Source organism: Pipistrellus hanaki (genome assembly GCF_964339955.1).
Source record: "Pipistrellus hanaki genome assembly, chromosome: 1".
Classification (NCBI taxonomy): Eukaryota; Metazoa; Chordata; class Mammalia; order Chiroptera; family Vespertilionidae; genus Pipistrellus; species Pipistrellus hanaki.
Window position 1 is genome coordinate 145,407,956 of NC_140503.1, and position 72,089 is coordinate 145,480,044.

At 38.9% G+C, this 72,089-nt stretch overlaps 1 protein-coding gene across 1 annotated transcript; it reads left to right on the plus strand.

Moving 5' to 3' along the window:
• Positions 1 to 11,104: 11,104 nt before the first annotated feature.
• Positions 11,105 to 53,715, plus strand: TACR3 (tachykinin receptor 3). Its single transcript, XM_084901900.1, has 5 exons — positions 11,105 to 11,991; positions 26,574 to 26,762; positions 28,616 to 28,766; positions 51,181 to 51,377; positions 53,162 to 53,715. The coding sequence occupies exons 1-5, from the start codon at positions 11,492 to 11,494 to the stop codon at positions 53,472 to 53,474; spliced, it is 1,350 nt and encodes a 449-aa protein (XP_084758026.1). The 5' UTR covers positions 11,105 to 11,491; the 3' UTR covers positions 53,475 to 53,715.
• Positions 53,716 to 72,089: the final 18,374 nt, after the last annotated feature.

A 72,089-nucleotide genomic window follows, 5' to 3' on the forward strand; every position in this document is an offset into this window, starting at 1 on the left:
TAAAAATATAGTAGTAGTCCTTACAAATTTGGGTTTCATATAAACTTATAATAGTGTCAGCATTAATAGAATGAATCTTCTGCATCTTGCAATCTATTTCTAGTGTCTTTTGAGCCAATCAGTAGATTACAACAAGAAAGAGAAAGAGAAGTCATAAAAATTCATGAGAGAAAAATAGAATAGATGAACAGATAGCAACCAATTGTTGAAAGAAAAAATGTACCTAAACCTAAGATTCAGGTTACAGCATTTTATTTTTTTAAATCCATTTTCCACTTCTTGCTCATCTTTTACACCTATATTAAGTGAAGAATATGTAACATTACTCCTAAATATATTTCCAACATGAAATTTATGTGATATAAATATAGTATCAACTCTAACCCAATGAGAAGGTCACAGTAATAGCTCCTTTATATAAATTAAGAAATTTAAGCAAAAAGAGATTGAGTGATTTATCCAGATGTATACAACTAATAAATAAGAATATCAAAATACAACCAAAGAAGATCATATCAAAGACTTTGCACCTCTAAACAACTGTGGGAAAATTGCTACTGCTTGTTATCTCTGTCTTCTTCAAAGGTTTTTTTTTTTTTTAATCTGTTCCCTACAGTCTCAACACTCTAAGCACTGCCATTTGCTGAATTCAGAGCCCGACACCTTGCATCCAAATTCTTAGTAGCTTGTCATCAGACCTTTCCCAATTATCTCAGCCTTATTAAAATAATTTGTTTATAAATATGATTAAAATTGCATGAATTATTTCTTTTTATCTATTAAATATAATGTCTTCAAAATGTATCTTATTGCAACAATAGTTATTTAAAAATTAACTATAGCTTTCAATATTTTAATAACTTAATGCTCAGTTAACTTGGTTACTGGCTCACTTATTTAAAATTTTAGTGAGTTTATATGATACAAAAAGGACTTAAAGTTAATTGACATATTATTTAAATAAAAATGATTTGTTCTATGAAATGTCTAAACTATCTTTCTGCTTCATAAATTATAGCTCTATCTGAGGCTCCTTCCTTTTGAAATAAATAAATGCAATATAAGAGAATATCACTGTCACATTTCATTAGGCAATTTGACAATAATCATTTTGTGGGTTTTGTTTTTGTTTTTGTTTTTTGAGGTTGAATGTAACGATTGTCCTGGTTTACCACAACTCTCCACAAAAGCCAAATAGCCATTAAATAACACCTCTCTCAAATCAAGTCGCTCATAAGGAATCAATTACATGATAAAGTAAACAGAAAATTCCCTGAATATAAGAAATTACTATTGTTGTTATTGTTTTCATTTATCTTTATTATTAAAAGCAACTCTCATAGTATTCATTTCTGAATCTTAGTCTCAAGCTTTTCTATTAATGTTGTGAACCCAATAGGCTTTTAAAATAAACATATAAAGCAAAACAAAACCAAAAAACCTTGCTTAACTTAGCAAGAATTGGTTTTGTTGTAACAAAAGAATCTAAATCAAGTTGATAAAAACCAAGTACCCATAGAAGGACCAGTTAAAATTCCCTACTTACTCAAATGCTTTTTTGTTGTCCTAATCACACATGCTATTTTCTCCATTATAAATTTCTTTCTCTGAAATAACAGATCCCACAAAAATACAAAGGATTGTAAACAAACAAGCAAACAAACAAACAAAAGCCCCCTAAGAATAACTCTATTCCAACAAACTGGTCAACTTAGAAAAAATGAACATATTCAAAAAAAACAAAAAAAAAACCTTCCAAAACTCAATCAGAAGAAAAAAATCTGAATAGAATGATAACTATGGAGAAAATTGAAACAGTAATCATAAAACTTCCAGCAAACAAAAGCCCTGAACCAGACGGCTTCACAGGGGAGCTTTACCAAACATTCAAAGAACTAAAACCTATCCTCCCTCAGACTATTCCAAAAAATTCAAGAGGAAGGAACACTTCCAAGCTCTTTCTATGCAGCCAGCATTACCATAATCCCAAAACCAGATAAAGACACTACAAAGAAAGAGAATTACAGGCCAGTATCTCTGATGAACATAGATGCTAAAACCCTCAACAAAATTCCAGCAAATAGGATCCAGCATTACATTAGAAGATCATATACTATGACCATTGGGATTTATGGTGGGATGCAAGGATGTGCAATATTTGCAAATGAATAAATGTGATACATCACATAAACAAATTGAGAGACAAAAATCACATACTCATATCAATCGATACAGAAAAAGCATATGACAAAAATCAAACAACCTTTCTTTAGAAAAACTCTCAGCAAAATGGAATTAGAAGGATCACACCTCAACATAATAAAAGCCTTATATGACAAACCTACAACCAACTTCATACTCAATGGACAAAAACTAAAACCATTTCCCCTAAGAACAGGAATAAGATATGGATGCTCACTATCACCACTCCTATTTGACATAGTACTGGAAGTGCTAGCCATAGCGAGCAGACAAAAAGAAGAAATAAAAGGCATCCAAATTGGAAAATAAGAAGTAAAGTGTTCTTATTCACAGATGACATGATATTTACATAGAAAACCCTAAAAACTCCATAAAAAAACTACTAGGTTTAATAAATGAATAAGGCAATGTAGCAGAATACAAAATTAACACCAAGAAATTTATGGCTTTTTTATACACCAATAATGAACTCATAGAAAGAGAAACAACAAAAACAGACCCATTTACTATTGCACAAAAAAAAATTAAGATAACTAGAAATAAACTTAAGGAGATAAAAGACCAGGACATTTAAAAAAGAAATAGAGGAAGACATAAACAAATGAAAGAATATACCATGTTCATGGATTGGTAGAATCAATATCATTAAACTGTCCATACTACCAAAAGCAATATATAGATTTAATGCAATCACCATTAAAATACCAACAGCATATTTCACAGACCTAGAACAAGCTCTCCAAAAGTTTATATGGAATAAAAAAGGACCATGAATAGCTGCAGCAATCTTGAAAAAGAAGAACAAAGTTGGAGGGATCACAATACCAGATATTAAGCTGTATTACAAAGCCACTGTTCTCAAAACTGCCTGGTACTGGCACAAGAACAGACATATAAACCAATGGAACAGAACAGAGAACCCAGAAATCAACCCAAGACATTATGCTCAATTAATATTTGATAAAGGAGACATGAACATACAATGGAGTTAAGATAGTCTCTTCAATAGATGGTGTTGGGAAATTTGGTCAGATACATGAAAAAAAAAAAATGAAACTAGATCACCAAATTACACCAACACAAAAACAAACTTAAAATGGATAAAGGACTTAATGTAAGAGAGGAAGCCATAAAAATCTTAGAAGAATCCATAGGCAGCAAAATATCAGACATATGTTGTAGCAGTATTTTTACTGATACAGCTCCCAGGGCAATGGAAACTAAGGAGAAAATAAACAAATGGGACTACATCAAAATAAAAAGCTTCTGCACAGCAAAAGAAACCATCAACAAAACAACAAGAAAGCCCACTGCATGGGAGTATATATTTGCCAATGTTATATCCTATAAGAGTTTAATATCCAAAATTTATAAGGAACTCATACATCTTAACAATAGGAAGATAAACATCCAATATAAAAAATGGGCAAAAGACTTATACACCAAGAGACTTAAATAGACTCTTTTTGAAAGTGGACATACAGAAAGCTAAGAGACATATGAAAATATGTTCAAAGTCATCTGAGAGATGCAAATCAAAACAACAATGAGGTACCATCTCACACCTGTCCAAATGGCTATAATCAACAAAAGGAAAAATGACAAGTGCTGGTAAGGATGTAGAGAAAAAGGAACCCTCGTGCACTGCTGGTGAAAATGCAGACTGGTGCAGCGATGGTGGAAAACAGTATGGAGTTTCTTCAAAAAATTAAAAATGGAACTCCCATTTGACCCAGTAATCCCACTTCTAAGAGTATATCCCATGAAATCAGAAACAATAATCAGAAAGGATATATGCACCCCTATATTCATAGCAGCGCAATTTATAATAGCTAATGTTTGGAAACAATCTAAGTGCCCATTAGCACATGAGTGGATTAAAAAAACTGTGGTACATCTACACAATGGAATACTACACTGCAGTAAAAAAGGACTTCTTACCATTTGCAACAACATGGATGGAGCTGGAGAGCATTATGCTAAGTGAAATGAGCCAGGCAATGAAAGAAAAATGTCACATGATCTCACTCATTTATGGAATATAATGAACAACATAAATAGATCTAGACACAGAGAAGCATTGAACAGACCACCAAACTTCAGAGGGAAGACAGGGGACTGGGTGGGATGTGGATAAGAGATCAACCAAACTTGTATGCATTCATATAAACATAATCAATGGACACAAACATTAGGGGTGTGAGGGAATGTGCTGGAGATGGGGGTGGCTGGGGAGAGATCAATGGTGGTGGTGAGGAAGGAGACATATTTAATACTATATGTAATACTTTAAACAATAAAGAACTTACAAAATTTATTTCTCTCAATATCCAAAGTTAAATATCAATATATGGTTGCTGAAGCCAGCCTGCTGAGTTTGGATTCTTCTTCATCCAATTAAATAGCATTGAGTTATGTCACTGTCACCTAAATCCTTTTATCCTGAATTTTCTCATTTTAAAATAATAATAGACATACCTAACTCATAAGTTTGTTATGTCAATAATCCTATATAATAAAAGAGTAATATGCAAATTGACTGTCACACCAATATGCAAGATGGCAACCCCCATGTGGTCAAAGATGGTTGCCCCAAGATGGCCACCATAAAATGGCCTACAGGGGAGGGCAGTAGTGGGAAGTTAGGGATGACCAGGCCAGCAGAGGAGGGCAGTTGGGGGGGACAAGGCCTGCAGGCAGGGCAGTTGTAGGTGATCAGGCAAGCAGGGAAGGCAGTTAGGGGTGACCAGGCCAACAGAGGAGGGAAGTTGGGGGAGACCAGGTCAGTAGGGGAGGGCAGCTGGGGGTGACCAGGCCTGTAGTGGAGGACAGTTGGGGAGGACCCAGGCCTTCAGAGGATGGCAGTTGAGGGGAGGGCGGTTGAAGGGAGACCAGGACTACAGTGGAGGATGGTTGGGGAGGACCCAGCCTGCAGAGGAGGGCAGTTTGGGGGACAGGCCTGCAGGGAAGAGCAATTGGGGGGTGCTTGGTCTACAGGGGAGAGAAGTTGGGAGGGAACAGTTGGGAGCCAGCAGTCCTGGATTGTGAGAGGAATATCTGACAACCTGTTTAGGTCCGATCCCACTAGGATCAGATATCCCTCAAGGGGTCCCAGATTGGAGACCCCTTGAGGGACACCCCTGTGCACAAATTTCGTACATCAGGCCTCTAGTTTGTTAATAAATGTAAAGCCTTGGAATAGTATTTAACATTCAGTAACTACTTCATGAATGCCATAAAGTGTAATAAACCAAAATGCACGTGAGTTTTCACTTCCCTGACACCTACTGAGATCTCTTTTGGCATATAATATGTTTGGCCTTTTAATATTATACTAAAGGCCCAGTATTTGTGCACCAGGTCCCTCGGCCTGACCTCTGGCTCTCTGACATCCCCCGATAGCTTCTGGATTGTGAGAGGGCTCATGCCAGGCCGAGAGACCCCACTGGAGATGATCCAGGCTGGGGAGGGACCATGGGAGGGCTCCAGGTCATTTCTGGCCCATCTGGCCCAGTTCCGATCAGCCAGACCCCAGCAGCAAGGTAACCTAGCAGTTGGAGCATCTGCCCCTACATGGACAATGCATGTCATAGTTATCAGTCGAATGGTCAAACAGGCAAATGGTCATTTGGGCTTTCATACATATAGATTTTCTAACAGTGCCACACAGTGCAGATGCTCAAAAAAATATATATAATTAAAATGAATTCATTGTATATTTGTTGATAGTGTTTAATTTTTACTTCCTTGAAGGAAAGAGACGGTGTAATACCCTGTTTCCTCGAAAATAAGACAGTGTCTTATATTCATTTTTTCTCCCAAAGTTGCACTAGGTTTTATTTTCAGGGGATGTCTTATCTTTCCATGTGCGAGGTCTTATTTTCGGAGGATGTCTTATTTTCAGGGTTACACGGTATGCATAATTATTTTTAATAATACTGTTAAATTTAATATCATTAATAACTAGAGACACAACAGTGCTGTATATTGCTGTGGGGTTAATCATTAATATTTTGTATCCTTGTAAACAGAAAGGATCTTGTCATTTTGGCCAAAATCTTGGAGTCGATTGCTCATATCATTTAGTCCATTCTAGACCTGAAAATTTTGGCTCTAACAATCAGGTAGAGTTCATTCAGTTCAATGTCTGAAAGATGTCTTATATGGAGAGGATTTAAAATAGCATAATATTTGTTGAAAATGATTGAACCATATTCTAGTGTTTGAGTTATACAGTTTCTTATGGGTGTATAAAAATTAACTATGAGTGGATTCTTACCCTTTTTCTAGTCCCACAAACAGATAGTAATCCATTACCAACATGTTCTTATTGTTTCTATATGTAAATCAATATAAAATTATCAAGGAGACATTTTTATTTACTTTCACATAGTAAGTGTTTGAAGCCTGGTGTGTATTTTACACTTACTGCACATTTCAAGGACTCACCAGCCACATGTGAGTAGTGGTTACTATGTTGAACAATGCAGACTTGAGTCCTAATATTTGCTTAACTTCTTGCTCAAAGTTAAGCAAGTACTATTTTTATTTGTTTGCTTGTTCTACCCATTTATATCTACTTAATTTTGCTTTAAACTAAGAAACTCTTCAATTCAAGATGGTCAACAGCTTGGAAATTAATGAAATTATGTTTGCTGAAGTTCTCTGCCTCTCTAACTCTGAGAGTTCTGTCTTATATACGGACTACTTTTCAGTGGATGTGGCATTCTCTGTAATTTGTGTGTGTTTTTTACCTACATGTTTTAAAAGGAAATGGCAATTTTTAGTGGAAAAAAACAATGGCTCGATCCTATAATGATTCCAAGAAGCACTTCTAAATAACAATGGTTATTCTTCTAGAAGAAGGAGTTAATTAGCATAATCTTGTAATAATTTTCTAGGATGAATAATATAATACAATTTGAGCTCGTGCAACTTCAACTTTATAATTTAGCTTTGTGGTGTATTCAGGCCAATTAAGGTGTACTTCTGACCTGTGGGTTTTATTATTTACTCAACACAATCAGGGCAGTCCCTTACTGGAATTGGTCATCATGACTTCTCTCATTTGAGACTACCAAGCCCTCTTAAGCAGTTGTTTTTAAACTTGTTAAGGATGATTTTTCTTTAAATAAGACCTCTAAATATTAAATATGATTTTATTGAAGAGAGAAAATAAAACCTCAATTTAGTTTCTCCTATTTTGTCCTCTGAGACCTCAAAGCATTTCTCTATGGCATCCCTATGGTGATTGAAAATCACAGTGAGAAAACAAATGGAGCAATTAAGAAAGTAATTACAGTCAAATTATGAGTTAGGTTTCACTCTTACTTCATCAACCGTAGACAACCGTAGACACAAAGGGAGAATATCCATCTTATCCCAAATCCCCCAATAGAAATGTAACTTACATAAGGTATCCAAAATCAGAACCTAGCCAATTAAATATAAGAATAATCTGTAGTGCTATGCTTACATTTTATCATGGAATGTAGCCACAAAAATTCACATAGAAAATCCTGAGTCTTTACAGAAATAGAGGAAGTCCACATGGCATTACCACAAGTTTCTTCTTGCTTTTTATGGTATAGCTCTTATTATATTGCTTTTCTGTGGTGTGCTTCTGAAAACTAATGAGAAAATACCTCTCCACTATAAGCAAGCTATGTTCAGACTCTTTGGTGGCTACTAACTACAATGGGAGCCATCACACACAAAGGATGGTAAAACACTATAAAAAATGGGGAGATAAAGTTGGCTATAACTAATGCCAAGGATAGCATGCATTCTGAGATCATAGACTCTAGTTCCAAGGACATTGAATACTATTTCTTTCCTCCACTATTTGACAGATGACTCCCTTCAGTACAGCTATTGTAGTAAGTTAGCAGAAATAAGACTTTGTTCAAAAGCTGAGGCAACTACCCTATGGTTTAAGCAAGAGCTGAAGCCAGAATAGCAGGGTTAAAATTTAAATAGCAGTTTTTACCTAAGTATGGTTGCGACCATACTTCAAGTACCTATTATGGTCTGTGTTGTATCAGTTCATCACTGGGACAGGGAAGGAAGTACTAATGAGTCTGGTGTTTTTTTTCCAGAGCAGAATGCAAGGGTGATTTCTTTCCTGGGTTCTTGTCCTGATGGATTCGAAGAATAAAGCCATGGACAAAAGGTGATATATGAAAAGGTAGAAATTTACTGGAAACAAGTGCAGACTCTCACGTAGGGAGGGGGACACACAGGGGGTAAGACACTAAGTTCTTTTTGCTTTAGCTTCCTTCCACTCAGTCACACACTCCATTTTTCTCTTTTCTTCCCTATTTACTATTCATAATACTTGCTAGAATGTCAAAAATGCTAATAGACTGTGGGCTCTAGGACAACAGGATTCATATCTGACTGTTTCGTTGCCACATTCTTAGTACTTGGCACAGCTTCTGGAAAGAAGTATACTCAATGCATACCTGAAGAATGACTGAAACAATGAACAATGGCTAGCCCTCACAACCAACCTGCGACACAGAGAGAGTCTCACTATGTAAGGCAGACATAGAAGGAAAAGCATGACCTTCTGAAAGGAAAGATCTCTTTAGGCCCCTTGCATTGTAACTACTATCATTTACTTTTTGTCATATCATCTCCACTCACATGTAAGTCCAAGGAAAACAGAATCACAGACGTATGATACTCTGCATCACATGTGTCAAACACAAGGCCCGCGGGCCAAATCCAGCCCGCCAGGCCTTGCAATGTGGCCCGCACCGCGCTGTCATCACTGCACTCCACTGTCAGTTTATGACATTGTCAGTTTATGACTGTTCAGTAAACCATTCAGCCCGCGATTTAGGCTGGATTTTAGATTTTGGCCCCTTCTCTGATTGAGTTCGACACCCCTACCTGCATGGATAAGTAAAGCAACAGTGTAAACTGAATGAGTTTCAATACAACCAAGTAATTTTACAACTTAAAACATTTTATCAAAATATACATTATTACCAATGATCCTTTTTATAATATTTTTTAATGTATTTTTAAATTGATTTCAGGGGGGATGGGAGAGGGGGAAAGAGAGAAAAAAAATCAATGATATGAGAGAATCATTGAACAATTCACTGCCTCCTGCATGCCCCACAGTGGGGACTGAGCCCACATCCTGGGTATGTACCCTGACCAGGAATCGACCCATGACCTCCTGGTTCAATAGGTTGACACTCAACCACTGAGCCATGCCAGCTGGGCAATCTATTTTATAATTTTAATAAATGGTGTTTACCATACAAAGAAACTTTTAAAAATTCATGATTTGATTAGGGAAGAAAGAGGCTTTCATTTGTAACTCAAGTAACTTCTAGATGATAAATTGGCAGAAAGAAGTAATTTGCCTTTAAAAATTGTTTAATTTAGAATTAGTAAGCAGGAAACATGAAATCTCTGTTAGCTTATCATTTATCATATATTTTCACAGGCCTCTCTGGGAAATAATAACTTGATAATTATCACCTTCAGCATGCATTTACCTTGAAGCAGGGTTTTGTCAATGTAATTATCAGGCTGCCTCAAACTTATTTCTATACACTACGGTTTTCATCATAAAAAAAAATATGAAATGGAAAACACTAGTCATTACCAGTAACCCTATCTAGGTTTGTGCAATAATTACTGCAGGATTTTTAAAGAACATATTCTGAACTGGGAAATTAAACAATACAAAATAGTCACAAATTAGAAGGTACTTCCTCTTGAAGTAAAGCAAACTTCCTAAGATTCATTTTACTGAAAACATTTAGATGAAATGTACAATAACAAGAGGCCTCCATCTTGCCTAGTGTTGTTGAAAGAATCTGTTGAAACCACTCATCCTCATAATTACCCTGTAAAATATATATATCTTTTTTTAATTTTTAATTTTCAAAAGAGAAGACTGAGGTTGAAAGATTTCAGATGTTTTCAAGAGATTGCTAAATTATGTTTAACATGAAATCCCTGCACACCTGCCCCAAGAATGGAATGCAGGAGAACATAGCCTCTGGAACATGCTGATCCATGGTCTATAAAATCTATCTCATCCCAGTCTGTTTCTCCGGCTCACCTGTTCCAGCCAAAGCTCAGGAGTCAGGCCTGCCTACCTGCCCAGGAAACTAAGGATATTGCTGTTCCTCTTCGTCACTTGTGTCCTCGTAGTCAGGCCTTGAAAACCCAAGGGCCAAATGTGCAAAATTGTACAACCAAGTGTATGCATTTAGATTGCTTACAAGATGTGTTTATACCAGAGAAATAAAGAAATCCAATTCTTGTCAGTTTTTTCCCCCCAAGAAAATACAGCTCGGGGATTTCTGGTTTACCCTCTGTACGTCATGGCATTCCACCCAGGGCAGACTTCTCCAAGGGAAATCTTAGTCTGTTGCGGCGATAGAGATTAGAGGAAGAGGGGGACTGGATTTGAAAGTGGGAGCTGGAGGAAAAAGGATCTGAGAAGTGATCACATAAACGCATGTGCAGAGAGTTGAGTGAAATTCCAAAAGCCAATAACACAACACACAGGGCATGGCTAGCTGTGCCCACAGCCGCAGTCCTCAGCACTAGTCCCCTCTTCACCTTCCCCCCCTCCCCCTCACACACACACATACACTCAGAAAAAATTCCCCAGGGGTGTGCTTTTGATTTAGCAGTGAACGGTTTAATTGGTTTAGAAAAGGAACAGTAAATGTCTGAGAGCAGACACCTCAAGCAAAAATATCTTGAAGTTAAAAAGACTGGAGAAACAATCTTGGAGAGATTGTAATTACATCGGAGACAGCACAGCCCCTCCCGGAGGGAGCATGTCGTCCTGCCAAGCTCCAGCTGCTGGGCGACGGGCAGCGAGTGAATGAACTCTGAGGGGCGGGAGGAGGAAAGCAGCGCATCCAAGGGGTTGGTTAGCTTCGCGGCCCCCGCGACGTCACCCACGAGCGGGACCGGGAGGCTATATAGCGCGTCGGGCGCCCGCACCTCCGCGCTCTAGCCGGTGCGCGGACGGAGCTCCCGCCGGGGCGCATCCCGGGATCCCGGCTGGTGAAAGCCTAGCCATCTATCTCCCTGAGATCTTAGCCCTGCCAAAGTCTCCAACTCCTGGGAGGTAGGGGGGCCCGTGCTCCCCGTCCCTTGCAGGCTCTCGGCATCCCTCCGCCAGCAAGGAGAGCCGCGCCCTCCCTGCGGCTCTTGCAGGGACCAGGACGCAGAGAAGTTCAGTAGGCTCGGCGCGGGCTGGCCGCGGGTGAGCGGGCAGGTCCGGGGCTCCAGACCCGCGGCGATGGCTTCGCTCCCCGCAGCCTGGAACTGGACGGCGGGCGCAGGAGGAGCGGGCGCCGGCGCCCCGGACCTGAGCGCGCTGCTGGCCCAGGCCGGCAACCTCTCCGCCGCGCCCTCCGCGCCGGGGCTGCCCGCCGCCGCCTCCCCGGAGCCCCCGCAGCCCCGGGCCAACCTCACCAACCAGTTCGTGCAGCCCGCCTGGCGCATCGTGCTCTGGTCCCTCGCCTACAGCGTGGTGGTGGCCGTGGCCGTCTTCGGGAACCTCGTGGTCATCTGGATCATCCTGGCCCACAAGCGCATGAGGACCGTCACCAACTACTTCCTCGTGAACCTGGCCTTCGCCGACGCCTCCATGGCCGCCTTCAACACCTTGGTCAACTTCATCTACGCGCTCCACAGCGAGTGGTACTTCGGCGCCAACTACTGCCGCTTCCAGAATTTCTTCCCCATCACGGCCGTGTTCGCCAGCATCTACTCCATGACGGCCATTGCGGTGGACAGGTGAGGGGATGGATGGATGGATGCATGGATGGATGGATGGATGGATGGATGGATGGATGGATGGATGGAAAAAAGGAAGGAAGGAAGGAAGGAAGGAAGGAAGGAAGGAAGGAAGGAAGGAAGGAAGGAAGGAAGGAAGGAAGGAAAGAAAGAGGGAGGGAGGGAGGGGGGAGGGAGGGAGGGAAGGAAGGAAAGAAGGAAAGAAGGAAAGAAGGAAAGAAGGAAGGAAAAAGAGAAGGAAGGAAGGAAGGAAGGAAGGAAGGAAGGAAGGAAGACAGGAAGGAAGGAAGGAAGGAAGGAAGGAAGGAAGGAAGAAAGGAAGGAAGGAAGGAAGGAAAAAAGGGGGAGGGAGGGAAGGAGGGAAGGAGGGAAGAAGGGAAGGAAGGAGGGAAGGAGGGAAGAAAAGGAGGAAGGAGGGAAGGAAGGAAGGAAGGAAGGAAGGAAGGAAGGAAGGAAGGAAGGAAGGGGAGAGGAGAGTGGGTCTGGGGGATAAGGTTACAAAAGAAAATGGTGACACAATGGGTGTGATAAAAGGAAGAGTCTGGGAAGGAGTTCTTGGAGAAGGGAGGTCAGGGACTCACTGTGGTCAGTCCCCCAGGGGGGAACCGGTTTCTGTCTCTATGGCCTCCCCCATCCACCCAGCCGCCTGGTCCCAGGAAAGGCATCCAGAGGGACCGAAGGAGGCCGATGAGGGAGATGAGGAAACCTGCCATTCCAAGTAGGACAAAATCAGCTAGAAACAGTACTAGCGCCTTTATCAAATGGCTTCAAACTCCTGCAGCAGAACTTATATCCCTGTGAAGTGAACTTTTGGGCCTCCCACCGCTCTGTTAGAGAAATGGACAAAGTGTCAACCACGACTCTTCTTTCTGCTCTCTGGTTTGCTGGTCCATACCCCCACCCATCCATTCCCTATCTTTATGCCCCGGCCAACACCGATTTGGCTTCCCAGTCATGGAGCATCCATGGATCAGAGGCAAGACACTCCTTCCCAAAGATTGACACTAGCCAATGTCTCGGGTAACATGTTACTTCCAGTAGTCTGTGAGACTATGAGCTGGGTAAATCCTGTGCCTCAAACATCACATCCAAATCTTTCAGATGATGAGTAACAAAGAGTTCAAGGAATAAATGGTTAGAGAACAGACTGACAGCTGTCAGAGGGGAGGGGAATTGGGTTGGGTAAAAAAGGTGAAGGGATTGAGCAAAGGAAAAAACAAAACAAAACTCAGGCACAGACAGCAGTGTGGTGATTATGAGGGGTTAAGGGAGATAGTGTGAAGGGCATAGACATGGTGCTGGAAGGAGACTTGACTTGAGGTCGTGAACACAATGCAATATACAGATGATGTATTATAGAACTGTCACCTGAAACCTGTATAATTTTATTCAACCATGTCACCCCAATAAATTCGATCATTTTTTTTTAAAGGAATACTAATTTATCGCTGTTCAAGGTAACTTTTAGATTGTTCCCTCATCTACAGAGGAGATTCTGAGATGCTCAAACAATTTTAAAAAGCTGGATGGGCCTCCACCACTCGTTCTCATATTTAAGGTTTAAATGTTTCTGTGTGCATTTGCTTTCTTATATTGGACACATGAAATATGCATGCTTGTGTTAGAACAATGGCAAATTCCCACCTGTTATTGAAGCTAGTTACACTTTAATTCAACATTATGCTAAAAAAAAAAAAAAATGTACCACACCAGTTGATTTCAGTCTCAGTTTTGTGATTGACAGCTGCACGGAGTATACAGGGGATGATTTCACTTGAACTGTAAGTCTCAATATTCTCACCGTGGACAGGAGCTCTTTCCTGACATTAACAAGACTGTTAAACTGGAGGAACAGTGGTTACTTGCCAATAAATAGGAGAAATAGGCACAAAAATCACTTTTTTTTTTATTACCTCTGAAACTGTCAATCATCCCTTCCCCTTTATCTCTGATTTTCTGCATGTGTCTCAACCCTTCACTTCTGGAGGGACAGAAATAAAAAGAAGCAGCAACATCAGTCCCAAATTGGGGAACAGGAAAAATTGCTTCAAGATAGAAATGAATCTTGCTTTGGTTTGAACACCTTTCTTTTTTATTTTGTCTTTGTTTGTTTTTTGTACTTTATATTTCTTGCAAGCACATGATTTTTTAATGTGATCAGGAGGAGGGGCATTAGCATATCATGTTAAGAAATTCTCCGTATATTCTTATTTATTATTTGTAAATCAATGTACTTTATTTTTTAATTCTTTATTGTTGAAAGTATTACATGAGTCTCCTTCCCCCGCCCCCCATTAACCTCTCCCCAGCCGCCCCCACCCCCAGCACATGCCCTCGCCCCCTACTGTCTGTGTCCATTGGTTATGCTCATATGCATGCATACAAGTCCTTTGATTGATCTCTTGCCCTCTCATACCCCCCACTCCGCCCCCGCCTTCCCTCATAGTTTGGACAGTCTGTTCAATGCTTCTATGACTCTGGTCCTGTTTGTTTCTCACTATATTCTTGAAATTTTAATAGTGCATCATGAAATTTGATGAAAACTTAGTGTGCGTGAAATTGGTACTGAATAGCACATGTTATAAGTGAATAAAAATGACAATATGTTTATTATATTATCTGTTCTATTAATACTTTCCTAACATCTACATTCTCAATTAAGATATACGTAACATGTATTAAAGATGAGTTATACATACATGTAATATATATACACACACACACACACACACACACACACACACACATATATATATATATATATATATATATATATATATATATATCATAAACAAGTCCTAAATTTTAATTTAATTGAAGGGAGAACTTTGTCTAATTAAACCCTGCAGTAATAACAACTTCTTAGGAGCCATAATAGTGTAGAAAATAGGAGAGCATTGGCCTGGGAGTAGACTGCTTGCAGTGATTTGTATCTTGGTTCTATTGCATGATCCTGGGAAAGCTTAGCATCTTTTAGATATTATATTTAATTGTTACATTTCAAAATGGCAAATTTGGGGACTGTGGTGGGAAAAGTGATTCTTCACTGTGAAATCATTCCACTGTGTGTGTGTGTGTGTGTGTGTGTGTGTGTGAATATACCATTCAATATATGGGGATATTAGAAAATAAAAAATAGTTTCTTATATTTTCTAAGTACATTTTAAGTTTAAATTAGAAACTCTAACTTAACATAGAGTAAAGGACAATTTCTGGTCACATGGTCCAGTATTGATTGGAATATTTAATTACAGAATTTTGAAAAAGACATTCACTATTTCTTTTTTTTTTTTTAATATATATTTTATTGATTTTTTTTACAGAGAGGAAGGGAGAGGGATAGAGAGCTAGAAACGTTGAAGAGAGAGAAACATCGACCAGCTGCCTCTTGCACAACCCCCACCGGGGATGTGCCCACAACCAAGGTACATGCCCTTGACCGGAATCGAACCTGGGACCTTTCAGTCCGCAGACCGACGCTCTACCACTGAGCCAAACCGGTTTCGGCAACATTCACTATTTCTTACCTAAAATCTTAAGTAATGTAGTACATCTTATTTTACAGTTCAAAAACATTAACAAAGATAGAAAAAATAATTTACATTATTTAAACATAGGAACATACCTGATAAGAATAATTATTTTAAAAAATATATTTAATCTAACTAAAGTTATATTTTATTTATTTATTTATTTTTAAATATATTTTTTATTGAGTTTAGAGAGGAAGGGGGAGGGAGAGACTGAAACATCAATGATGAGAGCAAATCATTGATCGGCTGCTTCCTACACATCCCTACTGGGGATCGAGCCCGCAACTCAGACATGTGTCCTTGACCAGAATCGAATCTGGGACCCTTCAGTCCACAAGCCAATGGTTGAACCAAACCGGCTAGGGTTTAAGTTATATTTTTAGCCAAATAGATAAAAATCTACATTATATACTACTCTTTGTTTTCTTAATTTCTTTAGGAAGATTATTTTTCATAAAGCTAACTGTTATGCAACATATAAATGGAACCTCTACTTTTTTAAAAAATTTATTATGGGCAATTAAAAAATAAAGTTATAAAAAATTGTGAAGCCTAAATCTCACTCCAAGTAATCTCATACAAATTTATGGGTTTGTTTTCCAGTTTTGAATAGAGAGCTCCAATTTATTCTCTTATCTAATTGGTTTTCTTCTGGATGATACCACATAACAACTTATACCACAAAGTAGATATTATAAATAAATGAAATTAGTTCAATATATTGTTACAATGCTATACATATTATGGATATAAAAACTTTGGTTAATTTTTAAACTACTTTATCAGTCTTTAGGGCGCTGAGCCAATCCCCTCATTTCTTTCTACTTTAGAGAAAGCCATTGCCCATGGAGTTAATATGCTTTCTTAGTGTTACAGTAAGATGACTTATTTTTTAGCCCAGACGATGAACTTTAACTTTGTATTCTTTGCAAAATAGTAACTAAAATTATATTTTAAGAAAGGTTACTTTTAGGAAATTTATGAATCACTGGTGCTTTCTACAATTTGTACTTCTTACTCAAAGATAGAAAAATATCATGTTTGAATATAACATCAATTTTCCCAAGACTCCAGACACGGTATAAATGTAGTACCGTTAATAACGAATATTTTTTATTCCATAATCTTTACTTATAAACCATGTCTTGCTATTTTTGCAATTACTAGTATTTCAAAGAGCCCTAGGGAGGTCTGATAAGAGTTTATCAGTAGTCATCCTTAGCACTTCCATTCTCCCCACCACATCCTGGCCAGAGAGAAGAAGAGAACAGAGGAGAAGAGGAAAGAAGAAGAGAGTAGAGGAGGGAAGAGGTGAGAAGGGGAGGAGAGGAGAGGAATGCCAACATTTGGTACAGAGAATGACAGTTTCCTGCCCAGCCAGAGTTGCTCAGTGGTTGAGTGTCAACCTATGAACCAGGAGGTCACAGTTCAATTCCTGGTCAGGGTACATACCCAGGTTGCAGGCTTGATTCCCGGTGTGGGACATGTAGGAGAAAGCCAATCAATTATTATGTCTCATACTGGTGTTTCTATCTCTCCCTCACCCTTCTTCTCTCAAATCAATTAAAAAAAAAAAAAAAAAAAAAAAAGCCATGTCCTTCTCCAGATAGCTGCAAATCTGCAAAATTCCTAAGTTACAAACTTTGCCCTATGCCTGAAATATTGGTGATGTCTATTTGTGTTACAAATAGAATTTTGAAAAAGGGTCTTGTCCCTTACCTTTGCTCCAGTAACCATTTCTTAATGACCAGTGTTCTTTCATCTTCTACTTGCAACTCTCACTTGCTGGGTCTTAGCTCTGAGCCATCCTTCCAGAACTGCGAACTGTCCATACCTCTTGTATTGAAGCTTGATCACTGGTACATTAAATAAATGCTGTAAAACAAATGACTGGGGTGTGCAGCCTCACCACTTCATTAGACACAGTTGGAGTCTGAATGCCATTCTAGACTCAGCAGGATCTCTAACTCATGAGGAATTTCTGGGATTTATTAGTCTGATATAATTCTGTATGTGTAATAGGTTGATGTGAATTTGATTTGCTCTGAATCATGAGACTTTGGGTAATTTTATTTTCTTTTATATTTTTTCCTTTTATGACTATCTACAACAAAATGTACATTTTTACATGAAACCAAATAAAGCTATAATTAAAGTTCTGAAGATGGATGGTGCTGATGATTGCACAGAGCGAATGTCCCTACAATGGTCTGTAAGAATTTATAGTAACTGGACACATGCTATTTTCTGACCTTATTGCCTGCTTACCACTCCACCACTCTGCTCCACTATCACTGGTCCCCTCTATTTCATCAACATAGTAGGCATGTTTCCATCTCAAGATCTTACATCTGTGTGAAACACTCATCCTTCAGATGACCATGTTACTCATTCTCTGAACTATTTTTAGACTCTCATTACTCTATTTTAAATTGCTTTATTTTTTTCTTTATCACACGTATCACTTTCTAGGATATTAAATAACTAGTTCATAGATAATGTTTATTGGCTGTTTTTTTGTGGTCTGTCTGCCTATGTAAGATCCATGAGAACAAAAAAGAAATACTTTTGTTTTTCCATCTTTATTGTTAAAAGTATTACTTATGTCCCCTTTTTTCCTCCATTGATCCCTCTAGCCCAGCCTCACCCTCCACTCCAGGTTCCATAATCCTATTGTCTGTGATAATGGGTTATGCATATATGCATACAAGTTCTTTGGTTGATCTTTTCCCATGCACCTCCCCACCCTCCATTCCCCTCAACTCTGTCTTCCCTCTGAGATTCATCAGTCTGTTCCATGATTCTATATCTCTAGGTCTATTGTGTTCATCAATTTATTTTGTAGTATCTTACATGTGTAGGTTTGTTATAAGAGGACAGAGATGCTATTCATACAAAGTAATGAATAATTATCTTTTCATTTCTCAGTAGCTCATGTGTGAACTGATTACTGTCTAAAACAGTAGCCTCATTGGGACCGGTTTGGCTCAGTGGATAGAGTGTCGGCCTGCGGACTGAAAGGTCCCGGGTTCGATTCCGGTCAAGGGCATGTACCTTGGTTGTGGGCACATCCCCAGTGGGGGGTGTGCAAGAGGCAGCTGGTCGATGTTTCTCTCTCATCGACGTTTCTAACTTTCTGTCCCTCTCAATTCCTCTCTGTGTAAAATCAATAAAATATATTTTTAAAACAGTAGCCTCATATTATTGCCTATCTACTTATTCCGCTTTATTTTTCTTCTATTTACTATTACCTATTTTGTTTACTACTAAATTCATAGCATCTAGGATAATGACTGCATACATTTGACACTCAATACAAATTGTTTTCCTATCATGTTCTATCACTGAATAATTTTTACTCAATTAACTTATTAAGATATCATGAAAATATAATTTAAATTTTTTAATTAGATATGAAAATAGCCTCTATTTTCCATCTTTATTTTCTAAGTGTAGAGATTATCTATTACCTAAATTCTTCCATTAACAGTTAAATAAGTATTTACTCCATCACAACTTAAATACTCAAATATTTAAACTTCATCTGCTTGATGTACACCATCATCTGTGAGTTTAAGGATAATACAGTGGCTACCTGCCACTATTTACTTCAGGAAAGTTTTACCTAATGTAGATCCACATTAGACAAAATTGAAAGCAATTAATTCCGAGTTTACCCAAAGAACTTACAGTCTCCAATTGTAACATTAAATATTTTTATTTAATCACTGAATCATTCAGAACAAGTTGTCCTAATTAAAGTTGCATAGATTTCATTAGTCCTTGCTTTCATACAGGAAATTGTTTTAAAAGGAGAGAATTAGAAGAGAAATAACCTATACTCTAGTGCCCCAATGGACTATGTTTCTGTTGAAGAGCTAGAGACAATATCAAAAGAAGCTTTTTAAATTCTTACATCAGAATTTTGGCATCAACTTATTTCTCTTTCCATGCCAATCACAAATACCAAAGAACCACTTAAAATAAGTTATTTTTTGTTTGCTTTTGTCTCAAGCTTATCACTATAGCTGGTTTCTTCTTATTGTTTGTTTGTTTGTTGTTGTTTTTGACACAAGTGTTAACTTCATGTTATTTAACATAGTTTAGGATAATTTAGATCATCTACTGTGCTTGACATTGTCTCTTTTTTATACATTGTGTTATTTAATATCATTTTAACTTTCTAATCATACTCTAAGTTTTGTTTATTATTTCCATTTAGCAATTTTAAAGTTTATATATGTACTGAAGTTCTCATTTGTAAACAAACATTCAATAACCATTTATGATCATTATTCAACAATCATTTGCCTACTACAGATATTTTTTTAAGTGCCAAAGAACATAGAGAAGAATAAAATCAGTATCTCCAATGAGCTAAAATCAAAGTAAGTGCATAATGTGCTGGGGCTCTGAAGAGGTAAAAATTAACTTGATGTAGAGAAGGGAAGGCATCCACAGTGAACATCTTGTGATCTGAGTGGAGCTCAGTTGTGGAACTTTACAATAAGGTATGAGCCAGGGGAAAATCATTTCAGTAAGGAAACTAGCATGTGAAAAGCATGAAATTGTTAAAGGATGTTTGAGCTGGGTGCTTTCCTTCTTTCAGTTCAGATCTACTCTCTACCTATTGCACTCTTTTTTCTTCACCCCTCCCCACCTGGCTATTTCTATGGACTAACTGCATGGATGGGGTCCCTTGCTGTCTGGCCTCTTCTTAGCTTTGCCTAATGGGAGACACCTGGAAGCTGTGGGAAGAAGAGAGAATAACTTTGGGATATATGAACCACACCCTCCTTTCAGAATTGCTGCAAATGTGCTCAATGGTATCCATATCTCTTGTCAAGAGCTTCTCTCCCAAGGCTTCACCTCCTCACTTCTGATTATAGGATTCTTTCATCCCGCAGGCCGGGGGCAGAGGACACCCACTCTTTGCTATTGCTAATCCTTGGAACACTCATTTCAACTTGGTTTCCTTTCATCATTTGAAAAAATGGGGCTTTCCAATGGCTTCTTTATTAAATTTTGTAAATGACTTACTTATTTAACTCTCTTCAGTTTTCTCATGTTAGTGTACCTTGTTTTCCCTGGAACTCTGACTGATGCATTTCAGTCAGTTTGAGGAAAGGATAAGCTATTTAGTATCACTATAGTAAAGGGTGTGCAGAATTGCAGTTATTCCTGTTGAAACTGGAGAAATCGTAATTTAAAATGAGAACTTTGAAGACTATGTAAAGAAAACTGGAAAAGAGTAGCATCAAAGAGACCCACTATGATGGTATTTCAGTAGTCCAGGCATTGATTGTTGGAAGGGAAGTAAAGAACATAACGGGTAATGTCAGAAATTGTGCTTATAATATTTATGACTGTTCAAAGGAAATGAGAAAAGGGGAGAGATTCAGAATAATTCACAGGTACATATGAATAATATTTACAATGAGCATGCTCACAGTAGTATTAGTTTTCCAAGAGTAAAAGAACTTATTTATGAAACACACATATTCTCATATACAGTAGTAATAGTCATGTTTCTTCTGAAGTAATGCATTCTGAAGGAGAGTAGATATAAAATTGTTTCCACTCATTTTCTAGAACTCGGTGCTGCTATTGGTTAAGAAAAAATGTCTGCCAGAATTTGGCTTGCAGTGCCAAATATAATATGTAGCTTTATTTAGTCACATGTCTAGAAGGCATATAAAAAAGTGAAGCCAATTCATGAAGTTGATGGAAGGAAATGTGGCCTCATATAATACTATTTGCTATATGCGTCACATTTGTAGTACTCTGCAATTGCACGGTTACAATTACTTCAAACATATAATTCTCAGCACACTAGCTTGTCTTCATCAATCTGCTTCCTGCCGTAATTCTGATTATAATTAGCTTTCAGACGACCTTTCTCTGATTAAATTTAGAATTTCGAAGTTGTGATGGAGTCTACTTTCATCTATTTCAACAGTTCATTTGGAAGTTTATAGTCTTTTAATTCATCCAGAAAATTGTCACTCATTCTATTGCTGAGTAGCCAAAACAAAACAAACAAACAAACAAACAAATGACAACAACAATCTTAATACCACTGAAGACAATCCATATATCCTTGGAGCCTTGGAAAGTATATGTGACTCTCATCTCCATAAACTGAGCTCTACCCTCTATAGTGATATCAAACTGCTCTAATATTTGTTCTATATTATAGCACTTCATATATTTGACTAAAACTAGCAAGTGTCCTGAGATTCTTCTCTTTAAAATTTTCACTTCCTTTACCCATTTATTATTATATGACATGTCCATTGATCTTACCTGAGTCTTTCTTTAGCTGTTATTCTCTCTAAATCCACTTTGGGAAACATCTTGAGTTCTTTCTTCATCTAAAAACTGTTCCCCTTATAAAATGAGGTAAAATTGATTTACCTTTATTTTCTATTGCATGAAAAGGGCTTTGTATGTAAAAGACTGGTGCATGAAAATTCATGCATTGGTTGGTGTGTGGAGGGGTCCCTCAGCCTGGCCTGCACCCTCTTACAATCCTGGACTCCGCGGGTAGGGTCTCTAGGTCTGACCTGAGATCAGGGTCTATTGGAGCTTTCCTTTCCCAGGCTGCAGGCAGCTGGCCCCACCCCACTGCTGCCACTGCTTGCCATCTTTGCAGTGCTGCCCCACCTCCCCTGCCACCAGTGGCCTCCCTCTGCAGATGACAGCCTGTGCCTCCCTCTTTCTTTGCTGGGGGGGGGCGGGGGGGGGGCGGAGCCAGCCCTGTGAGGGGCCATCTGCCTACTTGATTGCTCCTAAGTTTTTGCCTACCTACCTGATCATCCCTAACCCTTCTGCCTGCCTGCCTGATTGCCCCTAACTGTTTGCTTGGGGGTGGGGCCAGCCCTGTGTGGGGCCATCTGCCTACTTGATCTTTCCTAACCACTTGCCTGCCTACCTGATCACCCCTAACCCCTCTGCCTGTCTGCCTGATTGCCCCAAAGGGTCACAGATTTTATTACTGGCAAGGGCACATATCTGGCTGCAGGTTCAATCCCTAGTCCTGGTCAGGGTACATACAGGAGCCAACCAATCCATGTGTGTCCCTCACATCAATGCTTTTCTCCCCTACCCCCATCCCTCCTTCCTACTGTCTCTAAAAATCAATGAAAAAAAATATCCACAATAAGGATTAACAAAAAAAAAAAAAAAAAAAAAAAAAAAAACAAGCTTCCAATGGGTGCATCTGATAATTTCAGTCTCTATAAAAAGTGACTTTAAAACTTTTTAGTGATGTCCTGATTGGTACAGTAAAAACCTTATCTTAGTTATTATTCATGAAATAATCATACTCAGGAGACTAACATATTTGGGACTGTTTGATGAGGGAAGAACAGTAGTGAGAAGTTCAGAAAAAAGCCTAGGAAAAGCTAATGTGACTACATCAAAGATATATATTTATTTAAAGGAAGAAAAAAGTACTGATATTTGAGTGAGTTTACCTCTGAGATTCGATCATTTCTTCTCAAGGTCCAGGGAATGTTTATCTGGATGAGGGTAAGCAGCCATCTTCTTCATGAGTGCTGCTGTTACTGGAGAGAGTCACAGAATAGGAAATAATGCCACAATGGATTCCAAATCACCAGTTTCAAATTGGTCTTCAGCAGTGCCTGGCAATTCCACCAGGCACTTTGGCCAGCTGGCTCTCTCTTTCTGCAATATTTCAATATTTTTTTTTTTTTACTTTCCTCAGACCATTACCATGTAGCAACACTCTATTTCAAGCATCAATCATCTCTCACCCAAAGCAAAACAACAGCCAGGTAACTCATCTCATCCTTCAGTCCATTCCCCAGACTAAAACCTGATTATTCTCCTTCCCTAATTGAATTACATCAATTACTTTCCATGAGACAAAAAAAAATAAAAATAAAAATATCTGTAACCTGCATTACAAGTTTTTCTCAAACCATTTTCCCCCTTCACTTTCTGTGTTTCAATTACCATTTAATTACTCAAGTGCATAATGCTTCTCTCACCCTGACTCATCATGCTTCTCTCAGCCCTGATTCCTAGGGCGGCTATAACCATGTGCCATAAACTGAGTGACTTAGGACAACAGAAATCTATTGTCTCACAGCTCTGGAAGGTGGAGCACTGAAATGAAGGTTTGTCTAGGGCCATGGTCCCTCTGCAAGCTTTAGGAAAATCCTTCCCGTCCTCTCCCCAGCCTCTGGGGATTTGCTGGCAGTCTTTGGAATTCCTTGGTTTGTAATGCAGTCTTCCATCTTCACAGGGCCTTCTCCATGGATTTCTGTTTCCACATTTCTCCTTTGTACCAGTCACTGGTTTAAGATTCATCCTCATGACCTGCTTTTAACTTCATTCCCTATATAAAGATTGTATTTCCCAATAAGGTTGCATTCTCTGATACTGGGAGTAGGGATTTCAATGTATCTTTTTTTAAGGGAACACCATTCAAAACTTAAAAGCCAACCATTAGCACAGGAGTTTTTCACATAGTGCTTGTTCTCCAAGAAGTCTTCTTTACAACTTTCACCCTTCTGCCACCCTGCATAGCCACCTGTCCAACTTTCAATCCAGAGTGACCTTTCCTAGGGGAGATTGGTTCACAATCTAAATGTATTTTCTCAGTAAATGAATTCAAGTGATCATATATACCTGGCCTTGGTAACACTTACCATATCTATAATTTTACACTTATTGGTGAAATTGTTGGGTTAATATCTATCTACTTCAGTAGACTGTGAGCTCTGCCATCTTTCCTCACGGTTGAATCACTGCAGTGTTTGAAATATCACAGCAGGCATTCAATAAATGTTTGGCTGAATGAACAAACAATAGATCAGATCAGAAATGACAAAACTATCATCTTGAAGCTTCAAATTTTCTACTTTTATTAAGGTGTTAGTGAGGACATAAATTGTTTCCATATAATAGTCTACCTGCCAGGGAAAATTTTCTCTATCATTAGACTAATTGCCTAAAAAAATCTATAAGAAGTTTGCAGTTTATTTTGAATTATCCATACTACAATAGCTATACAGGACTCTAATCCTACTCATGTCACTCGATTTTTCTTTTTAGTCTCAAAAAATCAACTGTTTAAACATCCAAATTGTGTTCAGAAATTTCAGAGCAGATTATAATAGAGTTTGAGAAACATTCAGTTGAGTAAAACAAATTTTATTGATAAATGCTGTGGTTGATTCTGAAAACACCCAGAAAACAACAATTTAATACAATGAGACATACTATGGTGAGTTGCAACAGTGGAAACAGAAATGCCCAACTACAATTATTATCTTTATATGTTTGATTTTTTTATGTTGCACATGAATACTTATGGATTCATAAAGCAAAATGCAACTTCTGATTCTTTGGAAGGTATCTTCCTTATATATATTATTTTCTTTCACAATTTCTTACATAAATGGCTATATTCAAAGCCATAATCTGTATCTATATGGACTTTGAAGATTGGCAGAACTGGTTTAGAATTCCAGCTCTTATGATCTGAGTCATTTTGAGAAATTTTCTTAATTTCTTTAAGCCTCAGTTTTCTTTTCTGCTAAAAAAAACAACAATCCAATAATATTTTATTGATTGGATTATTCTAGATATTAAATATGTATAACATATGTAATTGTAATAAATAGCCTGGTAATGATTGGCAATCAATAAATGTTGCTATTATCTTCATCAACATAAGCATGAGAAGTAAATTTTAAAGTTTTCATTTTACATTCTTTTTATGATTCACTTTATCTTCTTAAACCAAGATACTGTTTTGATAATTGTTTATATATTCAACATTCACTTTGCCTATTGACTGTCATATATAATAAATTAAGAATATTTCCTTTAAGTAAATTTTAACAAAAGTTAATATGAATAGTAAATAGATAAGTTCCAATATATCTACTGCAAATCAAAAGCCTAATAAACCACAAATTAATTATCTTTATTTTGAGGTATTTATTCTTAAAGTTAAAGTGTTTTTGCTTAAGTAATACTAACTCTTTGACAAAAAGTGTTGCCCTTTAAAATTTGCATAAATCAGTGTATGTTTGAGCCTCACAAAATGGACAACAGTAAAAATAAAACCATTTAAATAATGTGACTTATAACTAGAAATGCAAAAATGCAATTAATTTGTTGTACATTATTTTCTTCTCTATTAGCCAAAATTTGGCAATTAGCCATATTACTTAATTTAAAACCAGAATTTGATCCTTCCAGGGATATTGTCACTATTTTACTAGGTGCATAAAACTTGACTCTGGTTACCATATTCAGAGATTTGACAATTTCTAAAAAACTACACTCTAAAAAATATGTAAGTGTGATTTTTAAAACTTCAAAGGTATTTTTATAAAAATTATATATATTTATGTTGATAGATACTATGAAAATTTTCATGATGCAATATGAATTCAAGCCTCAATCACACTTGATTTATTCATCTTTATCTGAATCCTGAGCTTGTCTCTCCTTGCTTTAGATTGAAATGTTGATGATATCCTTTATAGGGGTTCTATATCTTCATCAATCATATAGCTATTACCATATTGTCTCTAGATTTATCTTTTAAAAACTTAAACATACAAAAGAAAAAATGGAGGTCTTGAGGTACTGAATTCATTTTTGAAACACTTGTTACTCACATTTCTAATTCCACTCAGCAGACATTTATGAATTCTGATAATGTGCGAGGCACAGCACCAAATAATCAAGGCCTTTAACTTACATTATTTTTATTGATCTTGTCTTCAGCCCTAAGAGGTGGATGTTCTTATTTCTATTTTTAGAATAATGAAGTTGAGCTTCAAAAAAGGTTTAAAAATGATAAAATAAAATTTGAACTTACATTTGTCTGATTCCAAAGACTATGTTGTAAATATTACTTTATGCTGCCTCTACCCAAGCAAAATCCTTATCAACTTGTTTACTAGAAGAGAAAGAACCCTGGCCACTGAAACTCCTTTGAAACTACTTTTTAAACTTCACTAACAAGAGGCTGACAAAATGTTTGTTTGTTTTTTCTTATAGGTATATGGCCATTATTGATCCCTTGAAACCCAGACTGTCTGCCACAGCAACAAAGATTGTCATTGGCAGCATTTGGATTCTAGCATTTCTACTGGCCTTTCCTCAGTGTCTTTACTCCAAAACCAAAGTCATGCCGGGCCGTACTCTTTGCTACGTGCAATGGCCAGAAGGTCCCAAACAACATTTCACGTAAGTTAATTCTGTTGTAATTTTCAATTCAATTTATTGAACAATGAAGGAACTCTAGGCTGGGAGCAACAATGAAATAAATAAGACATGGGCATTTCCCTCAATGTCTCACATATTACTTGGGAAGACAGACACATACAAATATTATAAAACATTATGATATGGTCACTAAGTTGGTGTAAATTACAAATATTTGTAATTGAAAAAATGTAATGAGCCAAAACCGGTTTGGCTTAGTGGATAGAGCATCGGCCTGCGGACTGAAGGGTCCCAGGTTCGATTCTGGTAAAGGGCATGTACTTTGGATTGCAGGCACATCCCCAGTGTGGGGTGTGCAGGAGGCAGCTGATCGATGTTTTCTCTCATCAATGTTTCTAGCTTTCTGTCCCTCTCCCTTCCTCTCTGTTAAAAAAAAAAAAAAAAAAAAATCAATAAAATATATATATATTTAAATGTAATGACTCTGTATGGGACAGCTCTGGAGAATTTCCTAGAGCAGATGATAAGCTCATTGGAGATTAAAGTAATACCAAAAGAGGGCAGGGTTGTTATTGACAGAGAAATGAGAGAGAAGCGAGAAACTAGAGGCCAAATGTGTTGATTGCTCTTTTAAGAAACATGGCTGAAGGGAAGCGGAGTCCTGGTAGGCTCTTGGTTGTGTTTCTTTGTTTTAACGTTAAAGAAATTTATATACTAGCTTGAAAAGAAAATAGAAATGTTATACAATAGGAAGTTGACATTTCATATTTTGGAGCCATCTTAAAAAAGACATAATACTGCTATTTGTGACAACATGGATGGGTCTTGAGAATATCATGCTAAGTGAAATAAGTCATAAGGGAAAAAGTCAAAAACAATATGATTTAACCCATATGTGGGATATAAAACTGAAAGCAACAAATGAACAAACAAGACAAAGAAATAAACAAAACCTCATAGACATCGACAATAGAATGGTGGTGATCAGAAGGAAGGGAGGGTGAGGGAAGCAGTAAAGGGTGAATGGAATAAAAAAAAACCCACAAATTCACAAGTATTGAGAATATTAGCATACCAAACTCCATAATTACTTTAAAACCTCTTAAGAAAGAGGAAGCCAAACAAAGTTTATACAAACTCTAAATGGGCTGATATATATTATTGACTATTCCTCCCTAATTGGCTCCTTATGATTTTGATTGAAAGCTATGAAATCCTAGAATTTTGTTTGATAATGTATAGCATCACAACTTTGTTGCAACTGAACATGTCTATATATTACTTACCAATTAACAATGCAATCAAATGTTCCATGACTTTGGAAAAATACATGTAAATATCTTTATCTGATTTTTAAAATCACTGTCAAATAGCTTGTGAATTCAGTATGGCTTACAGTATTTTGTAACATTTGGATGAAAAATAATTTATTTCAAATATTAATGATGTCATGGGATATAGATACTAGTTTTACATAGGAGAAAATATTATCATATTCTGCCCCATCTCTTTTCTTCTGATGATACATTTAATTAGGTCAGCCCAATAATTACCAAGCAGAGGAAAGGCATTTATCCCGAACCTCTAGGCAAGGGGGTCGAGGTGGGGGGGAGGCGTGGTTTAAATTAACACTATGTTTTTCATGTATAAAGTATAGATGGATGGATAGAAATCAACTGGTAGCATTTGGACAACTGTAAGTGACAATTTCATGGTATGTTAATGAGTGTGAAATGAAGACTTAGAGAAAATGTGGAAATATTCTTTAGCATTTTAAATTATGATTTAAAATGGAATGAATTCATAGTCGCACTGTTTCATCCCGATATGCTCTTCAGCATGTGAATTTTGATGTTGTTGTTTTTAAATTTCAGGTACCATATTACTGTCATTATACTGGTGTACTGTTTCCCATTGCTCGTCATGGGCATCACATACACCATTGTTGGAGTCACTCTCTGGGGAGGAGAGATCCCAGGAGACACCTGTGACAAGTATCATGAGCAGCTAAAGGCTAAAAGAAAGGTACTGTTACATATCACTTACCAGCATCTGTGCAAGTTATGGCACATCAGAGATGGAGAATGCCCGCCGATGGCATTTTAATACTGTATAATATCATTGGATGCTTTGCTTCTACTTTTATTTGTCTTATGCTTTCTTTTAATCCATTTCTTCTTTTGCTTCTCATTTTTATCTTCTATAAGCCAGTGATCATGTGCAATTTCAGTTTGTGATAGAATAGTTAGTCTCTTCCCTACAGAAAGACTTTTTATTACCTTGTACAGAGTATCCTCAATTACTCCACAAGAAACTTCTGAACTTTTACTTTATATGGAGTCCCATTTACTATATTTCTGAAGTTCTAGCTATGTTTCTCCTTTATTTAATAGAATCCTCTGATGCACTCTATAATCTTCCATAAGCTTCTTTGATCCCAATAATGGCATCTCTTTTAATAGGTGCTATAATTTCCTAATATCCATTTACCTATCTCTCCCTCCCTACCTTCCTGACACCTCTCCTCACCTTTTCCCTCTCCCCACATTATACTTCTACACAGCCATCATGCATATCTGATTAAAAGATGAAAGTTGCATTAATACTCTCTACAACTTATTGGGTGACATTATAAAGCCAATTTCTGAATATTCACATTAAACAGAAAATGCCCTAAAATTATAATATCGACATTTACCCGGATTTTTAATTAAGATTTTACTCAGACTATTATGTGATTCAGTGAGTGAGATTTTTGATAAGTTTGTAGAGTAAAAAAGAATCACAGTCACCTATCCCATCTTCCTCTCTCCAATTGAAATCTGAGAGGTTTTGCCAAGGATAAGAGTCTTGCTAATTATGCCACTTATTATTTATTCAATTTATGATTAAGTTATTTATGTAGAACTACCAAATACGTGGATACTTTCCTTAAAAAAACACTCAACAGCCCAAACCAGTTTGGCTCAGTGATTCTGGTCAAGGGCATGTACGTTGGTTGCAGGCACATCCCCAGTAGGGAGTGTGCAAGAGGCAGCTAATCAGTGTTTCTCTCTCATTGATGTATCTAACTCTCTATCCCTCTCCCTTCTTCTCTGTAAAAAATCAATAAAACATATTAAAAACAAACAAACACTCAACATCTTAAAAATCCCTTACTTACAAACACTCACTTAACAACAATAAAATTAGGATTTAAAAATTTAATGTAGAAAATGGATCCTATTTTAATACTAACATGTCTTTCTTCTTTTATTGACAATAATGGTAGATAAGACTTACATTCAGTTAATAATTTATTATGATCTCTAGTATTTGAAAACAGAAAGTATACATGATCTTTTCTATATCACTTACTAATTTCAGCCTATAATACATATTTTTTATTTTTTAAAATCTTAAAAATGAAGTTCACAAACAACCACCTTATTCTCTTAGCATTTAGAAAGAATCCTACAAGTAGGAGAATTTCAATAACTTGGCCGTCTGAAGAGAACAGTATCTCTTTAGCAATTTCAACCTTCATTTCATAACATCCTCCTCATATTGAAAGGTGATCTTTGGGGGAATATTTTCTTATAGCTATGTTTTAGGCAACATCACATAAAATAACTGATGTGATGTTCTGCATATTTCAGAATAATTTCTGCCTTTCTATTACTCACTGAGTTTCCTGTCTTTTGTTTCTTATGGGTTTAGGCATCTTTTTTTTTTTCCTTAGCAGTTTTCCCCTGTTCACTCCTAGGAAAATTTAAATAAGTCCAATAATTGTATATTATAGCTCCTTTTTCTTCATATACATGTAATATTTTTCTAGCAAGAAATTAAAATTTAATGAATGTTACTTTTTATTTTTGCACTGAGTCCCACAAGGAACAAAAACAAGAAGGAATACTCTGTCTTTGCCTCTGTATAACTTACAAAAGTAAAGCATAAATATTTCCTTACAATTTCATTCTGTAGTTTTAAAATATAAATATCAATTTAAATGGAAAGTATAACCCTTCTGGAATGTTTCAAAATAGTAACACATTTAAATTTTTCAATCCATATGTCCTTCTCTCAGATTGGGTTCTAGATTGACATAATACTAAATGACATTTATGTTATGGATTTCCTATAATAAATATCTTATTCTTAGAGTTCTTTTACAGTCACTTATTGGTATTACTGTGAGTATATTAAAAAGTAATACTTTTTCCCAAAAATTTAAAATTTCAGAATATAGCTAGCTCTCCTCTAAATTGCTTTTTTAAAATCCGAAATTAAAATATTACCTGGTATGTTTGGAAGAGTTATTTCTAGTAAGTGTGTTATATTTATACTTTAATATGTCTACTTAGGTCTAAGATATAAGTCTTTCTCTGAATGGGCCAGGTAATTATATGCTGTCTCCTAGAAAATACTTCTTTGAAATTACAGAGATAAAATAAGAAAGATATTGATTAAAATAGTGCAAATTCATTATGACTTAGTAAAAACAATAACTCCATGAACAACACTGAGCCAACCTCCTCGCAATAAAAAATAGTGAATGTTGATTGAGTTCCCAAATACATATGAACTAGAATAAATAAAAATAAATTTAAAAAATTTGTCAAATCACTGAGAAAATCTTTGCAACTATTGAGAAGCATTGCTTTTTTTTTGAGAAGCATTGCTTTCATTATTCTTTATCCTACAATCTTTAGGAATTGTGCTTAATTTCAAACCTTATAGATTAAATTCTTTAAAGAACAGCCAGTAGAAATAAATTACATATCTGTTATACAGAACCTCGCATGTCTAAAAACTTTCAGATTAACAATCCCCACTTGATCTTTGCATATGTTCTGTTGAAATATGTATTCACTTTGAAGATAATACTAGTAGATCTAGCTAGCACTAAATATTAAAAAAATGAAATATTAGTCTTGAAAAATAAATTAATACCTCTAGAAATATTTTCTTATCATAAAAATTAGTCTCTTGAAAAAAAAAAAATCAGTATTAAAATTCTATGGCTCCAAATAACTTACTAAGATCTGGAGGGTAATCTGTAGGATTGACTAACATTTGAGTCACATGTGTAATAGACTTTAAAAAATTAGCAAGCACATTGATAAATTAATAAATTTTCTTATATAATGTATTTTATAATTTAATTTGAATACCTCATAACACAGCCAAAATATTTTTAATTTATAGCAAATATGCTAGGTTTTAAAATTCTGCATGTTATGTACACATTGGCTTTAAATATATGTATTGACGCAAAAGAACTGTTGGCCCAGAAAGGAACTCACTACAGACTGATTCATTTGCCTCTCAGCATAACCACTATGGCTTGTTGCAGTTTAGGTTCTTACAAGGGTATTTCTTGGATCACATGATCTCACACATCTAGAGGAAATAATGAACAACACAAACAGACCCAGAGAAAGAGAACCAGCGATCAGACTCTCAAACCTCAGAGGGAAAGTAAGGGGGGACGGGGGTAAGAGGAAGAGATCAACCAAAGGACTTGTGTGCATACATATGGGCCTAGCCAGTGGTCATGGACAACAGGGGGAGGGGGAGGGCATATCTAGGGAGGGGTTTGGGATGGAAATGGGGGAATAAGGACAATTATGTGAGACCATAATAATAAAAATAAATAAATAAAAAAAACTTACTATGAAAATAATGTTAAAAAAATAAAAATAAAAATAATAAATAAATAAATATATGTATTGAATTAATAGTCTCTTTAATGTAACAAAGTGGTTAACTTAAGAGTGTCTGCACTTGAAATAGAAATATGTTCAGACAGTAGCAAAATATAAAATGTCAATATCACACAATACTCAAGGTCTTGTCTAAGTTAGTGGTTTTTTTTGTGATAATTACTTAATATTTTTGCCAACATCTTCATTCAGGAAATGTGTACAGACTACTGTAAGACTGATTTAAAATGTTTTTGCAGTTCAAAAAATCTGTTCTAGAATGATAGATCTTACCAGAACCTAAAATTTCATTAATCCCTTGCCTTACTGCTATTTTGGATTAAAATCAAATACACTGTAAGGAAAAATAAATAAAGGGGGCTAACCTCATATTTAGAATGTTTTTGATAAAATAAATCAAATATGCTCTTTAATTTTTTTTTCAATTTTGGCAAATAGCATCTGTTTCCTAAATATCTAGATGTTGGCTCATAAGCCATTGAATGTTTATTTGAGTTAGAATCGTATGTATAATTAGTATATTCATATGACTGGAATTTGAACTCATTCACTTTGTAAACAAAAGATTTGCCATCTGGCTCTCCTAGTATTATCCCAAACTAAGATTACATTCTTGGCAATTTGAGTGGTAAAAAAAAAAAGTAGTGACATTAAAATTATTGACAATGACAAAACTTATTCCAAAATATATCTGAGTCTGCCAGCATCTTGGAATAACTATTTAGAACATAAATGATAGAAGTCCAGTGATTAGCAAGATGGGAAGAAAATAAATTGTACTAATTAGTAGATATGTAAGTTGCACATAAATCATACCTAAATATAAATGATTAAATTATTAAATTTATCTATATGAAAAACAAATTGTGGCTACATAAGGAATGAAAATGGTTATATCAATTTCAATTCATTCATCAAAGGTTATTTATTAAATGTTTCTATTGTGAAAATACCGTAGACAAAATTTTTCTCATATCAGGAAACTGGGACTGCATGCAATTTCCAAAGTGAGGAAATATTTTCCAGTTGTACCTAGTGTAAAAATATTTCTCTCTTTTCCGTGTCCAGCGAGGCTAGAGAGCAGGTCCAGTTCCTGAGTAGAGGAGCTGGGGATTGAGAAATAAAATAAAGAAAGAGAGAAGACACAAATGGAAGAAAAAAGCTGGGAACCGAGTGGACCGCTGTCTTCTTTTGAGGGACAGACAGTGACCCATAGCCAATACAGCATGTTTATTTTATACTCCCACATACCAGGAGTTTCGCCAAAAGTCAAGACAAAGGAGCTTATTTGCATTCTTGAGTAGGCCTGTGCATTTCTGGTGCTAGACTGGATTTACATGCCAAACTCACTACCCGACACCTGGGCAAAGATAAGAGTCAGTGCTGAGCACACATCTGCCTTTTTGGTAAAATGTGTAACCAAGACGCAGCTTTGCCTGCCGCCTTGGGTTTAGCTGAAAATAGTTAAAGAATGCCCATGTGCCTTCCCAGGCACTCTCTACATGTACTCATTTATAAAGGGGATTTTGTAATCAAAGAAAACACTATAATTTCAAGAGAAACATCAGAAGCGCTTTATTCAAAGTAATGTTCATCACTAGCTACATTTCCTTCATCTTTCAGGTAATTTGTGGATACCATCCCAATAGAGCTTTTCTTGTTTTGAGGCAAACCTTTCAGAGACCCAATTTTCCACTTCTTCGTATGTTTTGAAGTGCTGCTCAGAAAGTGCATGTACCATCAATTGGAACAAGTGGTAATCTGAAGGAGCATGGTCTAGCACATGTGTCAAACACAAGGCCCGCGGGCCAAATCCAGCCCGCCAGACCTTGCAGTGTGGCCCGCACCGCGCTGTCATCACTGCACTCCGCTGTCAGTTTATGACATTGTCAGTTTATGACTGTTCAGTAAACCATTCGGCCTGCGATTTAGGCTGGATTTTAGATTTTGGCCCCTTCTCTGATTGAGTTCGACACCCCTAGCTCTAGAGAATACAGTGGGTGGGTTAATACTTCCCAGGCAAGATCTTTTAACCTGTCTTTAACTTGTTTTGAAGTGTGTGATGGTGCATCATCATGAAGCAAAATTACTTTGCAGTGTCTTCTGGCACATTCTTGTCATTTCATGATCAAAGCGTGGTCCAAATTGATTATTTGTTGTTGGTAGTGGTCAGTATTAACGGTTTCACCTGGTTTTAGAAGCTTATAATACACCACACCTTCCTGATCCCACCAGACGCAGAGCATTGTCTTCTTTCTGAAGTGATTTGGCCTTGCAGTCGATGTTGATGGTAGACCTGGATCAACCCATGATTTTTGCATTTGGAATTCTCAAAATAAACCCACTTTTCATGGCCAGTCACAATTTGATGCAAAAAGACTTTCTCTTGTGCTGTTGAAGCAACATTTTACTGATGACTTTTCGGTTTTCCATTTGTCTTTCTTTCAGTTGATGTGGCACCCATTTTCCTTCCTTTAAAATCTTTCCCATTGCTTGTAACTGATCAGAAAGTGTTTGCCAAGCAACATTAAATCTTTCTGCAAGTTGTTTTTGAGTTTGACATGCATCTTTATCCAATAATGCTTGTAATTGTTGGTCTCCAAATTTTTTCGGTTGAGCTGGATGTCCTTTGTCTTTCACATTGCAATAACCCTTTTAAAGCGTTTAAACCAGCATTCACAAGTATCTTGAGATGGAACATGTTCACTGTAAGCTTCCCAAAGTATTCAGCAGCACTTTCCTTCAAAATAAAGTAATGAATTAAAACTTCCCGCGAATACTCTTTTTGTTGCACAAAATCCAACAATTTTAGGGGTAAAAATAACTATGATGTTAACAACTTTAGCAAATTTTATATATGAAGTTTTGAAGCTTGCTGTAAATACAACAAAATAGCATACATATCAAATCACATATATATCAACATATGTATAACTCCATCTATTGAAAAAAAATCCTCATTATTAACTGGTATACCTGGTAATTTAGATATGTAAAAATGTCCACAAGTATAAAATCTGTTTTTTATTATTAAAAATTATGTCACTTAATTATTTTTTTTGTTTTAGTTTAAAGTTCACTTTAATATAGACTGACTAAAAACAACACACACAGCATCTTAACAAATTTACAATATCCCAAAGCATATGAATATTAACTCATGGTTTTGCCACATGTAAAACAATTCCACAACTATGTATTGTATAATAAAAGCCTAAGCGACCATTATGGCAGAACAACCAGTTGCTATGATGCGCACTGACACCAGGGGCAGACACTCAGTGCAGGAGATGCCTCCTGGTGGTCAGTGTGCTTCCGCAGCCAACCTTCCCCAGCCGCTCAGCCAGAAGCCAGGCTCATGGCTGGCAAGTGCAGCGGTGGTGGCAGTAGCCTCTCCTGCCTCTGCAGCAGCACGAAGGAGCAGCAAGCCTAGCAATAAGGAGCCTGCCACTAAGGAACAGTGAGCCGAGTGGTTAGGAGCCAGCAAGTGAGTGGTAAGGAGCGAGGGATTCTGGATTGTGTGAGTGATGTCCAGGGATCAGGCCTAAGCCGGCAGGCAGACATCCCCCGAATGGTCCTGGACTGTGAGAGGGCACAGGCCAGGCTGAGGAACCCCCCAGCTCCATGTACTGGACCTCTAATATAAATATAATTGTTTTTGCATTTAGAAAAAAATATAAAATCCAAATAAACACAATAGTACAATATTTTGTGTCTACCTGAAAGAGGGAGAGAGAGAGAGCATTATCTTGTTTGAGTCACCACTTTTCTCTGGGTTCAGTCTTATTTATAAAATGAGAAGATTGAACTAGAGTAGCTCTAAGTTTCCTTCTAATTATAAACATCCATGAGAGTGATTCATCAAATATTCAACATCTAATGTATATCAGACATTGTGCACAATGATTTTACTTAAACTTTATAAAATCCTATAAAAGAGGATATATTTCAGGTCAGAAATATTAGTAGGCCAAACTCATAGGACATTTTCTAATGGGTTTTGTGCAGCTGATTTTGTTTAGAGCCCAAATTTTCCCTCATACCTTTGATCCCACACACGTAACCAATCACCCATATTATAATGTTGTTTGCAAGTGATGGATTGTGCAGAGGGGTAGGGATAGAAAGACCCACACTTAAGGTCAGTTCATCAGGGAACTTCCTTCTCTCAAAAATAAAATCTGTTTTTCTTTTTTCTTTTTAAATATATTTTATTGATTTTGTACAGAGAGGAAGGGAGAGAGATAGAGAGTAAGAAACATTGATGAGAGAGAGTCATCGATCAGCTGCCTCTTGCACACCCCCTACTGGGGATATGCCCGCAATCAAGGTACATGCCCTTGACCAGAATCGAACCCGGGACCTTTCAGTCCCCAAGCCGACACTCTATCCATTGAGCCAAACCGGTCCCGGCAAAATCTGTTTTTCTTCTAATGTATGACTTCAATTTTTATGTTTCTGTTTCTCCAGTCTCAGACACCCCTCCATCTCTTTCTTCCCCTACCCATAGCCCTATCTAGTTGGGGTACCAGGAAAAAGAATGTTCTCCCTTACCCCTTTAAATTCTTATCGCTAGACTAATAATAAAATTGATACAAGACAGATTAGTGGGCGACAAAACAATTAATTTCATACCTATGGGAGATGATAAGTTGATACTAAGAGAGTGACCAAAAAGTAGACAGACCTTATATCTCTTTACACAAAGAAAATAATAATTTGTGAGGCTTTGACAGGACAAAGAAACTTAGGTTGGAATGATCATTAGTGAGGAATCTAAGCCAAGTTTGGGTGTGGGTAGTAAAGAGGATGGATGCACTTCAGGAGAACACAGCCAGGTGGACATGGTGTGTATGCAGCTGACGTTATCAACCAGCAGAGGGAAGACTTTTACTTATGCTCATGGAGGTAACAACTAATGTTATTGCTGCAGGAAACACTTCACACTCTGTAATCTATGACCACAGCTTTAAGCCAACCCATTCTGTATTCTGATTAGAAATTTTCATAAGAAAATCTGTCACACCCTCCGAATGAGATAATAGTGACTACAGACACACCAGCTATGGGGTACCATTAGCCCAAATTCCTCTGCTCACCTCTCAGTGTTTCCTCCTAAATTCCACACCCCCAACTTCCTGGAACCCAAGTCAGAGGAGCAGAGACAAATCCCTTTGCCAGAACTGCCAGTCTCTATTGCTATTTATTTTATTATTTCTACCTTTGTTATTTTTTAAATTTTGTAATAGAATTTCCAACCAATACAGAAAAATTCATTGATAGCATAGTTCCTCTCTAGTAGGGGTTACCAGTTTACAGCAGAGTAATAAAATATCCTTTGAAAAAAGATGAGTTGCTAACTTACAATTCATGCAGCTATAGAGTAGATACCACTTGTATCTTATTTCATTTTGTGTCTTATTTATGGTCTGTGTTAAAAATGATGTGCAGTCTTTTACCTTCTGACCATTTGTCAGTGGGAGATGCATTTGTAGCTGTTTATTCAGCATTGTGATTAACTGGTGCTGATCATATTCATATACTTTCTCCAGCTTCTTTCCCTCCCCCCTTTCTGGTGTTTTAATGTCTAAACTTTTAAAATTTTATCTTTATTGTTGAAAGTATGACGATGTTCCCTGTTTTTCCTATTGACTCCCTCCATCCCAGGCCCCCAACCCCCTACCCTAGGCCTTCACCACAATTGTCTGTGTCCATGGGTTATGCATATATGCATACAAGTTCTATGGTTGATCTCTTCCCATCCACCCACCCAATTGGATTGTCTGTCATCCTTTTGTTAAATTGTAGGAACTCATTATATATTTTGAATGTATCAGATGTATCATTGGCAAATATGTCCTCCCATATAGTGGGCTCCCTTTGCATTTTTTTTTTTGATGGTTTCTTTTGCTGTACAGAAGCTTTTAATTTTTATGTAATCCCACTTGTTTACTTTCTTCTTTGATTCCCTTCTCCTAAGAGATGGATCAGTAAACATATTGCTAGGAGAAATGTCTGAGATTTTGCTGCCTACATTTTCTTCTAGTATTTTTAAGGTTTCATGACTTACATTTGTGTTTTTATCCATCTTCAGAAAGACCCCATTTGTTAAAGAAAAAAAAAAAAGCCAACGTAGGGAATCTGTGATTAAAAAATAAAGCAAATGCAATTAATTAACCTAAGACAATGAACTTAAAAAAAAAAAAAAAAAAAAGGGTCAGGCTTTTTTTTTTTTTTTTTTTTAATGATTCAACTAACGGAAGAAATTATCTCATTTAAATTCATAGTAAATAAGCTACCTTGGATCTCTGTTACATTATACACCTAGAAATAAGTGACCAGTGAGATTATAAAATTTAGATGTATATTCCTTCAGATACTCAATCTTTAATTTTTTATCTTTAATTATAAGACCATATGCCTAAGCATTATTAGTCACATATGTTATCTCATTTAGTAACCTCATTAACATTCTAAGATATTAACATTCTAAGATATAATATAAGATATTCTATCAAATATACTTATCTAACTAGTGATGTAATCAAGGCTTAGGGAGTTTAACTTGCTTAACACTATATTTTCAAATAAGTAGAGGAATCTGGTCTAGATCCCAAGCTAACACTGAAGTCCAAGAAATAATCCATGGCCCTTTTATATCCTTTTATACAGTTAAAGTGCATTATAGATAATGTCAGTAAAAGAGGTAAAAAGCGGGGGGAGATAACTCATAATATCATCATTCTAACACTTTTTTGCTTTTTCTATAATGTATACTCAATGCATAAATATTAAGAAAATAAGTTCCTTTTATAAACTAAATTTCTCTAATTCTATTGTCCAAGTAAATCATAGTACATCTCACCCCCTTTACTTATCTATGAATAATCCATTCATAATAGAATAATCCATTTTTATATTTTTATTTAATGCTAAAATGATTCTATATGGAATCTCTTATCTGGAAACAGATTGGCCTGTGTTCTCATAGATATTATGTTTTTTGTCCATGAGCCTTCAGTGCAGCTTTTAGACAAGATTTTTGTCAGAATTTATTTCAATGTTTCCCACTTATCTGATAAATTGCCACAAATTTGTGTTTCTTTCCTGTTATAAGACTAATGCCCATATTCTCCTGTTCTACTTTGCTTTAGTAGTTTTTAATGTGAAGTTAAGTAGTTTTAACTAGGCTATGTGTGAATACATGAAGTATTTATTTATGTTCACAATGATATATTGTAAAAATTAAACTTCATTTAATAATAAGTTCAAGTACTGTTAGAGTATACCAAAAAAAGAAAAGGAAAAAAATAAGGCAGTTTAAATTAGGTTAAATTAAATGTCTGTAAGAAATGTGGACATTTTATCACTGTAAATTCTTAACTCTGTTGTAGAATACTGAGCAAGTAATGTGTTTTACTCACCATTCTATCCTCAGTGCCTAGCATAATGCCTTCTGGGCATTATGGATGCCCAGATAAATGGATGATAGATAAATGGATGGATGGATGGATGGATGGATGGATGGATGGATAAATGAAGGAAAGAATAAGGTCTTATGAATCAACAACCTTCTCATTTTATATGTAAGAAATGTACTGTTATGTATGTGATTTGCTAAAGGTCAAAAATCATTAAAAGGAAGAGCCAGTTTTAGAATTTAAGCTTCCTGAGTTCTGACCTGTACTCTGCTGCTCATCCCAGTACAAACAGGAAGATTGAATCTTCAGGTCAAAGGGAATGTCTTCAATAGTATATTAATAATCTCAGGACTAAAAATGATGTTTACTTTTCTATTGTGGAATAAATTAAACTGTTCTTGAAATTTTTCCTTATTTCATTGAATAAAAATATTTCTGTACCTTGCCACAAGAAAAATATCTAAGAGTATTCCTATTATATAGATTATGGATATAGCATTCCAGCAAACAAATAATTCTAGTAAGCAAAAAGTTTGTATTATACATATACTACTCATTATAAAGTTTCAAATTTCCTCAACATTAAATTATGCTGGGGGACAAAAACACCTTCTTTATTTCATAAAGGAGAAAACTACTTCAGTGTTGTGCAGGGCTAACTGCATTAACATCAAATATAAACTGCCTGGCCAAATGACACTGATCACCGGATGACAGATAGCAGCTAGTGCGCTCCACAGTACACTCTTAGGTGTAAGTGTTGCAAATCTCCATAGCATGCTTACTAGCCTAACAAACATTTCCGTGAGTCCCCCCATTTTTCCCCAGACTCTCAACTGATAAAATCTGCTGTAAATTGTTTTCCTGAAAACAAAAATCCTTTCCAAAATCCTAAAGAATACACAAAGGACAGGTTTTTTTTGTTTTTTTTTTTTCTCCCTGTCCCTTTGGCTGACATCTAGGACACAGGGATTGACATAATCAAGGGCTATCTCTGCTGGAAGTGATGAGCAATATATGCTAGATTAAGTTAGCTATTTCAGTGACAGAAGCAGCTATGTGAATTACAGTGTATAAGTGTATGGCCCCCCCTTGGTTAAGTAACAGAATACAAATATAAGTTCTATGTCATCATATCTGCCACATGTGATGTACAAGAGAGGTGATGAGTGAGTGAAAGTGGAAAGAAGTGTCTATTCGTTTGTTAGAGATGCTACACAAGGTACCACAGACTAAATGCCTTTAAAAAAGAAATGTACCGTATCTTCCTGCAGTTCTGTGTGATAGAAGATCAAGGTGTCATCGGGTTGGTTTCTTCAAGGTCTCTCTCCCTGTCTTGCCGATGGCCGTCTTCTTCTAGTGTCTTCCTGTGGTCTTCCCTCTGTGTTTGTCTGCATCCTAGTCTCCTCTTCTTATTAGGACACAGTCTTTAAAGTAAATTCAGGTCCATTTATATCAGTGGTTCCCAGCCTTTTTTTTTTTTTTTTTTTTTTTACTGTGCTCCACCCAAGCATCTCTAAAATCTTGATGCGCCCCATCCATCTCCGCTACCCCCCATGCCCATGACATGTAATTCTTATTATTCAAAAAGTGGACTCCTATTCATGTGGAGAAAGCTTAAAAGGCCATTAACTTGTTCTAGACAAGCTTCCAAAGAACATGGCATCCATGAAAGAGAAAAATAAAAGAACAATAGGACAGTTGATGTATTGAGGAAGAAATCACTAGGAAATTGTTTTAAAAAATAATAATATGAAGTGATATGAAAAAAATAGCAAATAAAGTTTCAAAACTTGTAATAGAGAACTGAAATGCAGAGATATGTCACAATATGTATTTATATACTGTACATGAGGAAACTAGAACCATACGAAATGCAAAAAAAAAAAAATCACTGTAAATAACTCATTCTCTAATTGCCCTCCTTAAATGTCAAATTGCCCCATGTTGGGAACCACTAATCTATATGACATCATTGAAACTTAATTAACTCCTTCAAGACCTATCTCTAGAGATAGCCATATTCTGAAGTACTTGAGGGTTAGGTCTTTAACATATGAATTTTAGGGGGATACAATTCAATCTATAACAAAGTCATTACTTAAGATTTTTAGAAATGTATCCCTCCAGGTAAGTCACTTCATGGATTCTGAAAGCCTCCTGGAGCTAAGGAGGATCTCTGCTCTGTCTTGAAGATGCAAGGTCTTGCCCAAGTGTGAGTGGCATTAATTGAGGGACTAGGTCATGCTTCTCTCACTCCATTCTGTAACAGTTCATCCTTTAGCTGAAAGGAAATTGATGAAACTAATTCTCTGTTTGTTTGACTTGGATATTTTCCTTCTTTTTCTCATCCCTAGTTGGCAGTTAGTGCCTGAGCCCTTTTCATTTTACTTTCTATTCTACCTCTTTCTTCATTCCTGCCTTAGAGGAATCAGTTTCTGTTAAAATCACTGCACCTTTCCATTTTTACATAATCTTTGCAGAAATGGGCAATGCCATTTTTTTCCCACAGTTATATATATATATTAATATTGATTTTTTACAGAGAGGAAGGGAGAGAGATAGAGAGCTAGAAACGTCGATGAGAGAGAAACATCGACCAGCTGCCTCTTGCACACCCCCTACCGGGAATGTGCCCGCAACCAATGTACATGCCCTTGACTGGAATCGAACCCGGGACCTTTCAGTCCGCAGACAGACGCTCTACCACTGAGCCAAACCAGCTTCGGCCAATGCCGTTTTTTAAAGTGCCTAGCAGAACAAAGTCTTCCCCCAGCGTAGTGCCTATACGTAACTTTTACCACTTTGGTTTTTTATGATAGCCAGTTCCCAGTATTCTACAGTTTGTATTTACCATTATTTTTTGTGACCAAGATTTTAGCAAAACTCATGTATATCACTATTTTTGTTTTTTTGTGTCCTAAATGAAAAATGTGAATTTCACTGAGGATTTTGCCTCTCAGAGCTTAATACCCCCAGGCAATTGTGTGTGTGTTTTCCTCTCTATCTCCTTCTCCACCTTTCCCCTTTCCTGCTTGCAGCCACCTCCTTAATGCATTTCTGTGCTCCAAAAATACCTTTCACCCACCATTTTTCAAGACAAATTTAGCACTGTTCCTACTATTCAAACTGTAGCCCTGTTATTTAAATAATTCCAAACTTGCAAATTCCCTTTCTCAGCAAACAAAATATCCTTTATATACTCAATTTCACTTTCTATCAAGTCAGGAGAGCTTATAAATAGTAAGATAATGTTGTTTTTCTGTCACGCTGTTTTGCACAAACCCTTTACGTGTGTGATTTTAATTACTTGCTCTGAGTATTTTCAGATGTTTTGCTGTTACTGATTTTCATATTTATTTCATTTCTGTAAAAATTTCAGAGACTTTTCTCTCCTACTTCGCTCAGATAGTAGATCCCAAAAGGACGTTGAGTGTCTGTACTTCTACGTGCTTTATGCAGTGTATTTCCAAATGTATGGGTTTTTGTTTTTTTTAATCATTTGTAGTCCTCCAATCTGTCTTTAATCTGTTTTTATTTGGAAATACTTAGAACTGGTGAAATAATACATTGTGAATGCTTCGTACCTTTTCATTCTCAGGTATTAACCTCAGATTATTTCTGCTCCATTATTTCCTCATTCTTCAACATGATCTGGCAGCATTTTACAAATCTCTGAAATAGGAATTTCTAAATCCTTTTGCCACAGCCAACGAAACCTAGATGATAATGATTGTCACTGACACTTTAAAGAAACACCAGACATGCTTCAGATGCTAAATCTGTAAAGGAAAAGGGCACCCAAAAAGAGCTGAGGATGGACAGAATAGTAGTTGCATGCCTATGGGAATAGGAATGCCAATATTAATTAGAAGAAGGTCCTTCAAATGCTACCATGCTGATTAAAAAGCAGAAAATCAATTAGGAGGTAATAATTTTCTTCATATACAGTGCCTTGCTGAAAAATTGAAAACTGATTATTTTAAGAAAATAAATGTCTGTTATTTAAGCCACCACACTATATAATATGTTATTATAGTATAGCAGCCCAAGCTAAGGCAGTTATTATATTTTGGCTATTAAAACATAATTATAACTTAGATAGTTTTTCCCAGATCCTTAAAAGCATCATTTTAAATAACTTTTATTTCAATGCTATGAGATTCATCTCCAACTGCAGCCCCCAGTCGCAGCCCAGCAGCCGTAGTCGCAGACTGGAAGCCTCTTGCCAGCAGTCCAGACAGAACCAGTGTGGTGCTGCGGTGGGGGTGGAGTCCGGCAGGCACACTACAGACATCAAATCACTGCTGCTGAGGCTGCCCCATACACTACACACTCACAAGTAGTATGGTCCAAGGGGGCGACTCCTGAGGTAAGGCTCCCATGGCAGCTGATGCACACACAGCCAGGCAAGGAAGCCGGACCTGAAAGCCCAAACACCAGAGTACCCGAGCTGCAGGGAATCATGGGCCGGAGCCCTGAGGAGGCCCCAGGACAAGCATCTTCACAGAGGCTGTGTGGAAGAAGGGGAGGAACCTCCGGCTAGAGGTCAGGAGAGGGATGCTGGCATCTTTGCAGGCCAAGACCAGGCTGAGGGTCACACACACACACCCCAACCCCTGTGCATGAATTTTGTGCACTGGGCATCTAGTACCCTATATGAGAATGTCAATCATTAGTATATTATTCATGTATTTATTTATTCATTTATTCAAAGGAGGGCTATCCTGTGCTGTGAGTATTCTATTATTCTATAGAGATATAGGGTAAACAAAACTGAAATGTTCATGGCCCTCAAAGGATTTACATTCTGGCAGGAACCAAAGACCCTCTAGAATCTATCTATATAAAACCCTAAGCTACTGATCGACAGCTCGACTGCTCAACTGGTAGCTATGATGCACACTGAACACCAGGGGGCAGATGCTCAACGCAGGAGCTGCCCTCTTCTGGTCAGTGCACTCACTCCCACGGCGGAAGTACCACTCAGCTGAAGGGTGTCAGATGCTGGACTCATGGACAACAAGTGCAGCTGCCACAGCACGAGCCTCTCCTGCCTCTGTGGCAGCGTTACCCAGCAGTAGTGGCAGATGCAGGGGGGCCAGAATGAGCAGGAGCGGGAGCAGCACCAGGCTGAGGGCTTGGGGTCTTCCCCGGCCTCTTGCCACTTTGCACACTATTGCATCCCGATCCCCGCAGGGCCAAAACTGGCAGTCTGACATCCCCCAAGGGGTTCCAGGTGGCAAGAGGGCGCAGGCCAGACTAAGGGACCCCACCAGTGCACGAATCCATGCACCAGCCCTCTAGTAACAAAATAAGGACCAGTTGTGCTCAGAATGCTGCAAAATAGAGTAATATGAAATAGAATCACTGCAATGAGGATCACCTTTAAACAAGGTGATAGGAAATACCTGCTGGAAAATATATCATTCTAGCTGAGCTTTTTTCAAGTAGAAGAAATAAGGCAAAAAAAAAAAAAAAAAAAAAAAAAAAGACTGGGATGAAGAATACCCCACGCAGGAAAGACTAGGTGAGCAATGTCTGGGAAGGGAATGTGACTGATATGTTGAAGGGTCAGAAGCAAGAGTCCTGGAGCAGAAAGAACCAAAGGGAGGATGTGGTGGGTGAGACTGGAGAACAAGGCAGGAGAAGCCAAGTACAGCAGAAGTTTTGAGCAGCAGTAAGAAGATTTGGTTTTATTTCAGAAAGTCACTTTAACGGCTGTTTGGAAGCAAAATCCAATTAGGTGGTTATTGCCTTTGTCCAAGAGAAAGATAATGATGCTTTCTCAGAGGCTACCGCAGTAAAGATGACAAGCCATGAAAAGGCTCAGACGTATTTTGGCAAATGGGCCGTTAGGATTTGCCTCGGTATTGAATGGGGCAGTGACAATGGGGGAATGCAAAGAAACAAGCATGCCTTCTAAGTATCTGACTTCAGGTATTGTATCGGTGGTGGTGCCACTTACAGAGATGATCTTTACAAAAAAGAAAGCTTTGCGGTGGGGAGATGGATAAGAGAAGGAGCTTGTTTTAAACATGACACTTCGGTCGCTATCAGGAAGTGTGTCAGGGTCCACTGATCAAAAATGACAAAAAAAATCACAGCCTTTGTACCCAATGATGGTTGTTTGAATTTCATTGAGGAAAATGATGAAGTTCTGGTTGCTGGATTTGGTCGCAAAGGTCATGCTGTTGGTGACATTCCTGGAGTTCGCTTTAAGGTTGTCAAAGTAGCCAATGTGTCTCTCTTGGCCTTGTACAAAGGCAAGAAGGAAAGACCAAGATCCTAAGTTTTGATGGTGAAATCACAGTAATAAATTTTCATATGCCTAAAAAAATTAATAAATAAATAAATAAACATGACACTTTGAGATGTCTTTGAGACAGTCACATATCTGAGGGACAGTGGTGGCTTTAAAGGGGTTCTTTTAAAGTTTTGCTTTTTCATATGCCACTTGGCTAATTTTCTGGAGTAATGCAACATCTGCAGAAAGACAGTGGGCAGAGCTCAGAGGATGTGTGAGGTGTGGAGGGTGCTGCAGTGCAGGAGAGAAAGACACGATTTTACTCATCTCATTATTCCTAAGACTATGAGAGTTTCAATGCTTTGCCATCCTCTGAGGACACATAGCTGGAACATTGTGAACTTTTTTTCACAAGTATTATTACTTAGTTCTTATTTTCTTGCTGGAAATGACATTTTTAAAAAATATATTTTATTGATTTTTTTACAGAGAGAAAGGGAGAGGTATAGAGAATTAGAAACATCAATGAGAGAATGACACCTATTCAGCTGCCTCCTGCATACCTCCTACTAGGGACGTGCCCTTAACCAAGGTACATCACCTTAACCAGAATCGAACCTGGGACCTTTCAGTCCGCAGGCCAACGCTCTATCACTGAGCCAAACCGGTTAGACATTTTTAATCACAGCCTTTGAAACTGAAGCAACAAAAACCCAACTAAATAGTTGAGGAAGTGGTGCTTTAGATTTGAATCCTTTTCATTAAATTTTTTTTTTCATATCTTACGCTTAACAATATTTTACTTTGCTAATATGTGGTTAAAATAAGCAGGCCTATAATTCTGACTTAAAAATAAATAATTAGCCAAGACCTGTTTAGCTCAATAAATAGAGCGTCGGCTTGGGGACAAAAGGGACCCGGGTTCGATTCCGGTCAGGGGCATGTACCTTGGTTGCAGGCATATCCCCAGTAGGGGGTGTGCAAGAGGCAACTGATCGATGACCCTCTCTCATCGATGTTTCTAACTCTCTATCTCTCTCCCTTCCTCTCTGTACAAAATAAATAAATAAATAAATAAATAAATAAATAAATAAATAAATAATTACCACTTGAGAACATTTGGGCTGACAAAAGGTACAGAGAAGTGATAGGGTATGTGTGGTCCATGGATGGTTCCTCCAATAATACAGTATACTCTGAGGAGGTTCTAATCAAAACAAGAAGCTCCTGATCATGTACTAGTAGAGTTGAAATTCCAATTCAGACATTGTAAAAGAATAAATTCTACCCTGAAGACTATAACTCTTAGACTTTTTTCCTGGCTGGCAGTATTTTATTTCATTTCCTAGACTGATGTGTTTTTTCTTTTCTTTTCTGTCCCAAACCTCAAAATCATCTATCCTGCACTAACTTAACATGGCAGATAAGAACAGCCTCAGGCATTCCAGTCTAACCTACACAGGGTACAAAAATCAAAGGTCTTTTTTTCCTTTTGATACATGAAGAAAAGGTGCCCAAAGCTTCTTCTCACTAACAGATGACATGCATTTCAACCCTGCCTATAGAATGAAAATGGATTCTTAACTATGAGAAATAGGCAATTCTACTGTGAGTGCTTCTTCACTTGGCCCACCTCCCTACGCCCTCTTACTGGGAAGTTTCTGTGCCAAGGACAATGGATGGCTGCAATGGCCACATTACCGTGAAAAATAAATCCCATTGCCTCGGAAGCTGGATAAGTCTTTCAGCTTTATGAATACCCAATATCAATCAAGCTTAAAGAGAAGAGAAAAAAAAAAATTAGAACCCTTTTTATTTGAGTAAAGGCCCTGGGGAGAGGTATTATTTAATGAGAATAGAGTTTCAATTTTGCCAGATGTAAAGAGTTCTAGAGATGGGTGGTAGAGATGGTTACACAACAATATTAATTTATATAACTGAACTTACAGTGATTAAGATGATAAATTTTATATTATGTATTTTTATCACAATAAAATTCTGAAAAAAATGTCAGGGTCTGTTTATCTTCTCTCTAGATACAATAATTTGCACCTAATTAGGTTCAAAAGCTTACTTTATTTTACTGAATCTGAAACTATGAAAGATACCGACAGCATACTGAGTATGAACCACAAAAACAGAAATCTGAAATTACATAAAAGGATTATTGTACTTATTGCAGATCATCTATCAATCTAGCGATACCACTCTTTGTCAACTGGTATTTCCTTTGTTTGCATCTGTTAGCTCAAAATGAAAACACAACCTTCTGAAACCCCTGCTTGGCCCCCAGAAAAGCAGGGTTTTATATCTACCACTTCATCTGCATCTTGTTAAACCATTGTTATCTCAGTGCATACAGAAGTCAGTTGTGACTTCTCTACCTTCTTTTCATTCAAAGGTTTCTATCTGAGATTTTTAAAAATTCACCTTTTTAACAAAACTCTACTAAGTGAATAATAAAAATCAGAGCTTGGGATTTATAGATTAGTCTTTTTTTTCCCTAAGATTTGCTTTTTTTTTTTTTATTTGGCTTATAAAGTTTTTTTTTTTAATTTTAATTGTAGTTGGTATACAATATTATGTTAGTTATATTAGTTTCACGTGTATAGCATTAGTAATTCAACATTTTTATATCTCACTATGTGATTGCCCCACTAATTCTAGCAATCATCTGTCATTGTCAATCAATCTTTATATCAAGTTGTAACAAAATTTGTCAAGACATGGTGACAGATTTGCATCATCTCTATCCCACTCTCTTATCTTGCCTAAAAATCTCAGGAGTTTCAAGAACTCTATCAACTTTCCTGCTTAGCATTTATACCCTGTCTGTGCTAATGCCATTGGCCAGCCATAACCCACAGAGGGGCACTGCTCACAGCATTTTCACGTTTATCATTCCTCAAGGTTTGTGCTGCAAAGTACTCTTCTACTTGACATTTTGTGAGAGACAGGATTACAATTTCAATTTAATGATTTCAGCATTTCACAAAGCAAGGCAATTTTGTTCACACAAGAGCTTACTTATGCATTATAGGAAACCTGGGGTCCTAAGTTTGATATATCTAAAATCACTGCACAAGATTGTGTGAGCAGAGGCCTAAGCTTAGGGTCTTTTTTTTTTTTTTTTTTTTTTTTTTTTAATATATTTTATTGATTTTACACAGAGAGGAATTGAGAGGGACAGAGAGTTAGAAATGTCGATGAGAGAGAAACATCGACCAACTGCCTCTTGCACACCCCCCACTGGGGATGTGCCCGCAACCAAGGTACATGCCCTTGACTGGAATCGAACCCGGGACCTTTCAGTCCGCAGACGAACGCTCTACCACTGAGCCAAACCCGTCCCGGCACTTAGGGTCTTTTCTTTTTTTTCTTTTTTTTTTTTTTTTAAAGAAATCTTCTAATAAGTTACTAAATGTTTTGCAACAAGATCCTTAAGACCGCCAAAACCGGTTTGGCTCAATGGATAGAGTGTCGGCTTGGGGACTGAAAGGTCCCGGGTTCGATTCCGGTCAAGGGCATGTACCTTGGTTGCGGGTATATCCCCAGTAGGGGGTGTGCAAGAGGCAGCTGATCGATGACTCTCTCTCATTGATGTTTCTAACTCTCTATCTCTCTTCCTTCCTCTCTGTACAAAATCAATAAAATATATTAAAAAAAAAAAAAAGATCCTTAAGACCATATATATATATATATATATATATATATATATATATATGAATAATAAGTTATCTGAATCCTCTGTTTCAGATGCATTTTAACTTAATAAAATTCTGCATGCACATTTACTTTAATTTCTCCATGTTCTAGACTTGATGGTTGGAAGTCACTTTAAAAGACTATGTAACTGATAGCCTATGTAACTCTATCGTTGGAAAGCTAGTTCAGTATGATAGGGAGTTTGTGGTCAGTCTGTACAAAAAGACTTATTTGCTGATACTATATTTAACATAGTAGCCTGTACTATTCACACTGTCATAGATAGTAATAAAATATGGCTCTTCTATTCTATTGTACAAGTATATGAATAAGAAAGAGGAGAGATGAATTGCAGAACTCTGAACATAGATCTTTGGCGAATGGGGAAAGAAAATTCAGAGAATTCTGAAAAAATTAGAAGACTTTACATGGCATAGTCAATGATGACATTCTATGAGCTATTGACCTGGATTTTCAGCTCTGACGGCCAATTTCTATCAGCTCTGTCCGAGTCACCTGGATGGTACAGGGATTAGGCCCCTGGGGAAGCATTGCCTTCCAACTGATCCATTTCATGCCTTGTCTATTTCTAGAATCATGTCTCTTATGATCTCCAATCTTGCCAACTTTCATCTGAATCTTTAGCTTGTAGTCAAATGACAAGTCCAGCCCTGGCCTGTGTGGCTCAGTTGGTTGGGTGGTGTCCTGTGCACCAAAAGGTTCCTGGTTCGATGCCTGATCAGGGCACAGGCCCACGTTGTGGACTGTACCCCCTGTAGGGGATATGCAGGAGGCAGCCAATCCATGATTCCCTCACATAGGTATTTTTCTCTCTCCCTCTCCTACCCTCTCTCTCTCTAAATATCAATTTTAAAAAATCATTTTTTAAAAAACGACAAGTCTAGTACACAGATATTATTTTTTCATAGTTCTAAGGTGCTATTGTATATAGGCCATTTAGGTCAAGACTCTCTAGTTTGTGTTCTGATCTGTTAGTAAGCCTCAAAATTATTTTAAGATATTCTAAACATTATATTATTTCTAAACTTCCAAAAGATGTATGGAAAAATTTAGCAGCAGACCTGTTCAGCCAAATTTGTTTCAGTTTAATTTAGTGCCACCCCTTCACTCAGGTTAGGTAAAGACGGAATGGTGATACAAGTATGTTTCCTTGAGACATATCATAGGCAGTTGTCCCTTTGTTCCCTCCCATTTAAAAACATATCTTAACTATTCCTTAGGCATGCTATGTATTTAACTATACTGCCAGGAAAAATAAGATTTTCAGGAAGCTATCAAAAGTCATATATTTCATGACTTTTGAATTTTCCAAATATGACTGTTTCCTTCTTTTCTTCTAGGTTGTAAAAATGATGATTATTGTTGTGGTGACATTTGCCATCTGCTGGCTGCCTTATCATATTTACTTCATCCTCACTGCGATCTACCAACAACTAAATAGGTGGAAATACATCCAGCAGGTCTACCTGGCGAGCTTTTGGCTGGCAATGAGCTCGACCATGTATAATCCCATCATCTACTGCTGTCTGAATAAGAGGTAAAAACAGAGTTTCCCAATGCAAGTCTCTTGTCACTCCTGGCATCACTGGAAGCGTATATATAACGTTGCTCCATCTTCTTGGTGTAAATTTAAAATGTAAAAGGAAGGGGAAATGGTAAAATTCACTGGAGGACCACAGAGCTGGATATTTTTTCTAGACGCTCCCCTATTATATAAAATACCTCACCTTAACAATTACATCCTCAAAACAATGTTCTCAGAGATTCTAACCGGGCAGTCTTTATAGGGGCCACATTTCCCCTCCAAGCCTGTCATAAGTTTACATGCCAAGAATAAAAGAATGCACTCATGATGAAGGGGGTGAGCTGAAGATGTGCTCGGGTCTTCAAAGAAATGAAGATACGTCACAAACATGCACAGATGAGGGCCTATGTGAGTGTACTCTACTAAGAGAGGTGTTTTGTAAATAAACTTTTAAATAGGAAATGTTGCTGTGAGTGTGATAGAGACAAAATACAGACAAGGGGAATTCCAGTCTTCTTTGCTGCATAAGGAGCTCAGAGAGTAAGAAAGGGTGCACAGTGGGAAAGGGGTGTGAAGAAGTTGAGGTGATCAGGGAAAATGTATTTTTAAAGTGAAGTTAAAAAAAAAAAAAGAAGGAATATTTACAGTTAAATTTAAGGCTGGGAAATAATAATAAAATGTAGTTTCCAGGTAAAAATCACATTAGTTGTAAAGTCAGCATATGGATGAGTGAGGTTAATTTCATAGGGCTGATCATTTCCTTAATAAACCAATGTATTTTGAGCTACTTTGAGCATAAGGAGAAAGGGAACTTCATCTAAGTAACTGTCTGAGCTAAATTCTAAGCTCTTTTTCCAACTGTGCCTCCACCACACTGTGCCTTCAGTTTGTTAAATACTTAATTCTTACTCTTGTTTTTTATTCATTCCATAAGCCATATGTCAATTCAAGCCACCCCACAAGCAGTACATCTTTTATTAATCAACTTCATTTAATAGTTTACAAAGCTAAGGATTTTACATTTTTACATGTGGTTAGATAAAAGCCATCATGATGAGGGAGCATTTGAGATCTTGCTCCCTGGTACATGCTGTCAGTTTGGCTCAAATAAACTCTTCTAAAAATAAAAATTAAAAAACACCCATCAAGTTTAGCAACTAATTCTAACATTAAATAAGACTTTAATTGATAAATGTGTAATTATGACTGAAAAAAAAGCTGTTTCCAAATATGTCATGTTTAAATGCCTTCAGTGGCAAGACTAATTCAATTACACCTATGCAAATGTATGCAATTATTGAAGAAATGTACAATGTTTCTTTGTTATATTGATTACCTGACACTGTCCTTTTACTCTTTTTGATGACTTAATTCTTCTTGACTATAAATTAAGATTCAAAGCAAACAAGAACTTAAAAGACTAATACCAGTGCTGTGGCATAAATTCTAAGAGTTTGACTAGAACCGTGGTTGGCAAACTGCGGCTCTCGAGCCACATGCAGCTCTTTGGCCCCTTGAGTGTGGCTCTTCCACAAAATACCATGGCCTAGGCAAGTCTATTTTGAAGAAGTGGCATTAGAAGAAGTTTAAGCTTAAAAAATTTGGCTCTCAAAAGAAATTTCAATAATTGTACTGTTGATATTTGGCTCTGTTGACTAATGAGTTTGCCAACCACTGAACTAGAAAATCAGATTAAAACACTGAGTTGGCTATGTGCCTTACAGAGGGCTTTCTGTGGTAGTTGAAAGAAATTTCCTCTTGAAAACATGACTTTCTCCCTGTGGCCCACTTCTCAGATTTCGAGCTGGCTTCAAGAGAGCCTTTCGCTGGTGTCCTTTCATCGAAGTGTCTAGCTATGATGAGCTGGAGCTCAAGGCCACCAGGTTCCACCCAACCAGGCAAAGCAGCCTGTACACTGTGACGAGGATGGAGTCCATGACGGTGGTGTTTGACCCCAGCGACTCTGTCAATGCCAAATCCAGCCAGAAGAAGAGAGTGACATCAAGAGATGCAAGCTGCAACAGCAACTCCCGCAGGAATTCCAAGTCAGCCTCCACCACCTCCAGTTTCATAAGCTCACCCTACACCTCCGTGGATGAGTATTCTTAAATGCATTCCCTGAGGTGCAAGTAGGGTGAGGCCACCGTGGTGGCAGCCTGGGGCCCCTTTCTCCTCACCCTGTGTCAGTCCTGTCCTGTCTACTCTCCCAAAAGAGAAGGGAATTTTTAGGCAGGGATGCTTCAGTGGAGAAAGGTAGCATATAAATATAACAAAGACACTATTGGGGTATTTGCCTCCCTCAAAAAGAAAATGGGCTTTAAATTTATCCTTTGAAAATTCTAAATTATTACATGTAAAATACTTGTAAAGTATTTTACATGTAATAATTGTAAAGTGTTTTGTTTTGTTTTCCACTTAAAAATTGTAATATACATCAGTGAAACTAAAGTGACATATGATTTTTCCAAAAGATTAAAGAAGCTTTCAAATACAATGTTGTGAGTGAATACAATCAAAATATATATAAAATAAAGCAACTTCATCTATAGCTATAACAGAAAAAAAAGTTAAATGGTTAATTTTTCCACTAGAATAATGGAAAAATAAGCTCAAAGGGTAAAAATTAATGAGCATTTTTGCTCAAGAGAACACATTTTATAGAATAATTTAAAAGTTTTAATTTAAAAATTTAAGATTTAAAAATTGTCTCCTTGAAATGTAACTGAAAAGGAAATCTAGTCAAATTATTAAGCAGCTACATGTCATTCTCTTTAATTTTTTTTCTGAGAAAATTGCTTCAAAAGAAAAATAATAATCATTTACTCTTTGACCATTACATATTTTAAAGTGCCAAACTAAGAAGAGTCAAAGTTGAACTTTAAAATGACAAAGCAAATTCTACTTAAGATGAAAATTTTATTTAGTAAATTGGTAAATAAAATTATATAGGTTTAAGGTGTACAGTTCTATAATACATCATTTGTATATTGTATTGTATTTACTACCCCAAGTCAAGTCTCCTTCCATCACCATTTATTCCCCTCTTTACCCTCTTGTACCTCCCACACCCCTCTTCCCTCAGCAATCACCAAACTGTTGTCTCTGTTCATATGTAGATTATAAAACACTAAACATGCCGTCTAATGAAGAAGGGAAGAATCTCATTTGTCTCTGAAACTGCCTACCAATTTTTAGGCAAGAAATAAAAATACGAATTCATAGTTATAATGGCAGACAGGAGCATCTATCTGCTCCAAAGGAAGGTGTGTTTCTCTTCCATAACCCAAGTAAAAAATCTAAGGTGAACATCAACTTTATAAATTGTACAGACCTTTATCTCTCCTCTCTCCCCATTGAAGAAAAGAGTAAGGGCTGTAGGAAAATATAATATATGCTTAAAGGTAAACCCTTAAGAAAAATGTCTATGTGTTGCCTGTATGTACAAAATACATATCAGTAAATCAAGCAAAATGTAGAAAGGTGAATCATCTATTATAATAGAAAGCCAGACAATAGTTTGGATACATATGAACTAATACCCCACAGAGAGAGCTTTCCTTTTGTTTGCTTAGAAGTACCCTTTTTTTTGAAAGAAATGAGCTGATGGTCCTGAAGAAGCATCTGTTTCACTGTAAGAAAAATACACTGACACATTTCTGAGAACCATAACAAAATGAGACGCACCATTAAGTGTGAAATTTATCTTCCAGACATCAGTGCTTATAAATCATCTTTCCTTGAATTAGAGACATTCTCAATCCTGCTCAAGAAAGCAGAAACTTTCTGAGATCTTGAAAACAATCAGTTGTATTTTTAAAGCTATCCAGCTAAAACAATTACCTGTAACACTTTACAGAATTGTTATGCCTCCATCAATATAGAACCCACCATTTGCTTTTTGAACAACAAGATTAAAGCAATTATTCAAGAGCAAATTGTGGTCTTTTGCTGCCAAGACATTAAATTTTTCAATCATCCTCTTTATTTTGGACCCCAAACTAGAAATATCTAATGGTTATAATGTGTTAAAAGTCTAAACAATCCCACCATATATGTTTAAGCTGAATTTCTTCTGATTACATCAATAAGCAGACACACATACATACACACACATTTGAGTGTGCAGACATATGCATTTTAATTTATGTAACAAATTAAAAACTAAATTAAAAATTGAATGCTGAAATAGTCAACGATTATTACAGAGTTGTCATAAGACTCAGTAAACTGAAGTTTGCATGCTTTAGGTAAGCAAATGTATTACTATTTAGCATCTAATTGATGAATGTAATGCTTTTAAATGTTCACTTTAAAAAAATGTAAATGCTTATCATACAGTGTGAAAGTGTCAAGAAAAAAGTCTAACATTTTAAAGTAAACATTATCTTCTCAAATTTGTGAATGACTATGGGACTAGCATTAATGAATCCTCTCCATAAAAGGGACCATATTCAGCTATAGAATGCAGATGTAAAGTGTGCCCTCAGAGTCAATGTGGTCAGCCACCAGCAAAATACATTTGAAAAACAACTCTGGGCCTTCACACATGCTAGGGAAATTCAGTATAATTTTTTAAGACATCTAAGGAAAAATTTGCTCCAGACAGCCATATTGTTTATTTTCTTTTCATTTTTTTTTCTTTCTTCCTTTCTTTCTTCCTTTCTTTCTTTTCCTTTCTTCCTTCTTTTCTTCCTGTTTTAGTATATTTGTTGTTTTATTTACCAACTATCACACTTCTAGAATGACAGAAATACCTAAGGTCCAGACAGTATCTTTTTAAATATATTTTAGAAAAAGACTGACATCATTCACTCAATACTAGTGATTCTTAAAACAAGACTTACAAAATAATTTTTAAAATTTGAAAAATAGTAACAATAAAATAAATGAATACAATACAAAAGGTGATATTTTATTCTTTTTGAATGAACTTGGTCACTGAGAATTATACAATAATACACATGGAAATCAGCTTCAGTAGGCCCCACTTTAAATAAAACTATGCCAGTGTTTTCATGTTTGTCAGGGTTTGGAAAAATTTGCATCCAAAATTCACCCTACCCTATGATGTAAATGTTCACTGTGAATCTTATTATTGTGTATAGACAAAGACTAGCTAGAAATACTGGTCAGGTAGTTACAATGCTCTAAGGCGCATGTGTCAAACACAAGGCCCGCGGACCAAATCCAGCCCGCCAGGCCTTGCAATGTGGCCCGCACTGCGCTGTCATCACTGCACTCTGCTGTCAGTTTATGACATTGTCAGTTTATGACTGTACAGTAAACCATTCGGCCCGCGATTTAGGCTGGATTTTAGATTTTGGCCCCTTCTCTGATTGAGTTCGACACCCCTACTAAGGTATCTTTGGATTTAGATCAGCTGAAGAAAAATGCACACTATTTTGAGAGAAATCTGAATGAATAAAAAACTTGCCTTGCTTTAAATATTCTCTTTTTGAAAGACAAAAGTGAATAAATAGTATACATTGTATTTTCAGTATATTGCCCCTGGACAAAGTGTTTTTTAATTACCTGCATGAGGAAAAAATTAAACATAAGTATTATAGTATTCAATCTAACAATATCTGGTTTTTAGCTAGCAATATTCATTACATCTCTTAACTTCATTCTGGTCACATTTCTGACCCAGCAGCCAAATTCGTATTCTTTTCCAGATCCTTTTGATTTCTTCTAAACAGAGATCCTCCCAAGTTTACAGTGAACTTCACCCTTACAAAGCACACAGAAAAATGCAAAGAAACTTGGTTTTGTAACTCAGAAGCACAAAATAAATGTGAAAAGCCATGGTGGCCAGCTCATAATTTGAATTTGATTTTTGTTAATTCAGGATTTTATCAGAAGACTTCTGATTAGTGAATGATAAGCTATTTCATCAACCACAAAGGTTGGAGGGTTACAACACTGCTCACCCTTTTAACAATAACAATTTGAGTTCCCATTCGTTGATAGTGTGCCAAAAATAAGGCAATCAAGCATGACACTGGCTATATATATATATATTTTACCATACTTTGGTAAAAACTGCTGTTTGAATTTTAATCCCACTATTCTGACTTTGACCTTTGCTTACTTGCTTACACAATAGGGTAGTTACAGGATATTTACTCCCACTGACTCAGTAGCTTCAGGGGTAGAAACTATAGATAACCTTTAGAGATTAACCTCTGAGTTCTGCTTTTGTATTATGGGCAAGATACAAGGGCCACATTCCAATGTTCCCAGCCTTTAGAATTTAGAACAACGGGAAATTCCTATGGTTTGAAGCTTTAAAAAGGATTGCCTACACCTGGATCAGTGTGGGGCCCACCTGCGTGTGGTGCTGTCCTGGCCAGTTTTTCAATAAATCCTTGCCTGCTTTTTTAATCAATCATCAGCCTCCGGTGGTCTTATTTTGAACCCAGGGTTCGACCCAACAACAACATATATATATATATATGCAAATTATCCATTAAGGTGTCACAGTTGTGACTGAGGCTGTGTGGGTGCAGGTTGCACCTCTAGGTCCTCTGCCCCACCTCCCCACCCCACCCCTGCCACCGTGGGCGCTGGTGGCAGCTCCCTCCCGCCTCCTCTGGAATTGGCACCGGTCCCTTCCGGCTCCCATGGAAACAGCATGGCTCCTCCCAGCTCCCAGGGGTGGCAGCAGCTTGCTCCCACCTCCCGCAGAAGTGGCACAGCTCCGAGGGAAGCATGCGGCTCCCCCTGGCTCCCACGGAAGCGGAGGACGGCCTGCTGCGCACGATGTCGCACATAATAATGTTGTAATAACTTCCCCCAGGGCCAAGCAGGAATGGATAATAATGTCCAGTTGTTCTGTCCAAGGTCACTAATTATGTGTTGTAAAATAGCTTGGCAAAAATTATTTGAATATAAGAAATAAATGTACATAAAGTTTGTAGCTAGTGAATAAAGTATTTTCGAGTTGTGGTAATTTTACTGAATGGGTTTAATACATTCATACCCTTTGTATATGTGTTATATGTGACAGATATTATTTCTTTTCTCTTTAAAAACATTAAAAAGGATATTAAAAGTGAAAGCATCCCTACTATTTTTTTACTAGCTAGCAACACATGCTATGGAGGGTGCTGTCTTATCTAAACACAATCACTCAACCATTCCTCAAGACGATTGTGCTTTCATCCTTTTTTCTTTTTCTCACAAAAATGTCTAATTTTCCTAAGTTACCCTTATTTGAAAAAAAAAAAAAATATGCAGAGCAAAGGCATAAAAATGAAGAGACACTTTTTGCTCAGGGAACAGGAGCAGGTGAATTGGCAGCCAGAGCTGAAAGTACAGGTAGTTGATCACAGAGCATAGCATTTTAGAGCCATGGCATCAGGGCTATATCCACCCACAGACTTGAGTTTCCATCTGAGTCCCACTGCCTGCCAGCCTGGAGACCTGGGCCAAGTGATTCTCTGCTCCAGGCCTCTTTTAACTCATCAAATAAAGAGAGAAAATATTAATTTCTTCAAGTGCTGGTGTGAGAATTGAACACTCTCATGCATCAATGGATAAGAGACAAACAGTAAATAAATGTCCTAAAACATCATTAGCATCCTTGTGTGCATGGGGAGAACATTAGAGGAACCTTTATCATCTGCCCCCATCCCAAGCTCTTTGAGGGGCATATGTAGCATTATAACATCCTGTTTTCAGAACGCAAACAAGAGCTCATGGATTCTGTACGATTGTTCTGGGAATTTTCTGCCTGGCCCTGGGCCCTGAGTAAGAAAAGCTGTATAGATGAATGCTGGAGTCTTCCCACAGCTGCAAGGGTTTGGGAATATGAAGAAAGGCTGCGCAAAAATGCAATGAAGAGACTGGACATGAAATATAAATTTGGGAGGCATGGGGGACCAGGGGGGCTCCACTTTCTAGGGAAGTGGCCTCTCCGAATGTCTGGACCCACGGCTTTTTATTTGCTGGGAAACACATTGGCCCTTCAGGAATGCAAACAGGTAAAATGTGATAAACAGGAAAAGATTGTTGTGAGTGTCCCTCCCCCCCTCCCCCCCCAACGTCCCGCGTGGTTCAGGGTTCAGGTTCAGAGTACTAGACAAGAAGTTATAAATTTGGGGAGGATCCAAGATGGCTGCTCGGGTATACACCTAGCCGCAGCAGCTCACAACAATTTCAAGGGAATACAACTAAAATGTAGAGTGGACATTGCCCAGAGCTACAGGTAGTTGACTGACTGAAAACTCTACAATAGGAAGGAAGGAGACAACCAGAAGGAAAATCAGGAGCTGAAAAAAAGCCTAAGGTACGGAGACATGCGGCGCGCTCGCACACCCGCGAGCGCGGAGAGGTCGCAGCCGGAGAGAAGGAGAGGGCTGGGTGCTGCCTGGCTTTCCCTAGCAGGAAGGAAATAGAACCCCCAGCCTGGGCTGAACCCCCGAACCGGCAGCGTTGAGCCCCAAGTTATGGGCCAGACCCTGGGGACCCAGGCTCCAGCAGGGGGAGACAATCCTGGGGGACTGCGAAAGGCGGGGCCCCCCGGAGTCCTGCGCACGTGGCGCGCAGAGAACTGAATGTTGACTCTGATGCTGGATTACCCTAGCCGGAAGAAACAAAGCCTCCGGTGGCAGCTCTGAGCCTCAGTCCAGACCGCCCCAAACTCCAGGTCTGGGCCAGTCCCTGGGGACCCAGGCTCGGGCAGGGGGAGACGGAGCTGTGAGGTGGAGTCCTGGGAGCGCGGCGAAAGGCCGAGCCCCCGGAGTCGAGCACACTGTGCGCAGAGGACAGTCTGTTGACTCTGATCCTGGACTCCCCTAGTGGGAGGGAGAAAGAAAGCTCCAGACTGGAGGAACGCGACGAGGAGCAGGAGCCCCTGCCGGACACCGGCCAGCCGGGCGCCAGCAAGGAGCCGGGCGACGGGGCCCCCAGGGGGGAGGGTGCCCCTGAGCCTTCGACTGCTGAGCGCGGGCAACGGAGCCAAGGACGGGGGCTGCTTCCTGGGCGGCGCCGACCCCGGTAACAGGCTGAAGCAGCGCAGGAGCCTGCGGAGAACAAAGGGGTGCCACAGGCCAACCTGCTGAGCTCCAAGGACAAGGAGGAAGAAACCAAAGAAGTTCTCAATGTGAAGAAATCAAGTGAGAGCAAATGATAGTAAAATTACTTAAGAAAGAATACAAAGAAGATCTTGAAAAATCAAAGACTAAGTCAGAACTCAACGCACCAGCCAACATTGCAACATAAATGCGTGTTTTTTGTTTTTTTTTAAAAAAGAAAAAAAAAAAGAGAAAAAAGGGACAGAATGTTGGAACAGCGGCGACCAGGCCTAGAGTGGCCAGGCACAAGGCAGTGGCAGCTGGGCCCGGAGCAGCAGTGGCCAGGCCCCAGAGCAGCAGCAGCCAGAACAAGAGCATCAACGGCCAGCACTGGAGCAGCCAGACCTGGGGCAGTGGCAGCCAGGCCTGAGGCAGAGGCGGCCAAGCCCAGGGTGGCCAGTCCAGGAACACCCAGACACGGAGTGGCTGGGCCCGGAGAAGCCGGGCCCAGAGCAGCCGGGTTGGGAGCAGCCAGGCCCAGAACAGCAGTAGCCAAGCACGGAGCATCGAGGCTGGGAGCGGCCAGGCTCGGAGCAGCCGGGTCGGGTGCGGCCAGGCCCGGAGCAGCGGCTGCCAGGCTGGGAGCGGCCAGGCTCGGAGCAGCCGGGTCGGGTGCGGCCAGGCCCGGAGCAGCGGCTGCCAGGCTGGGAGCGGCCAGGCCCGGAGCAGCCGGGTCTGGTGCGGCCAGGCCCGGAGCAGCGGCTGCCAGGCTGGGAGCGGCCAGGCCCAGAGCAGCAGCTGCCAGGCTGGGAGCGGCCAGGCCCGGAGCAGCCGGATCTGGTGTGGCCAGGCCAGGAGCAGTGGCTGCCAGGCTGGGAGTGGCCAGGCCTGGAGAAGCGGCTGCCAGGCTGGGAGCGGCCAGGCCCGGAGCAGCGGCTGCCGGGTCTGGTGCGGCCAGGCCCGGAGCAGCGGCTGCCAGGCTGGGAGCGGCCAGGCCCAGAGCAGCCGGGTCTGGTGCGGCCAGGCCCGGAGCAGCGGCTGCCAGGCTGGGAGCGGCCAGGCCCGGAGCAGCAGCTGCCAGGCTGGGAGCGGCCAGGCCCGGAGCAGCCAGGTCTGGTGCGGCCAGGCCCGGAGCAGTGGCTGCCAGGCTGGGAGTGGCCAGGCCCGGAGCAGTGGCTGCCAGGATGGGAGTAGCCAGGCCCGGAGCAGCCGGGTCTGGTGCGGCCAGGCCCAGAGCAACAGCTGCCAGGCTGGGAGCGGCCAGGCCCGGAGCAGCCAGGTCTGGTGCGGCCAGGCCCGGAGCAGTGGCTGCCAGGCTGGGAGTGGCCAGGCCCGGAGCAGTGGCTGCCAGGCTGGGAGTAGCCAGGCCCGGAGCAGCCGGGTCTGGTGCGGCCAGGCCCAGAGCAACAGCTGCCAGGCTGGGAGCGGCCAGGCCCGGAGCAGCCGGGTCTGGTGCGGCCAGGCCAGGAGCAGCGGCTGCCAGGCTGGGAGCAGCCAGGCCCGGAGCAGCCGGGTCTGGTGCGGCCAGGCCCGGAGCAGCGGCTGCCAGGCTGGGAGCGGCCAGGCCCGGAGCAGCCGGGTCTGGTGCGGCCAGGCCCGGAGCAGTGGCTGCCAGGCTGGGAGTGGCCAGGCCCGGAGCAGTGGCTGCCAGGCTGGGAGTGACCAGGCCCGGAGCAGCCGGGTCTGGTGCGGCCAGGCCAGGAGCAGCGGCTGCCAGGCTGGGAGCGGCCAGGCCCGGAGCAGCCGGGTCTGGTGCGGCCAGGCCAGGAGCAGCGGCTGCCAGGCTGGGAGCGGCCGGGCCCGGAGCAGCCGGGTCTGGTGCGGCCAGGCCCGGAGCAGTGGCTGCCAGGCTGGGAGTGGCCAGGCCCGGAGCAGTGGCTGCCAGGCTGGGAGTGGCCAGGCCCGGAGCAGCCGGGTCTGGTGCGGCCAGGCCAGGAGCAGCGGCTGCCAGGCTGGGAGCGGCCAGGCCCGGAGCAGCCGGGTCTGGTGCGGCCAGGCCAGGAGCAGCGGCTGCCAGGCTGGGAGCGGCCAGGCCCGGAGCAGCAGCTGCCAGGCTGGGAGCGGCCAGTCCCGGAGCAGCCGGGTCTGGTGCGGCCAGGCCCAGAGCAGTGGCTGCCAGGCTGGGAGCGGCCAGGCCCGGAGCAGCAGCTGCCGGGCTGGGAGCGGCCAGGCCCGGAGCAGCAGCTGCCAGGCTGGGAGCGGCCAGGCCCGGAGCAGCCGGGTCTGGTGCGGCCAGGCCCGGAGCAGCGGCTGACAGGCTGGGAGCGGCCAGGACCGGAGCGGCCGGGACCTGAGCAACCGGGCCCAAAGCAGCCGGGTCGGGTGCGGCCAGGCCTGTAGCAGCAACAGCCAAGTCCAGAGCAACTAGGTCGGGAGCGGCAGTGACCAGACCCGGAGCAGCTGGTTGTGGAACGAACCAGAGCAACAGAGGCCAGGCCCGGAGCAGCCAGGCCCGAAACAGCTCGCTCCTCGCCTGTACCTGCCCACGGCTGCCTCTCAGACATGGCTGGAAACTTTTGCGGGAACTTGAGGGTCTGCTGAATCAAGTGATGAAGGCTTAGATCTGGATGTGTTGAGTTAGTATAGCGCTGGGGTGTTGATCTGTGAGTGCCTTGGGTGGGGCCTGGATGAGGCTGGTTGACCTATTTGAAAATGTCTTTTGTGTGAAGTGTATCATTGGGCATGTGGAGGTATTATTGATATGAGAAAATGCTAAGTAACAGATTTACTATCTGAAAAGGGATTTACTATCCGGGAAAGGGAGGGAGGAAGAGACTGAACATAAACTGTGCACCTATGGATGAGGACAATGGGGGATGGGGAGGGGGCAGAGGGTGGGGTGGGAACCTGGTGGAGGGGGGAAGAAATGAGGAACCTTTGTAATAATATGAACAATAAAGATTGATTTAAAAATAAATAAATAAATAAATAAATAAAAGAAGTTATAAATTTGGGAATTGAAGGCCAGTCAGGAGCCCAGCTCAAGAGGAAGGACTCCACTTTGCTCTGGCCTTGCTATCCCTTTTATTCAGGTTTTGGGATACACCCATAGCCCTTAGGCAGGCAACTCCAACAATAGCCAATCAGTAAGGATTTACAAAAAAACTAAAAGGTAGAAGTTGTGGGGCTCTGACCTTTCAGAGCTCAAGGTCTCCAGCCTTCTGGGTTCCTTGTCCACACCTCTCTGCTAGTGAAGACAATGGGCTGCTTCCAACAGATTATCAAATTGGGGGAAATTTCTTCAGCTATTCTGCCAGCAGCAGGTAAACAGGAAAAGATTATCAGGTTTCAGGAAAAGCCTACAGCTGTTCCAGCAGCAGGTGATAATATATGCAGTTTTCAGCCCTGCTGAAGCCCCAAGATCCATCAGCCTTCTGATGAACTTCTTGCATGATGATGACCTTCTGGAATTAGCCTCTAGCACATCACCCTTTGACTTAATAAATTTAACAAGAATGTATGCCATTGAAGAGCTTGGGTCTTTTTAAGATTTTTTAGATTCAATGGAAATGATTGAGTTCTTTCATGTCCCTTTAAATCAGAGGTTCCCAAACTTGTTTGTGCCGTAGACCCCTTGCCATGTTTTTCGGTTTTGGGTAGACCCCCTACTTACCTGATATTGATTTTTTTGTAAATTTCTAACTGTAGTGAAGTTTAGTGTTAAAATTTAATAAAAAATAATGTACCTACTTTTCTCCGGCATTCTCAAACAAAATAACTCTGATTCACTATAATTTGTATGATAAACTACCAGTTTATATTTTTTTAAATATTTTCTCAGCACTTTCCTATTCAAGATTCAGGAAACGAATGAACGTATTTTTCTCACATTCATATTTATAGAGTGACGAATTGAACAAGTCGGTGCAAGTTCGCGAAGCTTTGAGACAAAAATTGGCAAGAATGTTTACTGCGCGTATGCTTGTAAGAAGATGATACTGGTATATCATTATGTGCAGGTTTTTATCCTACAACTTACACAATTTTATAAACATATAATAAATTTTTTACTTCATAGGTACTTTTATAAATAATTTATATGTTTTTATATTATAAGATAATATGATGTAAGTAAATAGGTACTATCAGTGTATGTTGAGATCCACTATCGTGGACCCCCATTTTCATTTCATGGACCCCAAAATTTTTTTTTCGCTGACGTAGAACCCTTGCAGGTTGTCATAGACCCCTGGGGGTCGATATAGACCACTTTGGGAATCACTGCTTTAAATGCTGCCAGGCATCAAAGGAATCAGTCTGTAGTAAGCTCCTTTCTGGGCCAAAAGTTCTTTGAGTCCCCTTCCCAATCACTGTCCCCTGTGACATGACAGCAATGATATTCAAGTTCTGGATGGGGTGGACAAATGGTGATCAATGGCAATGCAGGTCCGACCTTCTTTGGCTTTGTCCTGGCCAACCTGCAGCAATGCACAGCTGCTGACTGATAGCATGGCAAGGGGTCTTTATCCTCCATCTCTGGACTCTTTTTCCTCTATCTCCTCAGAGTGTTACTTGGGGCCACCACCATGTGTGGCTGGAGTAGTCTGGTCAGTTCCTCTCTCTGATCCATTGTTGCAGGAATCCACACAGGCTTGGAGGAGTTTTCTGGAAATGTATAACCCTATTCTTGACCACAGATTAACAAAGGAATCCTTTCTATAAACTAGACTCAGGATCTTTTCATTTTGCTCAAACCATTTTCCTTTGGCTTATTCTGACACCAGGTGTATCTTGCCATCAGCATTAAAAGTGAAACAAATTGAGAGAAACCAAGATGGTGGCATAGGTAACCGCCTAACTGCAGCCTCACACAACAATTTCAAAAAATACAACTAAAATATAAAGTGGACATTATCCAGAACTATAGGAAAGTTGACTGACTGGAAATTCTACAATGAGAAGGAAAGAGAAAACCAGAAGGAAAATCAAAGGAGCTGTAAAAGCCTAAGGTACAAAGACACGGTATGCACATGGGGAGAGGATGGAGCCAGAGAGGAGGGGGAGGCTGAGTGCCTGGCTGGCGTTCCCTAGTGGGAAGGAGATAAAAGCTCTGGACTGTGCTGAACCCCAGTTCCGACAGCACTGAACCCCAGTTCTGAGCGAGACCCTGGGGACCCAGACACATACAGAGGGAATCTGGGCTGTAAGGCGGAAGCTCAGGGGAGCGGCGAAAGGCAGAACCCCGGAGTCGCATACATTTCCCGCAGAGGACTGACGGTTGACTGTGCTGCTAGATTGCCCTAGCGGGAAGGAGACAAAGCTCCGGACTGTGCTGAGCCTCAGTTCTGGGCGAGACCCTCGGGCCCCAGGCTCATACAGAGGGAATCTGGGCTGTAAGGCGGAAGCTCAGAGGAGCGGCGAAAGGCAGAGCCCCCAAGTCACGCACATTTCGCGCAGAGGACAGACTGTTGATTGAGCCGCTGGATTGCCCTAGTGGGAAGGAGACATAAGCTCTGGACTGCACTGAACCCCAGTTGCGGGCTCGTTGGGGGAGAGACTAGACTGTCTGGTAGTGGGTGAAACTCTAGGGCACCTTTCTCTCAGAGGTGCTGGTAGCAAGTACCAAAGGACACTGAGGAACACTGAGACTCAGGAACCTCATAGGGCAGAGCTAACCAGAAGCCAAGGCTGTAGGCTCCACCTTGAAACTCTGCCCCATCCAAGCTGAGCACAGAGGCTCTTGAAGTTTTCCAAGTCTAGTCGAATAAGGCTGTATCTATGCTGATCCTCCCACCCTACCAACTCGGGGAAGCAGCGAAAATGCCGAGACAAGGAAACAGATCACAAACGAAAAAAATGGAGGACGAAAAGTGACTGAATATAGAGTTCAAAACCACACTTATAAGGTTTTTCAAGAATCTCTTAGAAAAGGCCGATAAAATAAACAAGACCTAAGAAGATATGAAAAGGCATCAACTAGAAATAATAAAGGATCAAATAAGTAAGAAATAAAGAATACCTTCTCTGAAATAAAAAATATTATACAGAGTCGTAAAAACAGAATGGAAGATTGCAAGAATCGAGTCAAAGATTTGGAACATAAAGAGCCAGAGGACACTCCTCCACAGAAGCAAGAAGACAAGAGAATCCAGAAAGTTGAAGATAGTGTAATTAACCTCTGAGACAACTTCAAGTGAATCAACATCAGAATTATGGGTGTCCCAGAAGCTGAGAGAAAGCAAGATACCGAAAACATATTGAAAGAAATAGTGACAGAAAACTTCCCCCACCTGGTGAAAGAATTAGACCTACAAGTTCAAGAAGTGCACAGAACCCCAAACAAAAGGAATCCAAAGAGGACCACACCAAGACACATCATAATTAAAATTCCAAGAGCAAAAAACAAAGAGAGAATATTAAAAGCAGCAAGAGAAAAGCAGGTAGTTACCTATAAAGGAGCACTCATATGATTGTCAGCTGATTTCTCAACAGAAACCATGCAGGCCAGACGGGAATGGCAAGAAATATTGAAGGTGATGAATAACAAGAACCTACAGCCAAAAATACTCTACCCAGCAAAGCTATCACTCAGAATCAAAGGCCAGATAAAGAGCTTCACAAATAAAAGAAAGCTAAAGGAGTTCATCACTGCCAAATCAGAATTATATAAATTGCTGAAGGGGGTTCTTTAGGAAGAGGAAGAAAATAGAGATAAAAATTATGAACAACAAATATGTAACTATCAACAAGTGAATCTAAAAACCAAGGGAATTAAAAAACCTGATGAACAATATTAACTGGTGAATATAATAGAATCAGAGGTACAGAAGGGGAGTGGACTGACAATTCTTGGGGAAAAGAGGAGTCGGGGGTGAGGGAAGAGACTGAACGTAAACTGTGCACCTATGGATGAGGACAATGGGGGGTGGGAAAAGGGCAGAGGGTGGGGTGGGAACCTAGTGGAGGGGAAAAAAATGAGGAACTTTTGTAATAATATGAACAATAAAGATTTATTTAAAAAAATAAAAAATAAAAGTGAAACAAATTTTTAAGTAAAAAATTAAGTATTTAAGGCTTGGTGTAATTTACTTACAGGAGATTACTCCACTACCCCCCCCCCCCCGTTTTTTTGTTTTAAATAATATTAAGAGGCTTTTTAAAATATATATATTTTATTAATTTTTTACAGAGAGGCAGAGAGAGGGATAGTTAGAAATATCAATGAGAGAGTACCATCCATCAGCTGCCGCCTGCACACCCCCCACCGAAGATGTGCCTGCTACCAAGGTACATGCCCTTGACCGGAATGGAACCTGTGACCTTTCAGTCCACAGGCCAACACTCTTTCCACTGAGCCAAGAGGCTTTTTGGAAATCCTGTGACAGTCATGATAGCTCTTTAATTCAATTCTTTGCACAGAAATATGACTGGTCTGAATTCATTGTATTATAAGCAGCTTTACTATGAGATGAACTATCAGTAAAAATTAGTTAGTGCTCCAGGAATAGTTTCCTGCCTAGTACAACTAGGTTCCACTGAATATTCACTTATTTCAATTTGCCAATTTAAATCAGTCTGAAGTAAGGCTTGTTTTCTAACTCCATTTGTCCTTGGCTACTGACAGTAAATGACACTAATCAAATATCTGCTATCAGTCTTTGAGTATCCTATATAATAAAAAGCTAATATGCAAATCAACTGAACAGTGGAATGACCAGTCACTATGATGTGCACTGACCACCAGTAGGAAGACATTGAATGCAGGAACTGCCCCTTGCTGGTCAGTGCACCCAGAGGAAGGAACTTCTCCCACCTCCATGGCAGAGCTAAAAGTGTCTAATTGACCACTTGGGCCCACAGGGAGCAGGCCTAGGCCATCAGTCAAACATCTCTCAAAGGATCCTGGTCTATAAGAGGGCAAAGACAGACTGAGAAACCCAAGTGCATGAATTTTATGCACCAGGCCTCTGATACTCACATAAGCTTGTTTAAAGAAACAACAACACAAATTGCTTCTCTTTTTTAAACCTTATATATTAACTCTTAATTACAGTTTTCCTGCCTACATTTTAAGTGACTCTCTTTGTACTTATGGTGACTTTTTTAATGATCAGATTTAACGCTTAAATAATAGCCTTCATTTATCCTGTAAATATTAGTGGAAGATATTTTACAATTTATCCTTTTTATTAAGTTAAAATTTACTTTTAAACAGCATTCTTTTTGACTAGTGCTCATTTGTATACACAGAGGAATTATGGGAGGTCTTAGTAACTGCTTTTATTAGAATCAATTGCTTAACATTTTGGCTTCTCATTTAACTGAAATTATATGAGACCTTGATTATATTTTTAAAAGCCAATTTATTAAGTAATTAAAGTAGGCATCTTTATTGAAAAAGCAAAGTAAGCAAAACTGTTACTTTTCTTAAGAATAGTTATGCAGGCTAAAGTGGTCCAAAAATGTGAAATTTTCCTCCCTGCTCACCAAAGTAGACCCTGCAACTCCCCAGGAATTCTATCTCATCCCCTTTTATACTTTCATCTGGCTTCCTATCCATCCAATCTATCCAACACCACTTCTGGCCATGTTAGGGTCTGCTTTTATCCTACACTTACATTATCCCAAGGTGGGTGGGCAACACTAACAGTGGGAAGGGCAAAGAGATAGTTGTCTGCGAATGTGAAAGCTTAAGAACAGGGGGGACAAATGATTCCTTAGTGCTACCATTTAAAAAACAAGGTGATATCATGGCAAACAGATCCACGATGAATTTATTAAAGTTGATAGCTTAACTACCTCAACAAAAAAAACTGAGCAATAGTTTTAAAAATCAGATGTGCTATTCATTTAAAGACAAAACTTGAAAATAGTCCTCACATGTTTGTCCTCACATGTAGTCAATTCAGTCACTAATAAATAAAAGTTAAGTGATTTCTTTTGAACACTTGACTTTTAAGTACCAAACATATATTTGCATTAACTTAAGTAATGATCAACTAAATGTATGATGCCTGAAATGTATAATATCTGAAAGAGTTTATTTCTCACTTGAGATCCATAGATAGAATTCCTGCTTTAAGAGGATGCGGTTTTCCAACTCCGAGTCAAAGAATAGGGCTCTTCCCCCCTGTAAGTTCAGTATCTTCCAAATCTAGCTTTCAGTGTGGGTGTGCTTTCTTGAACCAAGGCATGAGGGGGGAAATCTTGGGCACACCTGATTTCTAATTATTTCCAATGATAAGAGCTGGACACATGGTACAGTCTAGATGCAAAGGAGCCAGAGAAGGAGAGACTCTGGCTAGGTAGCTACTTCTCAGCAACAAGTTTGCACTGTGGGAGGGCAGCATATACCTTCACACAGCCCATCAAAGACATAGGAAATAACACTCAGTTACTGCATCCAGCTCCAAGATCACCGTGTCCAGGTGGTGTGCAGCCCTCTCCATCTAACTGGATGGGGCTGCTTATGGCTCTGCAATCTGTAATCTAAAATGACAAGTAGTCTGTTCTATTCCAAAACCAATATGCAGTGCTGTAGAAGGTACAGAACAAATATAATTACAAACTCAAATTCAGAGAAGAGAAGAAGCAGAAGCACACAGCAGGCACTGGTCCTTAGCAATGATGAAATTCTAGGGGAAAATATTATGTGTACCTCTCTCCCAGCAGTGGAGTATTTTAATATCTGAATGTATAACTGTCATAACTGCCAACACATGCATTACCAACATATGTCCACACTCAAATGGAAAAATGAGATATCATTAGCTTTCTTAACTCTTGACTATGAGTAATTTTATATTAAAATTTTATATTAAAACATAAAATAAGTAATTTTACTCCTTATGAGTATAAGCATACAAAATAATCATTACAATAATTTTTTTTTACCAACTATGTGGAAGATTTCTTTAATATTCTGGAATGTAATTCAATCACTTACTCTTACATACTGAAAGGTTCTGTGTTTTGTCTTATATAATATTGAAGAATGAAACTTTTAATATAGGAAGATTTTATAGAAAGTATCCTTCTTTGTCCTTGATTATAGAAAACTTCTTTCAGATTTGGAGCTCCAAATACATAGGGAACTTAAATCAAGCAGCAGCTTTGAAAATTCTTTTGACCCTGAGTATGACAGCTTAACTATACAAGCCAGATGTTCTTGATTGACCTATCACCTCATCTTCAATTCAGAGAGATGCTGCTTACTCTCAATGATCTAACCTCTCTTAGATTTCACCTTCTGATTTCTCTCAGGAATCAAGGAAACTTCTGCAAATCTGAATCAGTCATTTTCCTTTTATGCCTGTCAGAATCCATCGAAGTTGTGGTAAAAAAAAAAAATAAAATATAGCTCACCTATCTCCTATGATTACAGAAGGACAGACTATAAAGGACAGCACTTTTTATTTTATTATTTACTTATATTTATTGTTGAAAGTATGTCCCTTTTTAGATAAAGGTAAGCAGCTAAATATCTAAGCACTATATAATTACATTGCTAGTACTCTTTTTTTTTCCTTCAATATATTTTATTGAATTTTTACAGAGAAGAAGAGAGGGGGATAGAGAGCTAGAAACATCAATGAGAGAGAAACATCGATCAGCTGCCTCCTGCACACTCCCTACTGGATATGTGCCTGCAACCAAGGCACAAGCCCTTGACCTGAATCAAACCTGGGACCCTTCAGTTCACAGGCCAATGCTCTATCCACTAAGCCAAACTGGTTAGGGCTGCTAGTACTCTTTAGTGATAACATGAAAGCTAATTGTTCAGAATAGGTTTCAGACAATTATAGTGTTTCAAAATTTATTATTATGATCTTCCTCAGAGAATGTGTGTTTACAAACTCTCATGGCATAGAACATTCACAATAGTCCATAATATTACATGATATAAAGCACTCCTTCCCAAGTAGACTTAGAGTTTGCTCAATTTATTTCTCTTATTTATTCTGTTCTTAACAGAAAACATTTGTGTGAAAACAAGAGAAAATCATTTCCAATTTAGTAAGAATTTTTTTAAAGTTAACACATTTATTTCTACAAATGAAATTTATCACCATCTTGAATCAGCTATCCTCTTTATTACCAATATAAGCACTTAGTCTAACTTAATATGTTTTTATTTATTTTAGAGAGAAAGGAAAGCAGAGGTGCTGGTGGTCTTGTCCAGCATCTAGAAAGGTTCAGAAATCTGGAGAAGGGCTGAAGTAAATTAATAAAGAGTCCAGAGATGCAACATAATTTTGGAAGGCATTTTGGGGAGCCAGAGGAGACTTAGCTAAAGAAACCAAGTCCTCCTGTCTCTCTGGACCCAAAGCTTTTTATTAACACAAATTGTCTGAAGGCAAGGTAAATATACACATCAAAGGCCACGGTTTAGTATACAGTGGATTGGGGGAACTGTCTAATGTTGTTCAGGTGTTTGGCCAGCAGGAGGCAATAACACGTAGATTTAAATGCCCTCAGCTGTCTGGCATCAATCATCAATACAAATCTTTAGGTGTGAGAAAATGCCCTTAGCAACTTACCGCAGGCAATCTTCAAGGTTCCATCAACCTTTCGATAAAACTTCTTGCATTTATGACCTGCTGGGATTAGCTTCCGGCAAGAGGGAAAGAGAAAGAAACATCAATGTTAGAAAGCAACATCAATATCCATCAGCTGCTTCCTGCACTCCCTCTACTGGGGATCCAACCCAAAAACTAGGCATGTGCCCTACCAGGAATTAAACCGTGACCTCCTGGTTCATAGGTCA

Bases quoted from the DNA above. Each gene is read 5' to 3' on its own strand.
- TACR3 (XM_084901900.1), top strand. From the start codon at position 11,492: ATGGCTTCGCTCCCCGCAGCCTGGAACTGGACGGCGGGCGCAGGAGGA. The intron at 11,992-26,573 runs GTGAGGGGATGG...TTTTTCTTATAG, and splicing joins ACGGCCATTGCGGTGGACAG to GTATATGGCCATTATTGATC. The intron at 26,763-28,615 runs GTAAGTTAATTC...TTTAAATTTCAG, and splicing joins GGTCCCAAACAACATTTCAC to GTACCATATTACTGTCATTA.